Source organism: Elaeis guineensis, chromosome 3 (assembly GCF_000442705.2).
Source record: "Elaeis guineensis isolate ETL-2024a chromosome 3, EG11, whole genome shotgun sequence".
Taxonomy (NCBI): Eukaryota; Viridiplantae; Streptophyta; class Magnoliopsida; order Arecales; family Arecaceae; genus Elaeis; species Elaeis guineensis.
Window position 1 is genome coordinate 123,290,811 of NC_025995.2, and position 72,089 is coordinate 123,362,899.

Here is a 72,089-nt window from a genome sequence, read left to right on the forward strand (position 1 = left end):
CTTTTAACTGGAATTGCTAATTATGGTGCAGTTGTGAAGGAGTTTTTGTCATGGGACAGGATTCTGACAATATACTCATCATTGCAAAAATTTGTGACCTCCTAGATGTTTTTGTATCTGGTGAGGTCCACAAGAATAATGGCCCAAATTTTGTATTATGTGCTTTCCATTGGCCATTTGTAGTAAATTCTTTTGTCAACCCACATCTCAATGCCAAGTTATGTTGGAAGGTAGGAAAACTTGCTCCATCATCTTCCACATGATTGATAATCCACTTGGATGATTGTTTATGAATGGAGAATGCAGTTATGGCAGCAAAGTTATGGTTCTTTTTTTCCTGCTACTTCTGTTTTCTTTCTTTGTTGCTTTTGTTCCTCATATTCTGCCTTATTGATAGTTGCCTGCTGTTATCAGGTTGTTAAAATTTAGGGTAAACCCCATATTAGTCCCTCTGGTTTAGTCTAGGTTCCACTTTAATCCCTCTAATTTTAATTGTAGCAATCAAATCCCTTAGGTTCTCTTTTAGTCTCAATTAAGTCCTTCTGCTAGTCCCCATGGAAGGAGCTAACAGAAATTAATAAAAAATAATTATTTACGGCTGACATGGCAATCTTTTGAAATAAAAAAAAATGATATGGCACTTAATTATTTACTTGCTATCATTTTTGTTATGTCATATATTTTTTTTTTAATTTCAAAAGACTACCATGTCAACTATAAATAATTATTTTTTATTTATTTATATTAGTTTCCATCCATGGGGGCTAACAGAAGGACTTAATTGAGACTCAAAGAGAACCTAAAGGATTTGATTGCTACAATTAAAACTAGAGGGATTAAAGTGGAACCTAGACTAAATTATGGGGACTATTATGGGGTTTACGCTAAAATTTAAGAAAGCTAGTTGGTGTGTTTGCTTCCCTCCCTTTTTCTCCCTTAATTTTTCCCCTCTGATTCACAAGTCTGATTTTAAAAGAAAGCTTTTTAACCTCTCTTTCTTTTTTTTTTTTTTTTTTCTCTGAAAGCATATCCTTGATTTTTCGCTAGGCCAAAGGGGGGGGGGGGTGGGCGGCGTGCGGGGGGTGTGTGGGATGGGAGGAGAATAATGATTTGAAGGCTTTTTAAGAGTATATCTGGGCATAATTTGTTAAAATATGGGAAGACCAAGGAAATTGGCAGTCCATTATGGCATTTGATATATGCATTCAGATTTCGGGTTGAGTTGTGAAAGATTCACCCAATTGGTTTTTGGAAGTACTGATTTTGAAGAATGCTAGAGAGTTCTAAAATCCAACTAGATTTGAAAGAAGTCTGTTGATTAAGGTGAATCTACATTTTTAGTTTCTAAAGGATCAAAATACAGAATAATGGACCTGGTAGGATGAAGTGAGGCTACAGTGATCTTTGAGGTGTCTGCAATCACGGACAAGGTTTCACCTGTATAAAAATGTCCTAGATTACATTGCATTTTTGAATTTGTTGGAACAGAAGATCTAATTGATACTCTCTAAGGACATAGGTTGACTTGATTTAATATCATTGAGCATGCTATGATGACAAATATATAGAATGCTTATGTATTATGTTGATTGTTTGAGATTTCACTAGCATACTGGATGTGATTTCCTGCATCTGCTAGGATTATGCTTCTATATTAAGAGGGCCAACCAATCTTATGGGTTTTAGAAGATGCCGTTAAAGCGTGATGGGTGGGGGAAGGGGGATGTAAAGCTGTACCGCAATCCTGAGGAAATTTATAGTTTATATATAAAGGGGGAGTACATTGCTACCACTTTGAGCAATCTGAACAAAAGTGAAAGTTTTAAAATTGAAGAGTTGCTCAAGAGTGAAAATTTGAAGTAGAGGGGATAAAAACAATTAAGAAGATATTGGACAGAATAGGATGATGGCAATACTAGAATATTTCATTAAGTTTCTCATGGCTAGATAGCAATCTGAGTAGAAAGGCTGAAATTGATGGTTGTCCACACAGAGTGAAAACACATTAAGAATTGTGGATTTATATAGATTTTCATTTTAGAATATGTTGATGCCTAGACCTAAATCTGAAGGATAAGACTGCTATCTCACCTGTGAAACTAATCTGATTTGTCAAGTTCTCAACTGCTATGATGCATGCAAATTCACAGGATGATGTCCCATAATTCTGGTTGCCGGTTCATATTATTTCGTAAAATTTATCCTCCTTATCTTCCTAAGTTTGATTGTACAATCTGCATGGTCAAATCATAGTTATCTTAGTTATGACAAATTACAAATGTTGGTCATCATTTATTAACAAGCAAAATATCCATGACTTGAAAAAAAAATGATATGATGAAATCATCAATCTGCTAGAAAATTCATGAAAGTCAGGATAACATGAAGAGTGCACAATACTGAAATAAGAAAATACAAAAAAAAAAAGGGTTAGCTGTATAACTTGATATTCACAAATGTAGAAGCATATCACTGTAGCATGTGGATTTCTTTAATTCATGTAAGTTTGACTGCCAATATTCTCTTGAATCTATCCCAGATGAACAGATAAGTTTAAAAATTCATTCTTGGAAAAAGTACATCGCAGTTAGTCCTCTTGAGGGAACTAGATGACACTGGTTTCTCCAAGATCAAATATTGAATAGACAGAAGGCCAAGTAACTGAAGAATATGATAAGGCAGCACCTTATAATTTGGACATTTCAACAGCCTTGAATGGCTTCCAGTGATGATGTGCTGACATGTGGGTTTGACATCATGTCTGAATGTCTATTCAGTAAGATGGAAAAAAAAAACGTGATCCTTTGGGATTTTACACCTGATTCTATGATGGATTAGATCAAGGAATTGGGAACAAGGGCAAAGGTTTTTACCATAGATGTAGAGATACCATAACTGAGACCTATAACGTACATGAATAATCCTACAGAGTTCACCAGCAAAATGGTTGCGAATCACCAAAGAGGTTGCCTCTGTCCAGTGCTGCTTGTTTTAAACTTGTACAGTTTGACTGTTAAAAATTGGTAAAACATCTGATCCACCACTTTGGCTTACAATTTGAACACACCTTTGCTAACTTCATTGTTACAATGTGTTTGCAGCTGTTTGCTTACATTGATATATGTGTGCACGCATACTTGAGTCAAGTTTGGTTGTGTAAGTTATTATTGTATGTGCAATTCTAAATCTTTATGTTTACATTTGATGCTTCACAAACTTCTCTAGGTGGATGGCTGCAACTTTGGTTGACTTTTATGTTAATGTGGTGGCTATAGTGGTAAGTCCTAAAACTTGTTTGCTAAGCTTCAAATATTGTTAAGTTGATTTCTGATAACTTAACATGCTTATCTTCTTCTTCTTCTTCTTTTTTTTTTTTTTGGTATTAGTAGAAATGTTACCTCATAATATTGATAACACGAATAACCGGATAACATGTATAGATGATAAGTATTATATATGCAAGAAACATAGTTTTAATGGTTGCTCATACTAGTCTTTTCAGGTATTGAATTTACATAAGTATCAAAACCTCACCTTTATTATTTCCTTATTTGATTTTCTTGAATTTGGACTTATTAAATGGTAATGAGTTTCAAATTTGCAGGCTATAGTCCTTTATGAATCTTTGCCCCTTGCATGTTGATATCAGCCTTTTGCAAAACATAAGAATGAAAGGTGATAGTGTTTTTATCCAAGAGTGCAATGCGCTGCTTTTCTGTCTTCTGAAATTTGACGGGCTTGGATTTTTAGGAATTCAAATTCTTAGTGGAATTTGCCCGCTCTTTTCAACCTTATTGTATGGGGAAGGACATGATATTTTTGAGATGTGTAAGGCTGGTGAGGATGTCATATCTATGTACTTCACCTTCCTTGACTAATGGTGGTATCACGTTGTGTGGTTGGAACATTAACTCACAAGCAGTTGGTTCATTTTGATCGTCCAGGCACACAGAATTGATGTGGTTTGCAAGATTTGTCCATTGTTCACCATGGAATCAGAATCCAGGCCACCTTTCTTATGCAACGCGTCTTATGGAGAAAATTATCCTCTATAAGCAAGTTTTGTTAGGCCAAGCATGCAGAATTGATCTTGCGGTTTGCCAGGTTTGTCTATTGGTCACCTTAGAATCGGCTTCCTGGCCAACTTCAAATGCCTTATGCAGCACTTTTTTTAGAGATAATACCCTTGACAAGCAAGTTTGAAACTGAAGATAAAAATATTACTTTTAGGAGTCAATCCCTTTAGGATTCAGATGAGTTGCTCCTTCCCACTGCTGATGCCACCACCAGCACCACACACATCTCTAGAAGAAGAAGAAGAAGAATGTTGCTGTAAAGCTGGATTAATCTATGGATTCTTGCTACTTAACAAGTTTAGATCACTAATACTTTCCTTTTTTGTTACTAAGAATAATAATTGTTCTTAGTTTTATGATTTACTGTTGTATGAAAGCTAGATCCTTCTTCCATGCATGCTTAGCTGATGCTTAATTAATCATTGTGTTTAAGATGCCAGTTAATAATTCTGATTAAGTGGTTCTATCATTTTAATGTTCAAGCCCAACATATATTGCATATTAACAGAAACAATTAACAGAAACAAGTGTCATCCTATACATCTATATTACCCTTTAATTTGCCTGAAATTCCCACACTCAACACTTAAGACATCCATATGACACTCAGACACAACTCCACAAGACTAGCACATAGATATTGAGAGGATCTGGCACTTGGACACACATGTGAGTCCATGTCCATATAACAAAGCTATTTATCTGCTATTGCTTGCGTACCACCGAAATAAATTGCATGCAAGACATCCACTTCTCTTGATTAGTAAAATCCATCATTGTTCATAACTTCATATAGTTGATGAAATGCTGCTTTTGCTAGTTGATGAAATGCTGCTTTTGTCCTTCAAATTACTCTGTTCATTAGAGCTTGAACTTTGAAATTTCCATTTTTTTTTCCTGAATATTACTTCATATTTTCTTCCATCAACTAGCAGAAAGGTTCTCTTAGTTGTCATCATTTGGTTCAGTTTTCTGGGTAGCTAAAGATCTAAGTTATGAATAATGACCACCGATCAGTGAAAATCTAAATTTCTTGTTGTTACAAAGTTCTATTAAATTCCTAACACAGATGAATTGGAGATGAAGATGTTCTAAGGATGAGAAAAGAATGCTCAAAAACATTATTAGTGCTCAGCTTTGCGGAATTTTTGCATCTTAGAGAGAATTGAGGAAAACAAAGAGGGATTGCACATTGCATGCTTGATCGTTCATGCCAATAATTGGGATGTCTGCTTAATATGTTTATAATTAGCCAGAACTAGTAAAGCATCTTCTTCAAGAACAATATTGGGTGATGCTTGCTCCATTCCTAATTTCCTTTCTGACAGGAGTATTCCTTTATACAATGAGAAGGTAGAACATAGAATTAAAGCAGAACACATTAAGAATGCTTTATGACTGGTTAAATAGACAAATGAATGGATTAGATCAATTCAGTGAAGGGAAAACTAGCCAAAGCTTTAAGAGCCTATTCTCAGCAACTGATCCCAGTGCTGTTTTGCTTCTTACATTTTCCCGCTATTTTGTTCTGGCACACTGACCTAAAAGGGTGGCTGCTGCTTCTTCTTATCCTGCAACTGTTATTTCCTAACCTCTGCTCCAATTTCAATGGTGTTAGGTTGAAAATCCAAGTGATTCCAGATCTATATAGAAAATAAATGAGAAGACTGAAAAAATTTGTATTCTAATATGGAAGTGGAACACCATTCCTGTTGGACAATATGCTTCATGAGATAATTATTAGCTTCAAATTTTATCAATGGAAAGGGAACATTTTGTTACTATCACAAGTTTTAGGTGGTTCATCTTTGCAACTAAGGATAACCCCTGACCCCACAACCACAACAAGAAGTGAATATCAAGAAATCCAGTAATTGATTATCATGTTGGCTCCATTTTGCTCATCAAGCCAAAAAACAAAATAATAAAAGGTTCCATTTTAAATGATGAGTCCAGTAAGTTTATTTGGAGTGTGAAAAACATAATATGCCACTTAAACATCCTGATTCTTGTGAGACTAGAAACGAGCAACATAATGAGATTTGTTTAAAAATTTTGCTTCTCCTTGCCAAATAGCACAGCATTTAGTCATACCAACTCCTTACCATCAAATATCCTCATCTTTCCCATATCTAGCTTGCATTATTTTGAATTAAACCCATGGTGCAGTTTTTTTATATAGGGAAAACAATTAGTGTAGTTGTAAAACTCTTCCTGCATACTCCTCCTGATCAATCTGTTGACAAGAAAAAGGTTCCTTTCTTTGCATGGCCACTCTTTCTCCAAAGATTTGCCATGCTGGAACCGGACCCTATGCCAGTCAGTCGATGATATGGTTTGGTATCCCCCTGTATCGTTCCACACCGGATCTAAACTGACGTGGCAAAGAACACGAGGGAGAGGGAGAACTAGAGAGAGGAGGGGGGAGAGAAAGAGAGGGAGATAGTGGAGATGCCAATAGTGGCCACCGGAGCGCTGCAGAGACCCTTGAATGATTGGAGGAGTAGGGAAGTCCGAATCGAGAGAGCAAAGGAAGGAGAGAGAGCGAGAGGGCGGGGAGGCCGGTGGAGGATTGCGGAGGCCCGAATCCTCCTCCCTATCGTGATTTTAAATTTTTTTGTTACTCACAGATTATTTGTTGGCAAAATTAAAAAAAAAAGTGTAATTGAAGTTGGCTTCCCTCGCCAAAAAAAAAATGAAACAGGGGCGGAATGCCGACTCCACTTGATGGCCCCCCGCCAAAAAAAAAAAAAGAAAATTGAAACATGGGCTTCCACCCTTGTTTCGATTGTCAGGCTGCAGCCTCTAGTGCCCTCGATGGGCCTCCGAAGGCTCTATCTCCCTCTCCTCTCTCCTTTTCTCCCCATCTCTCTCTCTCTCTGTCCCCCCCTCTCCCCCCTGCCTCCTTGTCGGCCTTCTAGCAGGTGCAACGGCCCTCCGGCGGCCTTAAGAGGGTCTCTCTCCCTCTCCCACTCCCCCCTTCTCTCTTTTCCTGTCTTTCTTTCTCTCTCCTGCCGGTTGTCTGAATTTCATGTTGGAACTGTACCGGTAGGCCATTGGTATTGTTTGGCATGCCTTGAATCATCTGGGTCAGGGTGGTTCCATGAACCCTACTTTCTCCTTTTATCCATCGAATCCAAATCAAATTTTTTATTTATTTTTTATTTTTTTCCCAATTGTTGTGATCACACTAAAAGGAGGTCAAACTATTAGAAGAGATAGAGCAGCAAAACCATCCGGTTTGCAGGCTCTTTTTGGGATTCATGAAAAAAGAAGATACTTTTGTACTTTTGGTAGATGTACACCTTTTATCAAATTGCCTACTTGTTATAATAGCTTGGATTTAGAAGGGAACATTATCATGTCTGTTATGCTCTTTTCTACTCTTTCAGGTTTGGGTTGCCTATAGAGAATCAAAATTGATCCATACGGTATTATGGATAGTTCTGTTAGTATGTTTTGGCAGGTATCCTTCTTATTCCTCCTTTGTTTCTTTTCCTTTTTTAATTTTTTTTGAGTTAGTAAATGTTTCCTATTTTATTTTATTTGTCTTATACTGAACACTAAAATGCTCAGTCTCATGTTGATCTGCAAGTCTAAACGTGTCAAATCAGTGCAACTCAGTTATTCATCAGTCATTGAAATTTAAGCAAACCAGTGTATATTCTTAATCCTATGTGGGCATAATGACCTTTTCTCCACTATTATTGCTGCAATTGGACTTTCGGTATTTGTCTTTCAAACATCCATGTCTTATCTGCTTGCAGTTTTAGGTTCTTTTTTTTTTTAAAATATAACTTTCTGTATCTTCAGGAATGATCATTTTGTCATCTACCTATCCTTTTCAGCTGCCTGTTCAATAATTAACAAAATTATGTGGTTTTTGTTCTTAATATGCTATGACATTCATTTTTCACTTTTCAAAGGATTTCCAATATTTTAAACATGTTCTGTTTTTATGCTGATAGAACGTTAATTGGCCTTTTTTGAAGTGTCAATCAAACTCATTCAGCTTTTACTTATTTTTGTATCTCTTATATGTACTCATTTTTTGGTAGGACTTATGCATACTTCACTCAATAGTTTCCCTTCAAGTTCCATCTCTTCTTCATGTATACCATTAATATATTCTTGGGTTAATACATTTTTCCTTTTCCTCTTGTAGCATAGCGACATGTGCATATATTGTCAAGAAACTATTCGTTATTTCCCCTGCAGATGTAAAAGATCCTGTGAGTCGTGTCTTGTTGAGGTATGACATCAGCTTATAGACATGATTCTCAAAAAGTTGATTTTCTTTGCGCATTTCATCTACCTTTTCTTACGATGATGAAGCTTATTCAAATCTTCAACTCATTGAATATTTCATGTACAACTATGTGCACTTATATAATACATGCTGTACAAATAATATCTTTAACAAGCCAAAATAGATGGAATATGATTTACCCTGATGGCTCTGTTGATGTAAAAAATTTGTGACGTTTAGATCATACAACATGTTCTTTAATCTGTTTGGTGTTATTATTATTATTTTTTTAAGAATTGAAAACAGGCATTTGGTTTTGGTTTGCCTCACCTATTGCTTATTAATGTTTTGGGAATTTATGGACTTGTGAACGGTATGGTTATTTAAGAAATTTCTTTTATGACAAGTGCTTATATTGTTCTATCATCACAGTTCCATGAAACTATATTGCAAAGTTTACCATGCCTTCAAACAGGCATCTCTTCCTGGGGGACTGGATTTGTTAAGCTCATTTTGACAGCAGATTAACTGATGTACTCTATATTTTTTCAAATGGAGCCCACTGGATGCAGAAAGGTTACTTCGACCATATATTCTTGGTGTCTCCAACACGCAACTCAAGCAATGGACAATTTTCATATGTCCAGTGACAACAATAATGGTTGAAATAACTGGACAAGCCTGTCAAAATAAGGTGCCACTAAGACATTCCAACATCGGATATAATTATAGGCTTCCACCCATAATCAAGTCAGATGAATGGGCATAACCCTTGCAATATAATTCTTGAGAAAGGGAAAAAAAACCTTAGAAGTGTATTCTACACATGATCCAGACCATATTTATTTTATTGATGTCTCAGTGTGTAAATCAAAGATATTTAATATAGAAAATTAATTAAATAATGATGATACAAAGTTCCCATGTTGTATAATATATGGATTTCTCATTTCTTTATCAATTGTACATCAATAGTTCAGAAAAGAAGTTATGGTTTAAGGATATGACAAAAACTTCTTATCAGCAGCCTGATTCTATTATTTTGTTTTTTCTGTCATATTTTAATATGAGCACTGTTAATTTTCTTCAGGAATGATGATGAATGTAAGTTAAAGTTCTCTTCTGTCATGTTTGGAAGAATTCTTTTCAGTGTCTTGGGTGTGCTTGTATTGGCAACTGTTGTCTCTACTATCATTATTGATGGCTTTCCATTTCAGAAGGAGTTGTTGACACCGTAAGCTATTACTTGCTTCCCTTTCTTTATTTCTCTTTCGTTTCCAAGGTTGTCATTGAATTTTTGTTGATGGCCCAAACTTGTTTCTACTTCAAAGAACACAAACATAATACATATAGAATAACATAGAGCATTGCACAGAACTAATCCCATGCCAAGTACCTAATAACAAATGCAATATCAGTAAATATGAAAATTATGAGAACATCTTAGCATTAAGAAATTAATTATATAAATGATTAAGAAAAAAACTTCTTTCTTTTCAGTTTAGACTCTATAGAATGTCGAGCTCAAAGAAGTGATGTTTGTTTTAGGGTTTGAAAACTTGGTTTCAGTTTTAGTTTTGGCTGGGTTTATGAAGTTTTGGTTTCAGTAGTTCAGGTTGTTTTGGGAGTTTTGCTCCAAGTTTCAGAGTTTTGACCTCAATAAAAAATTAAAAATAAAAGAAAATAAAAGAAGCCAAGAAAAAAGTAAGCAGATAACGTTTCAAAGCATTTTGTGCTTAATATATTCTTTACTTTAGTTTTGACAATCTTAGGCTGACATAGTACTGCTTAGGAGTGTAACTACATATGCTAATTTTTGCAGTGAACATATTATATGTATAATATGTCGATAATTTCCTTCTTGAACTTCAGATGCTGGAAAGTTCATTAAATTTACCAGTTGTAAAGCCTTTTCTTGCTGAGTACATGCAAATCTTTTCTTCATTTTCAAATAGAACTCAGTTACATTGGATTCTTATGTTTTTGAAGTTAAGTGACTTTAATCATCTGCAGGTAGTTAAAGAATGTTCCCTGTTTTATATAAAAAATGGATGTTATATCTTTGAAATGTGTCATATTTGTTGTTCAAATTTTTGTAATATGCTGTAATAAGGGCATTCTTTTGGATATCTTGTCCAATCAAGATTATGTCCATTATCTATGTCATCTCTTGAATCAAGAAAAGGAGGGAAATTATTAAAATATAATATATATAGCCTGTGTACTTAAATAATAAAGAAATGAGCTCAATATTGTTGTAATCACCAACTAATATTTAAAAGAAGCATCTATAGGTAGTGTTGGTCAGCTTTGGCCGAAATTGGTTGAAACCACCAAATCTGGACCGAAACCTGTCAGCGTTGGCTGAAACTTGAGTGAAACTAACTGAAGCTGAAACTGGGGATCAGTTTTGATTCAATCTTTGTTGAAATCAATCAGTTTTGGCTGAAACGGATCGATTTGGCCAAAATATAAAAACTTGATTTGTCCTCACTATCTTAGTTTTGGTAGCATCTTACATTTATCTTTAACTTTAGAAGCATTGTTGGTATCAAATTTGGAAAGCTGATTAAGTCATCATATTCTAATTGTAATCATCAATATGTTCCTGGACTTTTAACATTATTTCTGACATGGAACCCTAATGATTTATGTTCTTGCATGAACAAAATTATGTGGCTTAAATTGCTCTCAATATGCTATGATTTTTGATTCCATGCCTTGCTATTTCTAAAGCAGAACCTGTTGTTGCAGCTTTTTCTGTGATAACATACATAACCTATATATTTTATGGGTGTTATTGCTTGAGTGGTGTTTTTATAGTCCTTTTGTTTATTGTCATTCTTGTGGTTTTGAAAACACATGCTTCTCCTTGTACCCTCTCTGTGAGTGTCGGACAATGCTTGGCTGACCACTTTCTGGGTCAGCTGATGTCATATCTTTTTCATAAGCATGACATCAGCTGAGCCTATGAAAGACATTCAAATTTTTTTTTGTGAATCCAGCTGATCTCATGCTCATGAACATGGTATGATTCATCAACTTTCTTTGGGACTTGTCCGATATAATGACCTACCTACCATCGGTCTCTCTGTTTATTGTTATATGTGGAGGTATGCTAGTCGATCCTAATCTAAATTATTGCTTAATAATTTTGCAGGTGGATGGCTGCAACCTTGATTGACTTTTATATAAATGTTATTGCTATATCAGTAAGTCATGACTATATATTACTTTTATCCTTTTTTCTATTATTTTTAATTAGAAACCTGAATGAGCAAGTGGATGCTACTTGTAACTCCAGCCCTTCAAAAGATGGTCTCAGAAATTATGATGTATGTTTTTTGAACTTATAGTTCTTCAAAGAAAATAGACAGGCAAAGATTTTACTTAAATAATTGGGAGCATGCTAAACTTGTGGGCCATTCCTCGTACACTAGCATTGGTTGTCATTTTTCTTTTTGAAAATTGTTGACTACTTCAGAAGCTGGGATAACGTGATTTGTAGAATCGATTCGTTTAGATATTAAGATGCATCTCAGTTTGAAGAATGCAGGGATCCCTGTCCTAATACCTGAGAATGTAGAAAGATGGTTCATCCACCATTCTTTTACAAATCTTAATTATTAACTGATCTTGTTGTGGTTGTGCATGGAAAGCTCCTGCTTTGGCTGGAATAATGTTAAGCTTGACCAAGTTTCTTGTAGATATTTCCACTTATCATGCTGCTGCTTACTTGATAGTGGTCCTTCTCAAACTGCCAAAAGAATCCCATAGCCTTATGCATGGTTCAACCATAATATCCAATCTTCACCTTCTAAACGACCTCCATTGCTGACCTAACTATGTGATTCCAAATTAATAATGCATGCCTAGTTGTGCCAACCCGTCAGTCACCTGTTATTTTCTAAACCTTACCAAAAAACTGATAATAACAAACTGCAAATAGACTACAGTTGGTGAAATGTATTTATCAGTAACCATTTATCAGAATTGAATGAAGACCTCCACCTAACACGTTTCACCAATACCTTGATCCATATTCTCGCTACCTTAAACTATCAAATCTGCCAACCTTCTTGTTCATTTGACATAAATTTTTTTTTTTCAAAGCATTTATTACAGATCTTGACAGAACTCCAATATAATGTAGCTTCAAGCAAAAACTTAAGAATTTTACTTGGCTTCATGAGGGGGGTCTCAATCGAGGAACATCCTCCAGTCTCTAGAAGGTTGATTTGGTGAAGTATGTACAAGCTGTAAACTTCCTCTAAACACTTATTTTCCTTCCAAATGGAGCAAGTTGTAGGTATGACTTCTAAAATGTAAAGGTCAAGCCTGTTCCCATAAGTGGCTTATCTTGTATTCTAGAAATGGAAGGTCCTTCAAGATGGTTACATGAATGATTCTTAGATGCTTTTACATTTTAAAATTTTATGAGAGCTATGGTTCATCATTTCTAGAGTAAGTAGCTATGGCATGATTCTTTGTTTATTTTTTAAGCTATTAGGTTCAGACCACATTTCCTTCAGAAATTAGAATTGCTATAACTGTCTCTTGCTTCTATATTTGCATAAAAATATCTGCATATTATATGCTTTGAAGTTTTTTGTTACTTTGAACCTGATGCTTCAAGAGTTCTTTTTACAAGACTGTTTCAGAAAAAAAATGTTTAGAAAAAATGGTTGATTCAGTATGCACTTGGCACCAAGGTATAATTATATTAGGTACAAGCTTGGAGTATTAAAGTTGCAAGATATATATGCATGTAGATATTTTTTGATTATGTTAATTTGCATATTACCATGTAGATTTCTATGAATTTATTCTAGTTAGAGCGGGAAAGAACATGTGCTCATGTATGAAAATTTGTTGTACAGGTGTGGGTTGCTCACAAGGAATCAACATGGATAAGTGCATTATTTTGGATTTGTTTGTTAATATGTTTTGGCAGGTACTTCTCTTAATGCAAGCTTGATAATGCATTTTATGGTCCCAAAATAGGCTATTAGTTTAATTAATATAAACTGCATCTTGTGAGCAAACAAAGCTGTTATCTGTTGATATCCAAGTCTTCATCATCCTGTAAAATTGGGGTCAATGATGGAGGCTTTTTTTAATAAGATGGACATCATTTTTTTATCCATAATGAAAAAAGACCACAGAGGACTAAATTTCTCTGTCAGTATATAATAAATGATGTCTGTTGTTTGATTATGGGGAGTATTGTTAGAACTAAAAGATAATGAGTTCTTGGTTATATTGGCCAAGATATCAATATTGAGTTCTGGAACTCTTTAACAAATAAAAGATACTTTGCCTAATCAGCTGATATGAAGAAAAATATCTGTCAATAATATTGTAATCTCAGTTGAGATTTTTGCTTTCATTGTAAAATGGCTTACTTGATATCATCTTATCACCTCAGCTATGTATTAGATTTTATTGATTTATTTTCTCTGAGATTTTTGGGACCAATATTTTTTACATCTCAAATAGCCATAAACACAAAACATGATCTCGTCTGAGATGAAATTATTGGATGAATATTGTCTCAAGTGGTTGAGCTTGTTGTATATCTAATGTGTGTGCTTGTGTCTATTCAGCGTTATATACTGTTATTGGTACTAAATTCTCCTTTTCTTTTTAGCATTGCCACATGTACGTACATCGTCCTTCAGCTGTTCCAGCTCTCTTATCAAGACTCAATGTACCATATTTTGTTGGATTCTCACAGCAAGCATGGAAGTACATCCTCCAAGTAAGACAGAACTCTTGTGTTTTATTGTACCATCCACCTGGGTTCGATTGTTGTTCCATAAACCTTGTAATGCTTGTCATGTACTCATATTGTTATACAATTATCCACAATGCAGAACCATCAACTTAAACTTGTATTTACATATAAAATTCATTTTTAGCCAGCTATTATGATCCAAGATTTAAAAGAATTGGCTACACGAGTGTGTTGACTAAGAATATTTTCACTAGGCTAACTGATGGGATTGCTTATAGAACTGTAATTTAGATTGTGCGCCAAGAGATTTTTTTCTAGTTTTAAATCTTTAAAATACCATGTCTGTCTGTTGATTAAAAAAATAGTTATGCATTACTGCAGATTTTTTTTTTTTTTGATGAAAACGGGAGGGACGTCCATCTGAATATTTATTAATATAAAGTTAAGTATTTATAGAGGGCTTTGGAAGTAAGGTTGAGAACGAGACGGAGCGAAGAAGATAGCTGGGCCAGGTAAAGAACCCATGCAAACAGCTTGGTCAGAAGACAGCAAAGCCTGAAACAGTTGGCAATATACATAGTGTTTTGGAAAAAAAATCCGTTGATGCTTCTACCATTAAGTGCCCATCATACCGTCAAGGCTATGATCAGATTTCAGAGCAGCAATCGCTGGGTCGAAATCCCTCATCCTTTCGGGGAACCAAACCGACCTGTTTTGGGGAGAAGACACGAAGTGGTTGTAAGTGGCGTTTGGGAGAGAGAGGCTTCAAAACGAAAAACCTCCTATTCCTTTTCTTGTCGGAGCGTCCAACAAGCAACAGCCACACTAGTGTTCCAAACTCCTTTTTTCTCCTGACCAGGAAGAAATAAACGTTGTTCTTCCCAGAGTTGGATAATGGTGCTGGATCTGAAATCCATATTAAGCCGGCCCGCGATACTTTGCCAAAGATTTCCAGAAAAAACACTGGAAACGAAAAGATGCTTCGTTGTTCCCTTGTGAGAATCACAGAGCAGGCAATTGGGAGGTGCCTGAAGATGCCCTTTTCTTTAGATTCTCTGCGGTGAGAATGTCATTACTGTAGAATGTTGTGCAAATTGTTTTTTATTTCTCAAAATGTAGAAATTGATTTCTTTGCAAGGCCCCACCTCCGTGGTCACCATGACCTCGAGTTGTAGGGGGCAGGACATCACTCATGTCATTGGCAATCCTGTATCTGACGTGAATATACCCAGGTCTGAAACGGAACTATATTTATTCGGCACTATGATTAAATTATATTTATATCTAATAATTTAAAAAATTTATATCCATCTTTTTGAGATTTATTTTAATTTAATATTTTAACTCATAATTTAATAGAATGTTAGTCAAACCATTAACCTTAAATGAAATTCAAATATCATGTTAGAAAAAAATATAAAAATAATCAAAATAATCTTAAGCAATATAATAACCATCCAAGAATCTAAGAAAACTTATGCATCATCCTCCCTTATATAAGGATAATTTTGACTTTTCATATATGAGGTAAATGGTTTCACTCATATCATTAGTTTAACTAAATATAAGTATAGGTTTTACAAACTATTAAATATAGGTATAATAGATATAAACCTCAAGAAAATCTTTATAATTTACTCATAAAAATATTAATAATGGAGAATATATTTCTCATTTATCTGTAGTAAGCTAGTCAGATAATTATGAAAGTTGGATAGAACAAAGAATATGAGCTAGTTAGGTTAGGAAATCCAAGGAAAAGTTTCTTTTATGACCAGCTAGTAACGGAGAGGTTTCTTGGAAGATGTCTGCGCAGAATTTTCTTTTGATGTATACGTTTGCGTGGAATTATTCAAGACTTTTCACATGATGATATAGGCTTTTAAATATCGGACAAGCTGGTGGTAAGCATATTTATATTTATTTATAATTTGATTATTCAAAAATTGTACTGACTTCAAATATAATATAATGGTTATGCTGGTTTTTGGATAACCATGGGCTGTCGACCACCGCAAAGAAGGTAGCCTAACCTAAATAGGACGAATGGTTTTGGACATCAATAAAATAACCTGACGTGTAGGAATTTAGGACGTGAAGGAGAAAACTTTAACCAAATGGGACAAACAGTTTCGGACATCAAGAAGACAATCTAATTGGAAGAAATTTTGGGCGTCAAGTACACAACATAATGGGAAGAAGTTTAGGGCATCGAGCTCTAAGGGAGGAATGGGAATGTTTACCTATCATAATGCAAGGAAGGGACCGGCATAAAAGGAAATAACATATTGAGAAAAATAGACTACGTCGGGTGCAATTTTGGGAGGAATCGTGCCGTGCGATTTTTGCTGTGAAATATGGATTGAATGTCTATTACAGGGACCATGTATAGGGATATCTTTGGAATTTTTCAAAAACTAAATTGTGGCTTAGGGATTGTGTGTCGTGGGATTCTGTGATGGAGGGACTGCGAGTTCAAGTCCCAGTCAACGAGAAGCTTTCATTATAGCATGGTCAAAGAAGGGACTGATAATAAAATCCCACTAAAAATATTAATAATGAAGAGCATATTCTAGGGCTATCTACAGTAGCTAGATGAGCTAGTCGCCAAGAAGCCATGGAAGCCGGATAGGACAAAGAATAGGAGCTAGTCGGGACTATAACCCATGGAAAAGTTTCTTTCATGGCCGGTTGGTAATAGAGAGGTTTCTTGGATGGTGTCTGTGTGAAATTTTCTTGGCACGTATATGTCTGCATGGAATTATCCAAGACTTTTCACATGATGATATGGGCTTTTAAATATCGGACAAGTATATATATGTATGATGCTAATCATATTTATGTTTATTTATAATTTAATTATTTGAGAGTTGTATTGACTCCAAATATAATGGTTATTCTGATTTTTTGATAGGCATGGATTGTTGGGCATATCAACAGCCTTCTCGGAAGCCACCGACCACCATGAAGGAGTTAAACTAAACGAGACAAATGATTTTGGACGCCAAGGAGATAATCTAATGGGAAGAAATTTAGGGCACGAAGGAGATAACTTAAATCAAATGGGACAAACAGTTTTGGACGTCAACAAGATAATCTAAGTGAAAAAAAATTAGGACGAAGTACATAATGTAACGAGAAGAAATTTAGGATGTGCCAGGCTCTAAGGGAGGAATGAGAATGTTACGCCGTGTGTGATTCTGGGAGGAATCATGCTGTACGATTTCTGCTGTGAAATAGGGACCGAGAACATCTATCAGAGGGGACCACGTATGGGGATATCTTTGGGATTTTTCAAAATCAAATTGTGGCTCATGGACTGTGTAATGGGATTATGTGACGGAGGGATCGGGAGTTTAAGTCAACAGAATGCTTTTATTATAGTATGGTCGAGAGAGGGACCGATAACCAAATCTCATCTTTTATATATATATATATATAAAACTAATTTTAAAGCTCATGTATTGGATGCGGATTTGTAGGTCATATTTATATAATTAATTATATTTATAAAAAAAAATTATAAATAACATGTTCATTCATATCTTTAATGTTCATGAAGATTTTAATAATATTAATTAATAGATATAAATAAATTTTAATATTTTTATAAAAAAAATTTTATGAATAATATGTTCATTCATATTCTTGATGTTCATAACTAAAAATCTTAATAACATCAATTAATAGATATAAATAAATTTTAATTTTATTCATTAAGAATAAAATATGTGCATTCAATACTTTGAGATAGAAGAGTCCACATGACACGTATAAAAAAAAGAAGACTATTTATGTGGATAGCTTCATTTGCAAACCAATCTTCTCTCATTTTCTGTTTTTTAATATATATATTAGATGGAGGCTCCATCATTTGATATGTGGGGTTTTAGAAGAGTGAGGGAGAGCCGTATGGTGAAAATAATTTTATTCGGTGCGCTTCAAATACGAAGGGCGGAGGAAAAAATAGGCCGTGAGATCCCACAGTAGACAAGGAAGAATGTGGCTGAACGTTGCTGGTGACAGTGATGGAGGACGAGGAGGAGGACGGCTGCGGCACAGGTGAGGGCGAAAAGTCAGATAGCATTGAAGTTGGATCGAAAAAGTCTTTCATGGCAAGTTGGTAATAGAGAAGTTAGGTGTTTGGTTGGGAGAAGTGGAGGTTTGAAATCGAAATCAGAATGGATGACTCTGATTCCAATCGTTTGATTGAAAAGAGTTTCATTTTGATTCCGATTTTAAGATGGAATGCAAATGACTCAATTTATATAGAACTCAATCTTTACTATCCTTCGTGAATTTAATTTTTTATTTTTATTTTTATTTTATTTTAATTATAAATTAAATATTTTAAAAAATTTAGTTATTTCGTTCCTCATACTAAATCATTCAGATTCCTATTTCTATTCTGATTCTGGCCGCAGACCAAACACCCCCTATCAGCCTTGGACGGTGTTTGCGTGGAATTTTCTTTTGACCAGACTTGCCACACGATGATGCGGGCTATTTAGATATCGGACGAGGGCAGTTCCACCATGGAGATTCTCTTTTGCAGCCAAGGAAGGTGGGGGAAGAGGATGGAAGTGAATACTGCAAGCATGATCAACGTCTTCGTCCCCTTGTTGCTGTGTGTGTTGGTCCTAGAGACCTATCAGCCTCCTACCGCAACTGCTGTGTCCACCCGGCGTGGAAACAATGCAACCGACCGGTCCTCGCTCCTCGCCTTCAGGTCCCTGATATCTGATGATCCACTGGGGTCTCTGGCCTCATGGAATGACTCCCTCCATTTTTGCCGGTGGCGAGGTGTTACGTGCGGTCGCCGTCACCCGGAAAGGGTCACGGCCCTCGAACTCGACTCTCTCGGCCTGGTTGGTCTCCTATCACCTTTCCTCGCTAACCTCACCTTCCTCCAGAGAATCAGCCTTTCAAACAACCGGTTCAAGGGACGCATCCCGAAAGAGTTTGGTCGCTTGCGCCGGCTCCGATATCTCAATCTGACCCTCAACTCCCTCCAAGGAGTGATTCCATCCGCTCTGGGCCGGTGCTCCGAACTCAGAGTCATCAGTCTGAGGGACAATGCACTGCAAGGTGAGATTCCATCTACTCTTACCTTTCTCTCCCGCCTTCAAATTATCGATTTGTGGAGCAACATGCTTCGAGGGGAAATCCCTTCCAATCTCAGCCACTGTCAACAACTTCAAGAAATTAAATTAAGGAACAACATGCTCAAAGGTGAGATCCCTGCAGAGCTCGGCAACCTTCCGAGGTTGACTCTGCTGATTTTAGGCTTCAACAATCTTACAGGGGCCATCCCGCCTTCTTTGGGAAACCTTCCCCTCCTGGCCGTTCTTGATCTCCCTCAAAACAGCCTTATAGGAGTCATCCCACCTTCACTCGGCAACCTCTCCAACCTGGTCTATCTTTCCATGTATAGTAACAAGCTATCTGGAGTCATACCACCTTCTTTGGGGAGCCTCCCCTTGCTGAATACCCTTGATCTCACGGGTAACCGCCTCACAGGAACCATCCCACCTTCTCTTGGGAACCTCTCCTTTCTGGATGGTCTTGGTGTTGCCATCAATAATCTCCACGGAGGCATCCCATCTTCCCTAGGGAAACTGTCCTCTCTCACTCATTTGGAATGCTCTGTGAACAATCTTTCGGGTGAGATTCCAGCTTCATTGGGACAACTCTCTTCTCTTATATATCTTAATCTTGGGCAAAACAAGTTATCAGGTTCCATACCTTCCTCCCTCTACAATCTCTCGGCCATCATTAACTTCGGCATCTACGCTAATCAACTCTCGGGCACTCTTCCATCAGACATTGGCAATGCTCTTCCCAACCTTCAAAAATTTTTGGTGTGCGTAAATCAGCTCACTGGACCAATTCCTGCATCTCTGGCCAATGCTTCTGCACTCCAAGACATCGAATTTAATTTTAACAGCCTCACCGGCACGATTCCTTCGAGCCTAGGAAAACTGCAGAGCCTTTATTGGCTTGATGTCGCCGGCAATCAACTAGAAGCGAAGGATATCACTGACTGGAGTTTCATGATGGCTTTAACCAACTGCACAAATTTGCAAACTTTAGGTGTAGAGTACAATATGCTTGGAGGCAGGATGCCCAATTCAATTGCCAATTTTTCCACGAGGCTGGAATATTTGGCGCTCGATAATAACCGGATATCGGGAGTAATACCTGACGGGATCGGGAAGTTGATCAACCTAAATTACCTTGATATGGGTACCAACCGTCTCCAAGGCAGTCTACATGCAGAAATTGGGAAGCTTTGGAGATTACAATACTTGTCTTTGGGGGAAAACATGATTTCCGGTGAAATTCCATCCACACTCGGTAACCTCACCAAAATGAACACATTGTACCTCCAACAAAATAGCTTGGACGGGAGCATTCCATCGGTCTTTGGCAACTTCAAAAATCTAGAGTCGTTGGACCTCTCATCTAACAAGCTCACTGGTGCCATACCGAAAGAAGTTATGAGCCTTTCTTCACTCTCGATCTTCCTAGACTTGTCTCACAATCTGTTGGATGGGTCCATACCCTCAGAAGTTGGTGATCTGCAAAATATTGGAAAGCTCGATCTCTCTCACAACAAATTATCTGGCCGGCTACCTGGCGCCATTGGTGAATGCCAGATCTTGGAAAGCCTCCATATGGAATTCAACTTGCTTGAAGGAGAAATTCCTTCCTCTTTTAGCTACTTAAAAGGGCTTCAGGAACTAGATCTTTCACACAACTTATTATCTGGTCGCATACCGATATACCTGGAAGGATTTATTTACCTACAGTCTTTGAATCTATCTTTCAACAATTTCGAGGGTGACGTGCCAAAAGAAGGGATATTCAGCAATCTGAGTGCGATTTCACTCAGTGGAAATGATCGACTTTGTGGTGGAATTCCTGAACTGCACTTGCCGGCCTGCTCTATTGAAACCCCTGGGAAAAGGCATAAATCTTTTGCACTCAAGGCAATCATTATTTCAGTTGCCGGTGTGGTTTTCTGTTTGATTATACTACTATTCTTCTTTGTTACTCGTAAATGGATACCAAAGTCTAGAATGAAATCGCTGTCTATATTTCGGTTGAGAGATATGCACGTGCAAGTATCTTATGATGAGCTTTTCAGAGCTACTAATAGATTCTCTTCAGCTAATTTGATAGGTGCAGGAAGTTTCGGTTCGGTCTATAAAGGAACAATTGTGGATCATGGTAATGAAAGAATTGTTGCCGTGAAGGTGCTCAACCTCCAACGGTATGGAGCTTGCAGGAGTTTTATGGCTGAATGCAAAGCCCTGAGACACATCCGACATCGAAACCTCATCAAGATCTTCACTTCGTGCTCGAGTGTAGATCACGATGGTAATGATTTTAAAGCTTTAGTTTTTGAATTCATGCGTAATGGGAGTCTAGACGAGTGGTTGCATCCGAATGCACGTGACGGTCATCAATCTAGAAGTTTAAGCCTCATCCAGAGGCTGAACATAGCCATCGACATTGCTTCTGCATTGGAGTATCTTCATCACCTCGGGACAACGCCAATTGTTCATTGTGATCTCAAGCCCAGCAATGTTCTTCTGGATGATGACTTGACTGCTCATGTGGGGGACTTTGGATTAGCAAGGTTTCTGGAACAAACACATGGTGAATCATCTCAGAGTTCAAGCAGCACAGTGGGAATCAAGGGAACAGTTGGTTACGTCCCTCCAGGTGAGAACTTTATTTGCTCTATCTCTCCCACCCATGCTCAAATACGTGCACTCATGCACCTATTGCTTAGGATTAGGAGCTTGGATAAGTAGCTCCCCTTTTTTTGGGTAACCTTTTTTTTGTTTTTATTTTTGGTAACCGGATAAGTTGCTCCCTGTCACAAATGCTTTGTATAAATTTCAGTTAGAACATCCCCTGCCTAAGCGTTGTATACTTGGCTTGAAAGAATGATTCACCTTCCTTCACACGAATCCACCCATTGGATCACCCACCGTGCAGCTCTTAATGCAACTCAAATGCTATCATCCATCCACCTGCATAGATCTCAAAGCAAATGAATGGATGATCCAATGGTGGATTCCCATGAAGGAAGGTCAATCCTTCTTTTGCATGCAAGATACAACCCCAACCCAACACCTGCGGTTAATCGAAAGTTGAGCCCATTGTAGCCGGTCATGGAAATTCCATTGCTGTTCAGAACTCGTTCTGTACTATCTTGCAACTTTAGAGAGTTGGTCATGCTCGCATCGTGGTGTCAAGGGGCCGGGCAAGAATCAGTCATCAGGTCCGATCCCGAGCACACCCAACTCCAGGAATTCTTTTGGGCTCTGTTCATTATGTAGCATAACCTCAGGCTTGGCCCATCTCAAAATTAATCAGATTTTCCCCAAAAAATCGGCTGCCAGCTTTCATGGGCCCAAAATCCAGCCCAGACAACTTTGAGCCTCAAATGTAGGGGCACACGACTCATTCACTTGGGCCTGGATTATTGATTTTGTGATTAGTTCTCTGTTATTTACCCGAATGCCGAGCTGAAAGGACTTGAATAAAAGAAATAACTGGCTAATTAAAAAAAAATATGCCTTATTATCTCTTCTCATTCCTGATGAAGCTCTATAGTTTATCCCAATCTTCTTTCCATTAAAATCCTTATAGAAGTTGTTAGTAATTTTGAAAATTGACATTGAGCTTGATTTTCTTGGGGCAATTGAGGACCACCTAGGGCTATCAAACTAACTGAACATTCTTGAGATTGGTTGAGTAGATAATCAACTTAATTTGAAGCCAAATAAGCTAAGTTTGAACCATCAAAACATACTCAAAATTAATCTCAAATCGAGCTAAAAATCAATTCAGCTTCAATGAGCTTGATAAGACTTGAATATAGTTACACTATACATATTATATATAGATAATTTACTATCAGATTAAGCTTTTATGTATCATTTTTTTGACATTTGTTGAACCAGCTAAATATTATATTAAAAATAGGCTTGAACAACTAGAGTTGATTTCAACTTGATGTAGGATTACTAGGCTAATCAATCGGGCTCATGTTCAAGTCAGTTCAAAATCTTAGACTGAACTTGGAGTAATCATAAACAAATCAAGCTTGATCTTAGTGTGCAAGCTCGAAATTAATTTTAGACCTACTTTAATTAGGTCCAAGCACCCCAGATTAATTGCCATTTTATTTTTGGTCCCTATTCACTCAAGAAGTGCTGCAGTCACTTGCTTTTTCCCTAGTTGGTTGATTTTATTTTATTTATTTTTCTGTTAGAGCATCTGGTACATAACTTTGCTTGTTATTACAATATATGTCATTCAGTAGCAAGGGTTGATACTTGTCGCCCTCAAATTTTTCAATAGCTTTATCAAACGTTTAAATGCACTACAGAGTATGGCATGGGCAACCAAGCATCTACAGCTGGGGACATGTACAGCTATGGAATTCTTCTGCTAGAAATGTTTACAGGAAAGAGGCCTATCGATGACAAATTTAAAGATGGCCTAAACCTTCAAAAATATGTTCAAATGGCCTTTCCAGAGCAAGTTATGGACATCATAGACCCCAGGTTGTTCTCAGCAGAGGAACATGAGGAGTTTATAGTTCCAGTAATCAAATGTGGCCTCTGTGCTCAAAGGAATCACCAGAAGAGCGATTGGAGATGACAGAGGTTGCCAAGGAAATGGTGGCAATAAGGGATAAGTTGCTCAAGGGACTGAATCCATGACCCAAGCTCAAATGAATCAAACAAGCCCTCCTGAATTTTCTTTTGGAACATGTCCTTCATCACTGGCTGTTTATCTTTGCTTAGAAAGAGTCTCTCTTTTTCTGCCTTTGCGTGCGAGGGCGCATGCCTTTGCGTGCATCCATCAAAAATTAGAATAATGGTGCAATAGAACTGGATATATATGATACATAAAGAGAATATGGAATTTTCAAATAAAAATGCCTAGAGGGCTACAGCCTCACGAACAGCTACTGTGGAATGAATGAGATTTTTCGATAAGCAAGGTAAAGCCCTTTTTCTTGAGATTTATTATTATTCCTGGAAATTTTTGAGGTCTATTACTGCCCAGAGCATTTTTATTACGATGAACCTATTATCTGTAGATTGGAATGGTGATCTGCGGTAGCTCTCCTCCTTGTATTCTTCTTCTACTTTTTTTTTTCCGTGGGATCGTAGATAGACAAAAGCGCTATTAAAATTTCAGATAATAATTTTTTTATGTATAGTATTTATTGCGGCTCATCTCCGATGAAGTGGTCGGATCGTCATATTTGAGTGTCGAACGACAGAAAACTGATAGAGAAGGACCACTCGTTGGAGAGAGGGCACAGTCAAAAGGATCGAGAATGAGAGTGGGGGCTCACGGTATACTGAATGAAAACAGAATCAACTCGGACCAGACAGAAAAGTTGGCTGGCGATGTCTGATGGCAGCAGAGAGACCTACAAGAAAGTCCACACCGAAAATGGCTCCGACAAAGATCCTCCGATACTCAAGTCAGTTCTTAACTCCAGAGGTAGATGAGCGAGTGAGGTAGAGTTTTGGGCTCTGAGTATTGGAATATGCGTACCTCCTGGGGGTCTTCTCTTACCTCCATTTATAGGGAGAGTAAGATGAAGGACAAAAGGATGGGAATATATTCTGATAATATTCTATCATATGGAACCACATGAGGGCATCTTTAAATGGCCCCATCAGCGAGCATGCATTTTGTCCGGCATGCCGGTGGTCACGGCGGTGGGCTTTATTGAGTGCATGTGGTATAATTAATGACTTTGTGGTGTCCTATCATGGTGTAGAGTAGAGTGCTTAGGGTATGATCTCAGGATGACCTTGATGTGACTTGACATGATCATATGGCAGCCTCACTTGATCGTCAGCTGTTTGGCCAATGTCGATATCTGGATCGGTTGCTAGTCAGAGCAAGATGAAAGAAATTGAAAGCGGTTCGGGGTGAGTAACCCATGTGCCAGCAATCCCAAACTCGCTAAGTAGGGTTGAAAAGTTAGATCGGAGATGACCGACCTGAAGTATCAGGTGCTGTCATGACAGATAAGCACATCGGTCTCTCACTGATGCCATAGGAGAAACAACTAATCGTTGGCCGATGTAGTCTTCAACTTGGATTGTCACCACGTCCAGGTGATGTTGAAGTTGGTATTTTACCACCTTAATTTTCAGATGAGGTCGGCTTCTTGGAGACCACGATCTTCTGATGAGATCGGCTTTTGCCTAGATGGGCATTCGATCGAGATCGGTTGGATGAGGTCAGTTAAGTGATGAGAAGCTACCCCAACACTTACCTCCCAACTCCTAGAGTCTAATTGTGTAGTCTTCATTGGACGGAAGGAGTTAACCGATGTGTGGGTCCGAGCTTTTTCTGACGACCATTGGATGGACTTGTTGTTTCGAGGTGTGGGTCGCCATTCTGCGGAGGATCTTGTCAAGTTCGAAGCATGGTGGTGGAGGCGGAGCATGGTTGTATCTCCACTTTATTTCAAATCAACTGATCCTTGGTCAATCAGAGATAAGCCGACTAACCATAACTTTTTTCATTTGGATCTATGCTGCGAACTGTAGTTTATACTCTAGTGGCCCTTCGGTCTTAGTTGGCATACTAACAGCTGTTGGATTCTATGGCTCTGTTATGGGTATTAGTCGAATAACATCGGATTTCACCTGGGTCTGCACTATAAACTATAGCTTATACTCCAGCGGTCCTTCGGCCATAGCTGGCATGCTGACAGTTGCTGGACTTCATGGCTCCGTTAAATGGATATTAGCCAAATAACATCGGATTTCACCTTGGTCTGCACTGCGAACTGTAGCTTATAGTCCAGCAGTCCTTCGGCCATAACTGGCATGCTGATGGTTACTAGACTCCATGGCTCTGTTAAACAGGTATTAGCTGAATAACGTCACATCGGGTACCAACGATCAAGTTGCTGATGTCTGGAGGAACTTTCTGAGTTGGAGGAACATCCCAAGTCACCTGCTCCCCGTAGTGCCAGTCTCATTGAGGTCATGTTCGACTCATTTTGGAGGGGCTTCTTGATGACTTCTTAGGAGTTCCTCCTCAGATTTTATCAAGGTGACCTTTTGTCTCGTTAGTACTCCTACTATTGCACCTCAGATTTTGTCGAGATGACCTAATGTCTCGTCAATGATTTTGTTTGCACTGCATCTCGGGAACCATTGAGGTGACTTGGGGCCTTGAAGAGGATTTTTGTTGTAGGCCATTCTATCACAAAGGAGCATCATCATTTGCTGCACCTTGAATCTCACCAAGGTTGCCTTGGTTCTTGACCAAGGATTCTCATTATCGCACCTCGGACCTGGCCGAGGTGACCTTTAATTTGGTTGAGGGTTAAGCCTTCGAGAGTTGAGTTATTTAACACAGAATTGTAGAAAAAAAATTTTATTTATAAGGTGTTCCTATTGATAATACATCTATAGATTCTTGACGTTCCAGGTCTGAGGAATCTCCATACCGTCCAGGCTCTCGATCTTATATGCTCCAGATCGTAGAATCACAGAAATCTTATAGGAACCTTCCCAATTCGGGGACAATTTTTCTTGCTCGGTCGATTGGAGACTTTGGTTCTCTTGAGAACTAGATCTCTAGCTTGAAAAATCTTGGGCTTAACTCAGAAGTTGTAATACCGAACTATCTTTTGCTGATAGGAAGCTATTCTCAGTTGGGCTTGTTTTCGAATCTCGTCGAGCAAGTCCAGATCAGCTCGTCGCTTATCCGAATTGATCCGTTCGTCATAGTGCTTCACCCGAGTTGAAGATAGACCGATCTATCTAGAGCTTTTCAGTTGAGAGATATGCATGTGAAATTGTCTTACAACGAGCTTTCCAGAGCTACTAATAGATTCTCTTCAGCTCATTTGATAGGGGCAGGAAGTTTCGGTTTGGTCTATAAAGGAATAATAATGGATCATGATAATGAAAAAGCTGTAGCTGTGAGGGTTCTTAACCTCCAACGGTTTGGAGCTTCCAGGAGTTTTATGGCTGAATGCAAAGCCCTGAGAAACATCCGACATCGAAACCTTGTCAATATCTGGACGTTGTGCTCAAGTGTAGATCACCTTGGCAACGATTTTAAAGCTTTAGTTTTCGAATTCATGCCCAATGGGAGTCTAGAAGAGTGGTTGCGTCCGAAAGCATGTGAGGATCATCAATCTAGAAGTCTAAGCCTCATCCAGAGGCTGACCATAGCCATCGACATTGCTTCTGCATTGGAGTATCTTCATCACCTCGGGCCAACGCCAATTGTTCATTGTGATCTTGAGCCCAGCAATGTTCTTCTGGATAATGACTTGATTGCTCATGTGGGTGACTTTGGATTAGCAAGGTTTCTCGTACAAACACATGGTGAATCATCTCAGAGTTCAAGCATCATAGTGGGAATCAAGGGAACCATTGGTTACGTCCCTCCAGGTGAGAATTCCATTTGCGCTCTCTCTCTCTCTCTAACATGCACACATACATGCGCAGAGAGGTGTGCGCTTATGCACCATTTCTCAGGATTAGGAACATGGACAACTTGCTCCCTGTTGCAAACGCTTGTATAAATTACTTACCAAAAAAAAAAAAAAAAAAAAAAAAAAAAAGAAAAACCTCATATAAACTTTCGTTGGAACAAACCCTGCCCAAACACCCACAGCCGGGGTCGTATCCTTGGCTTCAAAGAAGGATTCACCTTCCTTTGCACGAATCCACCGTTGGATCACCCAATGCACAAATTTTAATTTATCTCAAATCCATCATTCATCCATCTGCATAGATTGCAAAGCAACGAGTGGATGATCCAATGGTGGATTCTTGCAAAGGAAGGTCAATCCTTCTTTCAGATGAAAGATACAACCCCAGCCCAACACTTGTGGCTGATTGAAAGTTTAGCCCATTGTAGCCAGTCATGGAAATTCCATTGCTGTTCTGAACTCGTTCTGTAGTATCTTGCAAGTTGCATCTTTCTACAGTTAAAATATGGTTGCATAGGGGTCACAAGAGTACGGGCCAGAATCAGTCATCAGGCCCGATCCTGACCAGACTCAACTCAAGCCATTCTTTTGGGCTCCATTCACTGTCTGCCATAATCTCGAAATAAGAAATTCTTAATTTGTGCACCACGACAGTGTAGAAAATCTAAGGAGGAGCGCACCGCTTTATATGATTGGTCCATGTAGTTACCGCTTCTCAATATGCATTTAATACCTGTAGTTCTGCTTTTTTATTTGAAAATTTTGAATGACGAAAACATCTTTGCTCTTTGAAAAAAATTATGGCATCTTATATCTATATTATGATATCCTATGTGTAGGAAGTCATAATTTTGACACAGGATGTCATAATATGCCATAAGATGTCATAATTTTTTTCAAAGAGTAGGGGCATTTTCGTCATTCAAAATTTTCAAACGAAAAAGCGAAACTATAGGCATTAAATACGCATTGAAAAATAGCTGGACAAAAATATTCCTTCTATATTATGACATCCTGGACCATATTATAACATCTTATATGCAGGAAGTCATAATTTGATGTAGAATGTCATAATATGCTATAGGATGTCATAATTTTCTAAGCCATATTATGACATCCTTCATTTAGGAAGTCACAATATGCCATAGGATATCATAATTATTTTCAAAGAGTAGAAAAATTTTCGTGATACAAAATTTTTAAACGAAAAAGTGAAACTGTAGGCATTAAATGCGCGTTGAAAAGTGATGGCTTTAGTGTGCTCCATGTCAGATTTTCTATACTGCCCATAGTGCACAAAGAATTTCTCATCTCGAAAGGGAATTAATCAAACCTTCCCTAAAATTCTGGTTACCATCCTTGTGGGCCCAAAATCCAGCCTGGACCATATTATGCCGTTAGGCTTTGGGCACGCTATGAAAAATTAACGAAATTCTTTGTGCACCGCGGGCGGTATATAAAATCTGACGTAGAGTGCACCGCCTTGTCCGATTGATCCACGTAGTCACCATTTTTCAATACACAATTAATGCTTATAGGTTAGCTTTTTTATTTAAAAATTTTGTATGATGAAAATGCCCCTACCTTTTGAAAAAAATTATTGCATTCTATATCCATATTATAACATCCTGCGTCCATAATATTCACAGAATGTTATAATTTTTTCTAAAAAATAAGAGTATTTTTGTAATTCAAAATTTTCAAACGAAAAAAATTGATCTACAAGCATTAAATACACGTTAGAAGGTGGTTGGACAAAAATATCCCTCTTATATTATGATATCTTAGGCCATATTGTAATATCGTGGGCTATATTACACTACAGGATGTTATAATTTTTTTCAAAAGATAGGAGTATTTTTTCTATACAGAATTTTTAAATGAAAAAATTGATCTGCAAGCATTAAATGTGCATTGGCAAGTGGTGACTATGTGGACCAATTGGATGAGGCCATGTACTCCACATTGGATTTTCTACACCGTTCGCGGTGCATAAAGAATTTCTTCGAGAAATTAATTGAGTTGGACTTGGGTTATTAATTTTGACATTAGTAATTCTTCGACAAGATTGGATCCTTCTTACTATTATCCTAGCGTCGAACCGGCAATGCTTAAATAAAAGCAAATAATGGCCTAATTAAAGGAACAAAAGATAAAAATATGCCTTATTTATCTCTTCTCACTCCTGATCAATCTCTATAGTTTCCCCCAATCTTCCTCCCACTAAAATCCTAATGAAAGTTCATAGTAAATTTGAAAATTGACATTAAGCTTTATTTTCTTAGGGCAATTGTGGACCACCTAGGGCTATCAAACAAATTGAACATTCTTGAGATTGGTTCGAGAAAAGCTTGAATCAACTTTAATTTGAAGCTAAATAAGCTAAGTTTGAACAAGCAAAATGTGCTTAAAATTAATTTAAATCGAGCTACAAATTAGTTCGACTTGTTGGGGATGTCTGGCCAGGACACCACTATCACAGGATCTTTTTGATATCACATATTGCAGCAGAAAAAAAGAAGAAACAAAATAGAAATACAATCAAATACGTAGATTAGCCAAAAGGTTCACTTCCATGGGGCATGCAAGCTTCACTATGCAAAAAAAAAATTATAAGAGAAAAGCACATCCTCAATCCTCGTACATCTAATCTCTCTCTCAACAAGAAGCTCTCCCTCACAAAAGCTTTCTCTCTACGAGACCCCCTGAACTCCTAAAGTGACCATTGTCCCCTGTCTGACAGTCTGTCTGAAGTACCCTGCCTCTACTCTTTGTCAGTGCCCTTCAGGATTTGCTGTTGCTGCTGCTGCTGTCGTACTCACTTTCGGCTGCATCTCAGGATTCTGCCGAACTCACCACCATGGTTATATTCTCTATTGCTATAGGGTTTTAAACACCTCAAACCGAGCTCAGATTAGTGTTCTAGCCGGTTTAGATATCCTTATAGGACCCAAATCAGACCTTGGACCATCGGATCACTACTGCAAACGATGACAACCCTCCGATCGTGCAGCATGAGTCCCTGATCAATGAAAGCAAGCATAAACCATGAGAAACCATGAAGAAATGCCACCTAGGTCCACATGGACCGCGAGAAATCGAGTGAAAAATGTTCGATCGATCCACACTCGCCCCATAGACTGCGATAAGGCATGCTGTCCATGGTGGATCACGACACCCAGTGGGCCTGGGCACTTGTGAGCTCTTTGGGCCGGCCCACGCATGCGCCCGTGCATTTGTGCGCTGGGCCGCACTGTCAGACCTGGTTGCACCGCCGGCCTGCATCGCTCTATGAGCCGTGCCATCTGTTTCATACTTCTCTCATGCGTATCTCCTCCGTCTGGACTCTGTTTGTATTGTTCTTAAACTCGTTAGACTCCGTTCATCATCTTGGACCTCGCTGTGGACTTCTTGTGGGCCAAAACTTGAGACATCAAATCTCAACAATCTCCACCTTAAGTCGTTGTTTGACCTCCTCCTAACTCTCAGAGCTTCTAGATATCCTCGCCTCTATGTTCTGGGACAATCACTTGCTGATCATGGATGGACAAATATGAGAGTCGAGTCAGGCCACTCGATCCCATCTCTATCGTATGCTGTGCTTCTCCTGATCTGAGATCTGCTCGGAGTATCCTCCTATGGTAATAGAAATCTCACCCTGCAATATCATCTCTCATCCTTTTGAGTCTCGCATCTCATGCCTGATCCACCTCCACCTGGAGCTCCACCTCGCTCTGGGCTCCTCCTGACTCCTGAAGCTCTACCTTGTACTAGGCTTTCCATCAGATAGTAATATTCTCTCATTCTTTTCTCTCCTTTCAGAATAACCCTATCCCTATGCATGACCTTCAGGATTCCTTTATCAACTACCCACCTGTAGCCGATCGAATCCAGTTTGCTCAGTGAGATAAGATTCTATCTGAAATCAGGTATGTATTGGACCTCCCCAATCTCCTCATTGTACCATAATGTATCCTCTAGCTAACCAACCAGATGCTTTTGATCGTACAGCTCGATCCATCTGGCAGATGAATCACTATTCTTTAGAGAGTTAAACTGCTCCATTCTGCAACATACATGATAGGTGCATGCAGATCTAAAATATACTACTGGAAATAAGTAGATACTTCATCAGATATCTTCAAGACATCATCCTCTAACTCGCTACTGACCGTCGCTACAGCAGCCCTCATTCGATCCATAAGTTGAGGATAATCTCTGGCTAGATGCCCCAACTTGTCACATCGATAATATCTGATCTTGCTCAAGTTTCTTATCCTAAACTTGGGCCGCCCTCATCATGATCTCTTGTCGCTCCATTTACCGCCTTCTACTCCTCCAAAAATCGCTAAAGCTGAGCTGCCGTCTGAGTTTAAAGTCGGATTTTTCCACTTGAGAATCTCATTCTGGAGAATCACCACAGTGATCTCGTCCATCTTGATGGTGCTCTTCTCCACTAGAAGAGTAGTCACCAAAGACTCATACGAAAAAAAGCGATGCTAGCAAGATCAGCGCCCTGATTTTCCCTTAACTTTCTCACCAATGTTGAGGAGATTGGTGAGGATCTTTTGGAAGTAGCTGAGATACTCCTACATGCTTTGTCCTTCTGTCATCCATAGCTGATAGAACTATTTTTAGAGAAAAAGATGTTGGTGAAAGATTTCGCCATGTACAACTCCTTAAGCTTATAACACCATCGGAGAAGACTCACCAAGCACATGGATCACCACCTCATTCATTATATACAAGCGAATCATACTCACCGCCTGCATCTTGAGCTGCCTCCAATCCTGCACCTCCATGGTAGTCGGCTTCTTCTCACACAAGAGAGCATAGATTAATCCTTGCTGGATGAGCAGTCCTTCACCCTCGCTTGCCACAAGGAGAAATTACTCTTTCCATCAAATCTGTTGATCTCCACCTTGATTGAACCTATCTTCTCCATCTTAAATCTTGATCACCACCACTACAATCTGTGCTCTGACACCATCTGGCTTTGATACCACTTGTTGGAGATGTCTGGCTAGGACACCATCATTACAGGATCTTTTCGATACCATGCATCGCAGTAGGAAGAAAGAAGAAATAAAATAGAAACAAAATCAAATACATAGATCAGCCAAAAAGCTCGTCTTCATAGGATAGGCAAGCTTCACTATGAGAAAAGAAAAAATTACAAGAGAAGATCAAACCCTCAGCTCTCATACATCCAATCTTTCTCTCAACAAGAAGCTCTTGTTAGAAAATCGCTACGGTTTCGTATGTGTAGTTCAAAAATTTTTTTAGATATCTATACAGCAAAAATAAATAAATTAAAATATTTTTAATTTGAACACGTATCAGATCTGATCTAAAAATCATAGATAAGATCTTGATACGAACAAGTAACCACGATCTGAAATTTGAAAAAGAAAATAATCAGTTAGAAAAATCAAATGGAGATCGGATCTCCATACCTCTGATCCTGCAGATATCTCAGGTTCTGATCGTAGCCACGCATGCACTCGACCTCTGCTGGTATCCACACAGAGATGTCTGATCGAAGCACCAAGATCACCGGTATGCTAGCACCTTGTAAATCTCGCTCCTCATCTTTAGATCTAGATCTCTTCTTCTAGATCTTGAAGAAGGAGATCACTGCACAAACTTTTTTGCACAGATCCGATGGGATCTGAACCAGATCACCATGAAGAGAAGAAGAATTCTTCTTCTCTTCTTCTCTCTCTTTGTCTTTTCTTAGATCTGATCTCTATCAGAAGGGAGGAGGAGGCATTGGGAAGAATTTTTGATGTAAGAAAGAAAGACTCTCCTCCTATCTCACGCACGCCTCCTCATCTTTTATTTTTTGTCACACCAACTAGGTCTCTCATGCCCCAAACCCTTCTTAACACCTTAATAGATCAAATCCTATTTGATCTTGGGCATCCAAATCATACAGAAGGGATGAGATTAATTAAGATAAGAGAAGGAGGAAGAAAACAATCTCATGCACACAATTAGCACACGACCCACCTTCTCCAATTTTTTTTGTCACACAAAAATTATCTTCCATGCCCCAATCAGATATATTTTGTTTCTATTATGAATCATATTCAAATAAAAAAAAACTGGATGAGAAAGAATTCTAGATAAGGTGGGGCGCTAATAATCTGGATGAGAAAGAATTCTAGATAAGGTGGGGCGCCAACTATTGGTGCCCCCTCTCTTTTCAAGGAAAAAGGATGAGAAAAATAATACCCCAATTCTCTTTTTGGCAAGATTTTTGGAGAGAGAGTCTCAAAGGACAAGGACTCTTTGAATCAAGATTCTTTTGGTTCAAGTTGGGCCTTAATCGGATTCAAATCGAGTCCAAAATGAGTCGAATTCGAAAAGGCTGTCAAGCCTGATTCTATCAGACTTGAAATCTAAATCTGATTTGAATAATTAAACCTAATTAATATTAAATTAAATTAAATCTAATTAAATTAAATCTAATTTAAATTAATTTAAATTAATTTATAATTTAATTAGCCTTAAAAAATTACAACAATTGTAATTAAATCTCTACGCTAACAATTAGCGGCTGCCAAAACTGTAATGATTACAAATTAACAGTTTTTAAAATTCAAACTATCAGTCCAATTGATAATTCGAATATAATCTAAGTGATGTGCAAATCTTAAAATTTGTAAATAAAACCGCAAGCGCACGGTGTGCAGAGTAGCACGACCAGCGAGTACGGGTCGATCCCACAGAGACTTGGTTTAAAAACTATTTTCAAATCTATGCTCAAGCGAGCTTTAACGAAAATCGAAAGTCGAAAGTTGTTTGCTACAGACAATAAGACTAAGAATCTAGGGTTTTTGAATCCACTAGATCTAGATTAGGGAATTCTACCTAGAAATTTCTTATTGATCCTAACGACTACTCCTCTTGTCTTTCCCAAGCATAGATTATGAAGGGACTAAGGCCCAACGATAACCCATCAAGATTCTTTACAGGGGAGTAGTAACTAGGATCCCTTAGGGTTTTCTCCTCCTATGCACTGAATCAAGCATGAACTATGAAGGGACTCTGACCCAACTGTAGTTCATCAAAAATTCTTGGCAAAAGAGGAAGAAAAAGAAACCCTAAGAAAAAGAAAGAACCCTATGTAAAATCCCTACTCATGATCTAGCTTCATCGCAAACCCTAGAAGGGATGCTTAGCTAGACATGATCTAAATCTACTTGCAAAATTTAAATGCAGAAAAATAAACTACCCTAATTTCATAAATTAAACTATCCTAATTGCATAAATTTAAACTGCATAATTTAAACTAACCTAATTGCATAAAATTAAATTGCATAAATTAAACTATCCTAATTGCAAGAAAAATAAATTGCATAATGTAAAGAGATGAAATTGCATAAAAATAAGATTTTATATATAAAAAAAAATTATTACAAAAACCTCAAAGTTCGAAACTTGAGAAGAGAGCTAAAAACCCCACTATCTAGGGTTACAAGCTTGATCGGAAGGAAGAATACATAAAACAAAGGCCTTTGGGGGCTTTTTATAGGCATTTGGGGGTTATAAGGTTTTCAAAACTTTAGATGTGGGACTAAGAGGTTTTAGGGGGTTTATGGTGCATCGATGGATCCATGGTCCATGCGCCTGTTGCTGTGGACCAGGCGGCTAACCAGATCACCAAATCAGTTGATTTTTGATCAATTTTGATCTGATTTGACTCGGGTTTGACCCAATTGAGTCTTCTTTCTTCATTCTTCAATTCCTGGGTCAATTTAACTCCGTTTTGCATAAAATTTGCACCGTTGGAATCCTCTTTCCTTGTTCTTTCTATTGATGATCTCTTCTTCTGCAAAATATAATAATAAGTATCAATTTCTTAATAAAGTTAGATAATTTAGATATTAATTGATACTTTTTATGTCAATTTGTGACATAAATCACACCCCCCAACTTAATCATTGCTAGTCCCTTAGCAATGTACCAAAATAAGATCATATTCCAAAAAGATCCTTCCAAATTAATTTAAGATCGAAATTCAAGAAGTTTTCTAGTATTACTAAGTAATGAGCTTCGAATTAGAATCGGTAGTCAGTCTACTTAGAAGCTTTCTTAGAGTACACTTAAAGTTTTATAGCACTTGTGTGAGTGATAACTAACTTAGTATTTCAGTATTAACTTGTACAGGCCAATTGTATCATTTTTCATAACTTAGTTCGATTAATTTTCTATACACCCCAGATTAAACAAAGAACTAAGGTAGCTTTCACACTATTTTTTTTTTTTTTTTTTTTTTTTTTTTTGCTGAGCATCCTGGCCTTCCCACCACCGTTTGACGCGAATCTCAACACTTGACTTAGGTGAAGAGACCCGGTTACTAGGCTTAGGGCAATCCACATTTACTCTGTGTTTTGCATTTTATTTCAGGCAGGTAGCTCTTTCCTTAAATTCAAATTTCTTCAATTGGGGTGTAGAGAAAATTATCTAATTTAAATAATACTCAAATCCTTAATTGGCCTTACAATTAACACCTACTTTACCTTGTTAGTGTGCATGTGCAATTGGAAGTGCTAATAGTCTTTAAATGACCTAAGCCACCAAGAGTCTAACCAGCTAATCTTCTCCGTGACTCACTACATTAGCAAATACTTTCTAACTTACTCTTATTTCTTTTATAGATTAATTTATTTCATATATATATATATATATATATTTTATTTTTTATTTTTTTTTACATAATATATTAAATGCAAGAAATAACTCATAGTGGAAGGAAAAGGAAATGATAACACCTGATTTTGTTCAAGCTCTCCCCTCAACTTGACCGACATTGTCCCCAATGGAGTTTATCTAATTTATTTGTCCTAAGCAAACTGAAAACAAAGAAAGCATTAGAAATTAAATAAGCTGGGTTGCCTCCCAGAAGCGCTAAGTTTTATGTCTTCAGCCAGACCAAACCTCGAAGCAACTTAATCAGAATAAGTTGGTTCATAAAGAACCATGGCATCTTCAACAGTCTTGACAGGTAATTCCAAGAATGGTTTTAATCGTTGACCATTAACTTTAAAGATAACACCATTACTTGGGTTTTCAATCTCAACAGCTCCGTGTGAAAAAACTTCCTTTACTAAAAATGGTCCTGTCCATCTAGACCTAAGCTTTTCTGGAAACAGATGTAATCTAGAGTTATATAAGAGCACCTTTTGTCCGATATTGAAAGTTTTTCTTATAATTGATTGATCATGAAATGCTTTGGTTCGTTCCTTGTATATCCTTGCATTTTCATAGGCTTCATTTCTAAGTTCTTCTAATTCATTCAATTGAAGCTTCCTATGGTTTCCAGCGTCGTTCAAATTTGTATTTAGTTGTTTGATGGCCCACATGGCTTTGTGTTCTATCTCAATAGGCAAGTGACATGGTTTACCAAACACAATCCTATAAGGAGACATTCCTAAATTGGTCTTGAAAGCGGTTCGGTATGCCCAAAGTGCATCAATTAATTTTAAAGACCAATCCTTTCTATTGGCACTAACAGTTTTTTCCAGGATCTGTTTGATTTGTCGGTTTGACACTTCAACTTGCCCACTAGTTTGAGGATGATATGGTGTGGCCAATTTGTGGGTGACATTATACTTTTTCATCAATGTTGCAAAAGGCCGGTTACAAAAATGGGTTCTCCGATCACTAATGATTGCCCTAGGAATACCGAAACGGGAGAGAATATTTTCTTTAAGAAACTTAATGACCATTTTGCTATCGGGTGTTCTACATGCAATTGCTTCTACCCATTTTGAAACATAATCAACTGCTACTAGAATATATTCATTTCCAAAGGAATTTGGAAATGGTCCCATGAAATCGATCCCCCAAACATCAAAAACTTCAACTACCAAGATTGGGTTGAGTGGCATCATGTGTCGCTTGGTGATTCGGCCCATTTTCTGACATTGAGCACAACTTTTACAATATTCATGAGCATCCTTAAACAAATTGGGCCAATAAAAACCACATTGGAGAACCTTAGCAGCAGTTTTCTTAGACGCGAAGTGACCCCCACATGCTTGATCATGACAAAAAGATAAAATATTCATGACTTCGTTATCTGGGATACACCTTCTAATAATTTGATCAGGACATTGTTTAAAAAGATAAGGATCATCCCAAATGAAATACTTCACTTGGGCAAAGAATTTATATTTATCCTGCTTAGTCCAATGAGAAGGTATCTTGCCTACGGCTAAATAATTTACAATATCAGCAAACCAAGGTTCAGTAGACACAGACATGAGTTGCTCATCTGGGAAAGATTCATTGATGGGTGGTTCACTAGATGGTGCAACTGGAATTCGGGACAAATGATCTGCTACAACGTTCTCAGTGCCTTTCTTGTCCCTAATTTCTAGGTCAAATTCTTGTAGGAGCAAAATCCATCTGATTAAGCGTGCCTTGGCATCCTTCTTTGCTAGGAGATGTCTAATGGCTGAGTGATCGGTGTAAACAATGGTGTGGGTCCCAACCAAATAAGATCTAAATTTCTCTAAAGCAAAGACAACGGCAAGGAACTCCTTCTCAGTTGTGGTGTAGTTAAGCTGCGCATCATTTAAGGTTTTACTTGCATAATATATCACTCTAGGCAGCTTATTTATCCGTTGACCTAAGATTGCGCCCACAACATGATCGGACGCATCACACATTAATTCAAATGGTTCAGACCAGACAGGAGGATGAATGATTGGAGCTGATACAAGTGCATTTTTTAAAAATTCAAAGGATTCCAAGCACTCATGAGTAAATTCAAATTTGGTATCCTTTGCCAAAAGATTAGTCAATGGACGTGCTACTTTGCTAAAGTTGGCAATAAACCTTCTATAGAATCCAGCATGACCTAAAAATGAACGTATTTCTTTCACAGATTTAGGTGGTGGAAGACTTGCAATTAGATCTATTTTGGCCTTGTCCACTTCAATCCCCTTTTTAGAAATGACATGGCCAAGAACTATTCCCTGTTTGACCATAAACTGACATTTTTCCCAGTTGAGAACTAAGTGCTTCTCCTTACATCGTTCTAGAACTAATTGCAGGTGATTCAGACACTCAGAGAAGGTTAGGCCAAAAATAGAAAAGTCATCCATAAAAATTTCTAGAAATCGTTCTATCATATCTGAAAACATGCTGATCATGCATCTCTGGAAGGTTGCCGGTGCATTACATAGTCCAAAGGGCATTCGTCTATAGGCAAAAGTACCAAATGGACAGGTGAATGTAGTCTTTTCTTGATCTTCAGCGGCTATGGGGATCTGGTTGTAACCGGAGTATCCATCAAGAAAATAGTAAAACTCTTGTCCGGCTAGTCTTTCCAACATTTGATCAATAAATGGCAAAGGAAAGTGATCTTTCCTTGTCGCAGCATTCAACTTTCTATAGTCTATACAGACCCTCCATCCCGTTTGGGTCCTAGTTGGGATAAGTTCGTTTGCATCATTTTGGACCACTGTTACCCCAGATTTCTTGGGTACTACTTGAACTGGGCTTACCCAAGAGCTATCAGAAATAGGATAAATTATTCCACTATCTAGGAGTTTCAGAATCTCCTTTTTAACTACATCCTTCATAACTGGATTAAGCCTTCTTTGGGCTTCTCTTGTTGGTTTAGTCTCTTCCTCTAAGTATATTCTATGTTGAACTATAGAAGGGCTTATTTCTTTGATATCTGCTATGGTCCAACCTATTGCTTCTTGATTTGCTTTTAGAACTGACACTAACTCCTCCTCTTGCTTGGGATCTAGGTCTGATGCAATAATTACAGGCAAAGTTTCTTTGGGTCCTAGATATGCATACTTGAGATGTTCTGGGAGGGACTTCAGTTCTAAAATGGGTGCTTCCTCTATCGATGGTTTAGGTGATGAGTTCACCATCTCAATGATTGGTTCAGTAGGAAGTGTCGATTCCTGATTAATCTGATTTTCTTTAAGTATTTCATTGACATCCTCAGACTCATGGATTAACCAGGGGTTAGACTCTAGGTCGACTTCATCATCACTAATGTCAATGGATTCATAAATACTATCTTGGACTACATTGACATCAGCATGAGAAGAGGATTCCTGTTCTAAGTTAAAAACATTAAGCTCAATGGTCATATTCCCAAAGGATAACTTCATTAGACCATTTCGACAATTGATTTCAGCATTGGCCGTAGCTAAGAATGGTCTTCCTAAAATGACAGGTATATGTCCTTTAGGATTCGCAACTGGCTCAGTCTCTAAAACAATAAAATCTACAGGGAAAATAAAATTTTCAACCTTTATCAGAACATCCTCGACCATTCCCTTAGGGATCCTGAGAGATCTATCGGCTAACTGTAATGTGATCCCAGTAGGTTGAAGTTTTTCTAATCCTAGTTGTTCATACACCGAATATGGAAGGATATTCACACTAGCTCCTAGATCTAGCAAGGCTTTTTTTATATTGGTTTCTCCAATAACACAAGAAATTGTTGGAGCTCCAGGGTCCTTATATTTAATTGGCACATGGCTAGATAGGTATGAACTGACACTTGCAGCCAAAAATGCTTTCTTTGGTACATTAGTGGTCCTTTTCCTAGTGCAGAGATCTTTTAAAAATTTGGCATAAGTTGGAACCTGGTGGATTATATCTAAAAGAGGAATATTAACTTGGACTTGTTTAAATACCTCTAAAATTTTGTCTAAATGTTCAGATTTATTGGATTTCAGTCTGTTTGGAAAAGGAGCTCTAGGACTTTTAAGTACTGGACTAGGTGAATTTTCAGTTTCTGGTGCTTGAGGTTGAAAGGTAGTAGTTTTAGAAGGTGACTCGGCAGATGAGTCATCTATATCATCAAGTGCAACTACCTTATTGTCTATTTGTTTTCCTGATCTTAAGGTATGAATGGCATTTACACCATTAACTTGGTTTCCTTGTTGGGGTCGTGGACCATTTTGGTTCCTAGGATTTGGCTCAGGTTGGCTAGGTAACCTACCATGTTCTCGTTCACTAATGGTCGAAGCCAGCTGACTTACTTGCATTTCCAGACGGGCTATAGCTTGGGTGTTATTATTTATGAGTTGACCCGTGGTTTGCATAAAGCTGGTATGTGTCTTCATCATGGCTTCTAGGCTTTTCTCTAAAGAGGTAATTTTCTTGTCATTATCATGGAAGCCTGGTGGGTTGTTCATTACTGGGTTGGACCTTAGATTTTGCTGATTGAAATTTGAATTGCCTATATTAGGATTCTGGGACCATGAGAAATTCGGGTGATTCCTCCAACCTGGGTTATATGTGGGTGCATAAGGATTGTTCAATGGTCCTTGATAGGTGGCATTCACCTGTGCACACTCATTCGAGTAGGAACATTCTTCTAAGACATGGTCTTGTGCATTGCATCCTTTACACATGGGTGCAGATATTTGATTTACATTGGCTGGTCTCTGTAATTCTAAGGTTTCCAATCTACGTGTTAAGGTTGCAATCTTGGCCTCTGATGCTAGGGTTGGTTGAATTTGATGCATTCCTCCTCTTGAAAGTGTAGCTTTATCAGGTTCCCTAGTTGTTTCCCACTGTAAATTTTTCTCGGCTAGGTCTTCTAAGAATTGCCAAGCTTCAGTAGTTTCTTTGTCCATAAATTGGCCTTGGCACATGGACTCTAGCATGGTTCTTGAGTTTGAATCTAACCCCTCATAGATGATCTGGCATAGTCTCCAAGTTTCTATTCCATGGTGTGGGCATTGGGTCAAAAGATTCTTGAAACGATCAAAGTACTTCCAAAATGATTCACCAGCTAGTTGGTAAAATTGATTTATTTCATTCCTAATCCTAGCTGTTTTATGATGGGGGAAATACTTTTTTAAAAATGTTCTCACAAAGCCCTCCCAGGTAGTGACAGAATAGTTTGGCAGACTATAAAGCCACTTCTTAGCATTGTCCTTAAGGGCAAAGTTGATTAATCTAAGTTTGACCTCATCCTCTGTTAATTGCAGTTTCATGGTTGCACATACCTCCTCAAATTCTCTAATAAATATATAAGCATCCTCTAATCCTGTGAATTTTGGAAGCATATTTATGATTTGAGGTTTGATTTCAAAATTGTTAGCTGTAGGTTGTGGCAACCTGATACAAGATGGTTGGATGGAGCCAACTGGATAACACAAATCTTTAAGGGTCATGGGTTGGATTGGTTCAGCCATTGGAACAACAGGAATTGACTCAATTCTAACTAGACGACCCGACACTCTTCTCCACACACGAGGTGTACGGTTCTCGATGTTTATACATTTTTTTTTTTTATAAAATTTTTATGTATAAGAAAAAGAAAGAGAAAAAATTATAAAGAGAGAAGATCCTAAGGAGTCCTAAATCTAAAGAAAAGTAACCAAATTAATTTAAATTTTAATAATTTTTTTTTTTTTTCAAACAAGTGAAACAATAAATTAAACTCAATCTATCCTAGGGTTAACCTAAATCTAGACAGCTCCTAACTGTTCCAAGATGACCCTTCAAACCTTCCAAGTGGAGATTGATCAACTAGTTAGCCAGGTAAGTATAAGAGGTGGGAGGTTCACTCATCGTTGCCTTTCTAGACACCAAATGAGTTGGCCAGGCCAGCAACTGAACCAATTTAACAAACCACCCTCAGGGACTTGCCTAGACACCAACTAATCAAAAAAACTCAAACTTGGTAGAACTCTTAGGGTTCCTTGTCCTATTGAGCTCGAATTCCTTAAGGTTGACGTCTAATTGATTTTAAGATTAAAGGTCTAGGTAATGCAATATGATGGAGATAGTTTTTGGGCTAAGGAAGGGTAATGAAATCCCCACCTTATCTTGTTAATGGGTTGATGCCCTTAGATTAATTATGAAAATGCAAATGCAAATAAACAAGATGACCAAGAATGTAAAAGATTTTAATTTAATTTTTTTTTTTATTTTGATATTTTACTTCACGATTATGAAATGTCTTTTATTTTGTTATATATATATATATATATATATTTTTGTGATTAAGTAAATTCAAATGATTAGGTCTAAAGAAAAAGTAATTAACTAAAAATAATAAAAGAGAAATTAGAAGCGTACCTGAGTTTTCCAGCAATCACCAACTAAATATAGAAACCTAAAGGAAAAAGAAAGAGAGTTATAAAGCACGAAGAACAAATATTTGAAAATAATTTAAAACGCTAAATCCCCAGCAACGGCGCCAAAAACTTGATGTGCAAATCTTAAAATTTGTAAATAAAACCGCAAGCGCACGGTGTGCAGAGTAGCACGACCAGCGAGTACGGGTCGATCCCACAGAGACTTGGTTTAAAAACTATTTTCAAATCTATGCTCAAGCGAGCTTTAACGAAAATCGAAAGTCGAAAGTTGTTTGCTAAAGACAATAAGACTAAGAATCTAGGGTTTTTGAATCCACTAGATCTAGATTAGGAAATTCTACCTAGAAATTTCTTATTGATCCTAACGACTACTCCTCTTGTCTTTCCCAAGCATAGATTATGAAGGGACTAAGGCCCAACGATAACCCATCAAGATTCTTTATAGGGGAGTAGTAACTAGGATCCCTTAGGGTTTTCTCCTCCTATGCACTGAATCAAGCATGAACTATGAAGGGACTCTGACCCAACTGTAGTTCATCAAAAATTCTTGGCAAAAGAGGAAGAAAAAGAAACCCTAAGAAAAAGAAAGAACCCTATGTAAAATCCCTACTCATGATCTAGCTTCATCGCAAACCCTAGAAGGGATGCTTAGCTAGATATGATCTAAATCTACTTGCAAAATTTAAATGCAGAAAAATAAACTACCCTAATTTCATAAATTAAACTATCCTAATTGCAAGAAAAATAAATTGCATAATGTAAAGAGATGAAATTGCATAAAAATAAGATTTTATATATAAAAAAAAATTATTACAAAAACCTCAAAGTTCGAAGCTTGAGAAGAGAGCTAAAAACCCCACTATCTAGGGTTACAAGCTTGATCGGAAGGAAGAATACATAAAACAAGGGCCTTTGGGGGCTTTTTATAGGCATTTGGGGGTTATAAGATTTTCAAAACTTTAGATGTGGGACTAAGAGATTTTAAGGGGTTTATGGTGCGCCGATGGGTCCATGGTCCATGCGCCTGTTGCTGTGGACCAGGCGGCTAATCAGATCACCAAATCAGTTGATTTTTGACCAATTTTGATCTGATTTGACTCGGGTTTGACCCAATTGAGTCTTCTTTCTTCATTCTTCAATTCCTGGGTCAATTTAACTCCGTTTTGCATAAAATTTGCGCCGTTGGAATCGTCTTTCCTTGTTCTTTCTATTGATGATCTCTTCTTCTACAAAATATAATAACAAGTATCAATTTCTTAATAAAGTTAGATAATTTAGATATTAATTGATACTTTTTATGTCAATTTGTGACATAAATCACTAAGCCATTGGTTAGATCATGCTCTTTTTGTGTGTGATCCCTCAGATTTTATTCTGTCTGGTAGTGAGACATACCTTGATCTCCATCACAATATCATCAAAACTCTTTTCGATGGGCTGAAGTGATTCCAACTCACCTCAACAAAGATCGTTGATTCGAAAATGATCTTAGTGAGTTCTCACAATCCACCAATAACATCTAGCAATATGTAATGACAATCCAACAAAATAGAAAAATAAACTCCTAGGTGCAGTTATCATGTGATACAATCTCTCTATCGTGAGTCCCGACTTGACAGAGATTATGGAGAACTCATCAAACTCCATCATCAGTCATATGCTAGATTGGCTCGACTCAAGTTCATCTGTGAATCTCGTAAAATTTTTTTCAATATTCACACTTATTCTGATCAGAGATTTTCTGAACTCAGTCTTACGAATCGCATAGGACTTCTTCTTTTCTACCAAGGATGATAGATTTCATCTAGGTACATCCTACTCCAAACAGCGAATCTGAACCTACAATAGCCAACATACACAGCAAGAACCTGAATGGCTAGGGATCAGGGAACGTGCAGTCAAACTATATAGCCTTATTGTGAATAGCCAACACACTACAGGTCAAAGGACCAGTCACACCACTGCAATATTGAGAAAAATTACTGATGAGTGAGTAGACATCCAAGTGATTTTTTGTGTTGGTCACACTCAGTACAAGTTGTTCTCTAACAACTACCTGCACTCTCACCTCTGTGTCTCTACACCACAGACTCGAAGCTCATTTGCCCTAAAGGGAGGTGAACTGTGCATCGATCTTGAATGAATTGATCACTGTCCTCCATGACGATCCTTCGATCAAAATTATTTAAAAATTAATTATTAATGATGTATATCTCAAATTTTTAACACTTTGAGAATATACAAAATCATCTTTGTTGATTTTTAGGATAAATCATAGACACATAAGACATGATTGGTTATCAAGACTGGCCATCAAGTATAAAATATGCCCTAGAGAAAAGTATGTGTCAGTCAAGATTGACTGTTAGAGCATACATCTAACAGCTCTTCCTCATAAAAGCTCTCTCTCCATGAGACCTTCTGAACCCTTGAAGTGACTGCTGTCTGCTGTCTGACAATCTGCTTGAAGCACCCCTGCCTCTGCTCTCTGTCAGTGCCCTTCAGAGTCTACTGCTACTGCTGTCGTACTCGCTCTCGGCTGCATCTCAGGATTCTGTCGAACTCACCACCATGATTCTGTTCTCTGTTGCCATAGGGTTTTAAACACCTCAAACCGAGCTCAGATTAGAGTTCTAACCGGTTTAGATCTCCTTACAGGATCCAAATCAGACCTTGGACCATTGGATCACTACTGCAAGTGATGACAGCCTTCCGATCGCGCAACATAAGTCCTTGGTCTACGAAAGCAAGCATAAACTGCAAGAAACCATGAAGAAATGCTATCTTGGTCTATGTGGACCATGAGAAATCGGGCGGAAAATGCTCGACTGGTCCACACACACCCCATAGACCGCGACAGGGCATGCAGTCCACGGTGGAACGCGACACCCAATGGGCCTGGGCGCTCGCACACTCTTTGGGCCGGCCCGCCTGCGTGCGTCCACCTGGGCTCGGGCTGCGCCGCATGTCTGCACGTTGCTGGGCCTGGCTGCGCCGTCGGCCTCCACTGCTCTGGATTTTTCTTGCACGTATCTTCTTCGTCTGGACTCTGTTTGGATTGTTTTTGGACTCGTTGGATTCTGTTTGTCGTCTTGGACCTTGTTGTGGGCTCCTTGTGGGCCGAATCTCGAGACGTCAAATTCCAACAAGGCTTCACTAAACTTGACTTGATAAGACTCCAATAAAGTTATACTATCCATACTATATATAGATAATTTATTATTGGATTAAGCTTTTATGTATCATTTTTTTTTTACATTTGTTGAACCAGCTAAATACTATATTGAAACTAGGCTTGAACCAACTAGAGTTGATTTCAACTCAATATAGGATTATGAAGCTGATCAATCGGGCTCATTTTCGACACAGTTCAAAATGATCTTAAACTGAGCTTAAAGTAATCATAAACAAACCAAGCTTGATCTTAGCATTCCAGCTCAAAATTAATTTTAGACCAACTTCAAACAGATCCAAACTTGATTAAGCATTGGTTGATTACACTATTTTATTAAGTCCAACACACCGGATTAATTGCCATTTTATTTTTGGTCCCTATTCACTCAAGAAGTGCTGCAATCACGGGCCGGGGCTTTATCTCTATTTGGTTGATTTTATTTTATTATTTTATTTTTCTGTTAGAGCATCTGGTATACTTACAATCTCTGCTTATTATTACGACATATGTCATTTAGTAACAATGTCGACCTCAAAATTTTCAATAGCTTTACCAAATGTTCAAATGCACAGCAGAGTATGGCATGGGCAACCAAGCATCTGCAGCTGGGGACATGTACAGCTATGGAATTCTTCTGCTAGAAATGTTTACAGGAAACAGGCCTACAGATGACAAATTTAAGGATGTCCTAAATCTTCATAAATATGTTCAAATGGCTTTTCCAGAACAAGTTATGAACATCATAGACCCTAGGTTGTTCTCAGAAGAAGGACATGAAGAGTGTATAGTTTCAGTAATCAAATATAGCCTCCTATGCTCAAAGGAATCACCAGAAGAGCGATTGGAGATGACAGAGGTTGCAAAGAAAATGGTGGCAATAAGGGATTAGTTTCTCAAGGGACTAAATCCATGACAAAAGTTCAAATGAATCAAACAGGCCCTTCTGAATTTTCTTTTGGAACATGTCCTTCATTAGTAGCTGTTTCCATGCCATTTTTCTTTGACAAAACTTTATATCGTTTATTTTAATCTTGCCTATTTTTTTTTTTCGTGGGTGCTTTCTTGTGCCTCTTATGCCCATCTATGTATCTTTTTCATGACCTGAATCTGTTTATGCTCTTAATGAAATTTTGATGAGCCTTTCCTATGGTTATCCATCATTTTCTCAAGAAAATATTTTTTATATTATTGATTGGTTTTTCCAATTTTAAAGTTAGAGTAAGACACAGATATCATATTTTTAACCTATTTAAAATATATTATTTTTGACAGACCCTTTTTTTTTTTGGTTCAAATAGTTGTTGCTGTATTATTTCTGATTTGTCTGGTCATGTATTCATGTTTAGGAAAAAAAAAACTACAATACAAACAACTGCATGAGCCATTTTTTCATCTTAGTTGGGTGTCAGATTATCTTGGTTATATTGTCCAAGATTTGAATAATGAGTTTTGGAACTATTTAACAAATAAAAGATACTCTGCCTAATCAGCCGATATGAAGACAAATATCTGTCAATAATATTTTAATCTCGGTTGAGATTTTTGCCTTCCTGGTAAAATAGCTTACTTGATATCATCTTATCATCTCAGCTATGTATTAGATTTTATTGATTTATTTTCTCTGAGATTTTTGGGACCAATATATTTTATATCTCATATTGTCATACTTACACAAGCACAAAACGTGATCTCGCCTGAGATTAAAACCTTGGATGAATAATGATCAAGCTTGTTGGAGTCCTTTACCTAAATAATATTTATTTTTTTTTATAAAATTAATATATTTTTAACTTATTTACAAAAATAATGCAAAACCATAAAACATCATTTCAAATGACGTTTTTTGATAGAAAACATCATTTGAAATGGCATTTCATCGCTCCACGTCATCTCCTCCCCCGTCCTCCATGGAATTAAAGGATCCAAAAAAAATCCTCTATAGAATTAAAGGACCAAAAAAAAAATTATCATTTGTAATGGCGCTTCTTTGAAAGCGCCATTTGAAATGGCATTTTCAAAGATGCCAAATGCTGTTTTTTTTGCCCTCTCTATCCTCTCCAAAAATCCATCCAATGGCAAAAAAAAAAGCAGTTGGTGACTGCACCATACCGTATGGTCTAATTCATGTTATTTATCGAAAAATCTATCTGAATTGTGTCGGTTCCCCACCGACACCTTAACTTTCCTACTTGGATCTTGTATTCTAATAAAGTGAAGATGCACATCCCAAGCAACTCCTGCTTCCTCTATGCCTAAATGTACCATCTCCAGAATCTGCACTAGGATCCAATCAACGAATCATACCACTTGATAGTATCAGGATAGAATCCACCCATCCAAGGTTTGCAGAATTTTTTATTGATTTATTATTAATTTTAAAATAATTTATAAAAATAATCAGAAGAAAGTCACCCTATGATAGGGCGACTTTAGGCACCACCTAACCACCCCTCACGCCACGTGGGAGTGCTCAATCAGTTAGGAAAAGTGCTGATGAATTAGTTAGAAAAATCATGGTGTGGAAAGGCAACTTTATAATAGAACGACTCAGAAAGCCGCCCTAGGGCGACTTTGTGACACCCTCCCACATATCCTCCCAACTCTCATCCTCCGGTCAGATCCCAGCTTTATCCTCCAGTCAGATCCAACCAGCTCTCATCTGATTGTCTTTCGATTGGATCCTCTCAGCTCTTCGGGTGATCAGATAGAACCGCTCTACTATATGGCAACCTACTATTGATGTGCACTCATTTCTCAGATGTCCAACCAGTGCTCGTCATGGATGTGCACTGATATTCCGATATTCTGATGTGCACTAATGTTTTATGTGTACTGATATTCTTATTCTTATTCTTATTATTCTTGTTGCAATATTCTGATGTGCGCTTACGCTTGCATGTTGCAAGCTTCCTTGACTTGGCTCTTGTGACTTGCTTGACACTCGGATCCGTGACTCAATAGGATGTAGGCACCTACATCCAAATGTAGCCGCTTATATCTCCATGATTTTAGGTGACTACATCCGCTCCAATTTTAGGCACATTCTTCCACCGCTTTTATATATTTTCAAGTTTGAAATATCAACTCCTATTCATCTTCTTTTCTTTCTTCTTTCTCTTCTATTTCTCTCAGAATCCCTAGCCAAAAATCTCCTTCCCATTTTTTTCTCGGCCAACCTTCAACCTCCTTACTAACCTTCAACCTCCTTGCTACTGATGGCTCCAAAGATGCATCTTCCCAATGCCAAAAGCAAGCAGAAGTGAAGAAAGAAGTAAAAAGGGAAGGGGGAAGAGAAGCAAGCAAAGCACCCTCACCCTCCTTCAAGATCATCTCTTTCGAGAACTCCAATAAGTGATAAAAATATTCTCTCCAGCCATATTATTAATATGAACTTTTTAAAATCAGAGAGATTTGAGATTACAACTTAATTAGAGCCATGGAATGAAAATTTATCTGCACTCCTAAACAAAAAGAGATTTAGCAATTATGTATCATATAGTTAAATATATCTCATTCAACCTTCCAAAAATGATAATAAAGATTGTGCAAAAAGCTGTGGGTAGGGCAGAGACGTCTCTACCTTATGCTTATGCTACTATGATGTTATGATGCTAGCTCATATCTTTAAACATTATGGAGTAAAGATTCTTAAGGATTCTAAAATTAGGTAGAGGTAGCAATTTGTTGAAGCTAGTTGGGCATAATTTGTGACTATTTACCGTTATGGATCCTGAAAATTTTTTAAGTCAGTAAACTAGCACCTATATGGAGGGCTATATAAAATATGTATGTTTTTGAAACCTGACGATAATTGATCCTTAGATGTTAGTGAGTTATAAAATAAATTTTAATAAATTTTGAGACCCTTTAATCTATTCGTTTGAAGAAGAAAAATTTTAAAAATTTCAGATTTGAAAAAAATTTTAACTAAAACCCAAGTTTTGATTTCTTATTCTTAATGATTTTAATTTTTTTGATATTTTTATTAATTTCAAATAGATGTATTTGCTTATTTACATTTATATTTTAAAGTTAATGAAAAGTAAAATAATGAGAACATTAACTTAAAATAAAAAAATATAAATAAGGCAGAGACACGACATCCACACAGAGAGAATTATATTAAATTAAAAAAAATTTAAAAAAAAGTGCCTGGATTGTAGACGCCTACAATCCAATGTAGGCGCCTACAATCCAGAGATTTTTTTAAATTTTTTTAATTAAATATATATAATGATATTTTATTTAAAAAAATAAAAAAATTACATGTGGATTGTAGGCGCCTACAATCCACAAACACTTAATTTTTTTAAATAAAATATGATTATATATATTTAATTAAAAAATTTAAAAAAAAAATTAAGACTCTAGCACCTACAGTCTTAATTTTTTTAAAATTTTTTAATTAAATATATATAATCATATTTTATTAAAAAAATTAAGCGTTTGAGGATTGTAGGCGCCTAAAATCTAGATGTACTGGATTGTAGGCACCTACAATCCATATGTAATTTTTTTATTTTTTTAAATAAAATATTATTATATATATTTAATTAAAAAATAAAACAAGTTTCAGGATTGTAGGCGCCTACAATCCAATGATAGGCACCTACATTGGATTGTAGGTGCCTACAATCCAAATTGTAGGCGTTTATATTGGATTATAAGTGCCTACAATCCAGATAATTTTTTATGTAGGCGCCTACAATCCACATGTAATTTTTTAATTTTTTTAAAATAAAATATATAATTAAAAAAATAAAAAAAGCCCCTAGATTGTAGGTGCCTATATTGGAATCCAGGCACCTACAATCCAGATTGTAGGCGCCTACAATCCAGGCACCTTGTTTTTTAATTTTTTTCAATTTAATATAAATTAATCTTAATTTTTTTAATTTAATATAAATTAATCTTTATGTCTCTATCTTATTTATATTTCTTTGTATGGATATCTACTGCGTAACACCTACAATCCAGACCGTAAGCACCTATATTGGATTATAGGTACCTACAATCCAGGCATTTTTTATGTAGGCGCCTACAATCCACACGTAATTTTTTTAAATAAAATATATAATTAAAAAAATTAAAAAAAGCCCCTGGATTGTAGGCGCCTACAATCCAGGTACCTTTTTTTATTTTTTTTTTAATTTAATATAAATTAATCTTAATTTCTTTAATTTAATATAAATTAATCTCTGTGTCTCTATCTTATTTATATTTCTTTGTGTGGATGTCTACTACATCTTATTTATATTTTTTTATTTTAAGTTAATATAATTATTTTACTCTCCATTAACATTAAAATATAAATATAAATAAGTAAATACCCCTATTTGAAATTAATAAAAATATAAAAAAAATTAAAATCATTAAGAATAAGAAGTCAAAACTTGAGTTTTAGTTAAAATTTTTTTCAAACCCAAAATTTTTAAATTTTTTCTTCTTCAAACGAATAGATTAAAGGGTCTCAAAATCTATTAAAAAGTATTTTATAACTCCCTAACATCCAAGGATCAATTACCGCCAATTTAAATTTCAAAAAAATATATATTTTATATAGCTCTTCATATAGGTGCTAGCTTAGCGACTTAAAAAATTTTCAGGATCCATAACGGTAAATAGTCACAAATTATGTTCAACCAGCTTCAACAAATTGCTACCTCTATCTAATTTTGTTGATTGTTCGCTTAGAATCCTTAAGAATCTTTACTCCATAATGTTTAAAGATATGAGATAACATTATAGTAGCATAAGCATAAGGTAGAGATGTGCCCTACCCACAGCTTCTTGCACATCAGAATACTATAACAAGAATAATAAGAATAAGAATAAGAAGATCAGTGCATATAGAACATTAGTGCACATCAGAACATTAATGCACATCTATGACGAGCACTGGTTGGACATCTTGATTGGACATCCTGAAGATGAGTGCACATCAATAGTAGGTCACCCTATAGTAGGGCGGTTCTATCTGATCACCCAGAGAGCTGAGAGGATCCGATCGAAAGACGATCGGATGAGAGCTAGTCGGATCCGATCGGAGGATAGAGCTAGGATCCGATCGGAGGATGAGAGCTGGGAGGACCCATGGGAGGGTGTCACAAAGTCGTCCTAGGGCAGCTTTCTGAGTCGCCCTATCATAGAGTCATCTTTCCACACCACGATTTTCTAACTAATTCAGCACTTTTCCTAGCTGATTGAGCACTCCCACATGGCGTGAGGGGTGGGTTAGGTGGTGCCTAGGGCGACTTTCTTCCAATTATTTTTATAAATTATTTTAAAATTAATAATAAATCAGTAAAAAATTCTGCAAACCTTGGATGGGTGGATTCTATCCTGATACTATCAAGTGGTATGATTCGTCGATTGAATCCTGGTGCGGATTCTGAGGATGGTATGTTTAGGCAGTGAGGAAGCAGGAGTTGCTTAGGATGTGCATCTTTACTTTATTAGAATACAGGATCCAAGTAGGGAGGTTAAGGTGCCGGTAGGAAACCGACACAATTTAGATCGATTTTTCGATAAACGACATGAATCAGACCATACGGTATGGTGCAATCACCAACCATTCTTTTTTTTTTTTTTTTTTGCCATTGGATGGATTTTTGGAGAGGGCAGAAAAAATACCATTTGGCATCTTTGAAAGCGCCATTTGAAATGGCACTTTCTAAGAAGTGCCATTACAAATGGCGATTTTTTTTTTGTTGCTCCTTTAGTTCCATGGAGGATTTTTTTTTGGGTCGTGGGAGGATTTTTTTTTGGGTCCTTTAATTCCACGGAGGACGGGGGAAGAGATGATGTAGAGAGAAGAAACGCCATTTCAAATGGTATTTTCTATCAAGAAAATACCATTTGAAATGGCATTTTATAATTTTGCATCATTCTTGTAAATAAGTTAGAAGGTGCATTAGTTTTGTAAAATTTTTTTTTTTTAAATATTATTTGGGTAAAGGACTCAAGCTTGTTGTATTTCTGTACGTGCTTGTGTCTTTTCAGCGGTATATACCAGTATTGATACTGAGATTCTCCTTTTTCATTTTTAGCATTGCCACACGTGCGTACGTCGTCCTTCAGCTTTTCCAGCTCTCCTCTCAGGACTTGATGTACCATAATTTATTGGGCTCTCACAGCAAGCATGGAAGTGCATCCTCCAAGTAATGCACGAACTCGTGTTTTATTAACGGGACACCGTTGTTGTTCCACAAACCTTTTTAATGCTTGTCATATTGTTACACAATCATAATCACGGGTTCATTGCAGAAGTATCAACTTAAACTTGTATTTACAATGTAGAATTCATTTTTAGCCAGTTATGATGATCCAAAATGTAAAAATATTGACTACTTGAGTGTGTTAACCAAGAATATTTCCACTTGCCTAACCGATGGCATTGCTTAATAGAATTGTAATTTAGATTCTGCGCTAAGAGATTTTTTTTTTATAAGTTTTACATTTTTAAAATACCATGTCTTGCTATTGATTAAAGAAATAGTTATGCATTACTGCAGAATGTTATGCAAGTTGTTTTTTTTTTTTCCCCTCAAAATTTGGAAATTGATTTCTTTATAAGCCATTTGAGGAATTCTCAAGCTCAAAAAGTCCTCCCCAGTTCTGTGAATAGAGGTATAAGTGGTGTTGGGGAATAGCCCCTCGCAGACTTTAAGATGTCAAGATACTTGTAGTTTCTGCAGGCCATCCTACCGAATTTTTATCACTTAGATTTGGTTCTTTATCTTCAATAATCTTTTTCTGCTTCTGTTCTTTATCCTTCGCTTCTGGCTTCATGGAATCTTCAGTGATTCCGATAGCTGAACTGGCATCAGCAGCCTTTCTTTAGCAGCAGGAGAGGCAACCAAACCCATGTCTTCCTTTTAGCTCTTGTTGCAGAGAGAGATGAAGTCAAGAGAGTGACGTTTCGAGGAGAGCATGTGAACTCAGATGGAACAACGTGGCAGCCAACTTTGGTGTAATGGCTCCCTCTCGAAAAATTATTGGTTGAACCATATCAACCAACTTAGCAACTCTTAAAGGTGGAAATTTTCCATCAACGAAGTCACGCCTCCGTTCACTTGAGCATTAAGCTGTTTTCTTTTCAATCGGGATTTTCCGTTTGAACCAAGGAAACGGAACAGGGGAGACGGGATAAAAGAAGAGATAACGTTTTCGGTTGCGAGAGCCGCAGCTCGTGCCGTTGGTGAACGGGACGATGGAGCGCGGTCGTCTTCCTCTACAATCAAACCAATATAGATCTCATCAAGGATTTGGTTTTACAATACAAGAACAGTTATTACATATTCAGAACTTATTTCCATTCATTAATTGCAAGAGTTTCAGAACTCCGAGGAAACCGCAATCTTCCTATGGTCTATATCAAGGACAAGAAAAAAATGTTTTTTAAGAAAAAAGCTTGTATATTCTGTCAAATATATCTACGTTCACGTTCTCCAGTTCATTTCTTGACTGGCCGGAATGCTTGGCAATGTGAAAACTGAACTGGCCACCCTTCTCGCTCACATCGATCTTCTCCTCACGCTTGTCCCACCATGCTGGGTTGTTTGTGAGCCACCATGCATTCATCACCCGAAATATCTAGCTAAAGAGTACTTGGGTCAGATAGACCACAGAAAGTAGTGAAAGACCAAATAAATGAGCTGGAGCATCAAAACAAGGATCTAAACTTCAAACGGCTACAACTTTTGATCCAGAAAAAATTACGATCGGGACCTATAATATATCAATGGAAAGCTTGCATCAAGCCCTGCAACCATGAATGGGATTATCTGTTCACCACAATTTCGAATCCAAATTCCATCATTTTAGTGGGTTTCGGAGCCGTTTTATGTTTGGAAGTCCGTCTTCAATTCAGTTTTATGTTCTTAGCTTTTATTTAATTTTCAGTTATACGGAACTATCCATGTTAGGGTTGAGATACTATAAATATCTTGTTTTGTGTTTGTTCGGTCTTGTATCAAAAATCACAGGATTATTTCTCCAATTGGAGTCTAAGATTCTTTCTTTTCCTTGTTATCTTGAAGGTTTTTCTCTTGTGTGAATCTTTATTCTTATTCGCCAACGCTGCATCACCACCACCTTTGAGCCCTCTAGTACCGTATATCCACCGAGCTTCGCCTCCTCGAGTTTCATGTCGGGCACCAACAATGGTATTGGTGCGTGCAGCTTTAGCATCTCCCTCGCAACTGCTTGCAAGTAAGGAAGCCTTTGGAGGTTCGACTGGGTCACTGCATCGCCCTTAAGGACATTGGCAATCTCCCGTCGGAGTTTCTCCTGGACCGCAGGGTGGTCCACGAGCTCAGCCACAGCCCATTACATGGACCACAAGGTGGTCTCAATAGCTGAACCAGTTTAATCAGTAGCAAATAATGAATGTTAGCTGGAAGGAGAATAAGAGTGCAGAAAGAGAATACTGAATATTAGGTGGAAAGAGGTTCCTACCGGCATCATTGATGTTCTCCGCAATGTATATCACATTCTCTGCGCTAATCTCTCCATTCTTAGCTGCTTCTGGTATGTGGTCTGTAGCACACCTGAGATTGTACCTATCTCCATTGGCTGCCATCATTTTTCTGGTTGAAGATAGATTTGGAAAAAGAGTAGGAAAGCCAATGAGAGACGGCATTGAAGAAGTTGACAAGGACTTGATCTAACAACTATGATGAGATACAGAGCATCCGACAAATTAATAGAAGTTCTGTTTTTCCCCTGGTTGCCATCCTTTCTTTTCTCCCGTTCCCCCACTTCCCTTTCCCTGGTTCAAATGGAAAATCCCAATTGAAAAGAAAACGGGTTTACGCTCAATTGAACTGACGTGTGACTCCGTCAATGGAAATGGCAATCGCCATGGAATCTCCTTATTTTGGCGATTTTCTTTTCCTTCTTTTGATCCTGTGTTTGGTTGGACCTATGAGAGGAAAGATGGATAGAATTGGAAGGATAGATGATCTTCATCCATTTTTTAGTTCAAAAAGTTTCATCTTGCATTGGTTGGAGTCATAAAAGGAGGAATGGATACCGTTAGTGGGATTGCTTGTCTCAATCTACCAAATATCCATCATTTAGTTCAAAAAATTTTATCTTATATTAGTTAGGATTACGAAAGGGAGGATGAATAGTCTTCATTCATCATTTGACTCAAAATTTTAAAGAGGATGGATGAAAAGAAGGGATTGTCTAACTATCTAGACCCACAAATTTTCATCTTCTCATATTGGGGAATATAATAAAGGATGGATTGAGCATAGAGGGTAAGTTTCTATATTGACAAAATTATTCATTATTATTTTTTTACAAAATTTTAATACTTATTTATTTTTTTATTTATTTTACTTATATATATTTTACCTATACTTTTTATCTTATACTATTAAATTTTATTATTAATTATTTTAATTTTAACATATAATTTCTATAATTACAAGTAAATAATTAAAGTTGTCTTCTATTTTTTATTTACATTCACTATTTTTTAGTTAACTATTTTTACAAAATTAATTAACTATTTAAATTAAATTATAAATTATTTATTCATATATAATTAATATATAAATAAATTTATTCATATAAAATTAATTATAAAATTATTTATTAAATTAAACTAAATATTTATTTAGTTATAAAATATAAAATTATAGCTTATATACTGCTCTATTTCTTTACTATAAATAAGTATTATAAATTAATAATAATAATATTTTTTAATCAAATAATAGTTTTGTAAAAATGTCTACAAATATCATCTTACCTTCTTTTCTTATACTAAAAACAAGGAGGAAATCGGTCCCATCTATTCGTCTATATTTTATCAAATATATGATAGGATGAATGAAAGATTAATCTATTCTTCATATGAAACAGCATTGGTTGATCTGATCCAAAAATTACGTAGTGAATCAACTGGTTCAACCAATAATTTTTGATCTGATTCAAAAATTATTGGTGGAGCAATTTCTTTTTGCCATTTTTCACTGAGCAATGGATTGCCCTTTTTGGCTGAGCAAGTATCCATTTTCTTCCTTCTTGCCAAGCTCCTAATATCATCACTCTGTCCCCAACTCTGTTCTGTTATCATGTGCCATGCCACATTTCAGAAAATGTTTGGAATGTTTGGAATGCTATCAGAGGAGTTAAAGTTGATGCAACATGACAGTACCTTGCTCATTTTCTCCGGCACTTGCACTCTCTATTTCAATTTCTGGAGCAATCCTTACTCTTCTTTCCTTCAATTCTTGGCCATTTAGAAGCCTGATACCAGTTTCTGGACACATCTGCAATGTATTTCTGCTCCATGTCTGTAACCTGTTTCATGCTCTTTTTTCTGTCCTGAAAATCCTGTAACTGAACCAGATGTTCTATGATCTCTGGTTCTGCAACATTGCTTGTTGTTCGGTCTCTTATCAATAAATTTTTGGTGCTGGTTTCTTCCAAGCCTCCATTTTAATCAAAAAAGTATCCATTTTCTTTTGGGGTCCGTTTCTTTGGGGATCTAAAAAGGTGTCATACGCGTGTGACGTGTATATGGTGTCCTTGGGGGCAAGGTTTGGGATCTATAAGGAAGGGAACTCCTTTCTGTAGCAATAGACGAAAGAAGTCATATATGTAACGGGAAGGCGAAGAGGGTATAGAGGTCGTCGTTTTGTCACGGAGTTTGGTGAGAGCAGGAAGACAAACAAGCAAGCAGATATGAGACTCCACTCTCTTCTTTATCAATCTTGCTGTTGTTGGGGTTGAGAGGTATAAAATAATACAAAATTGAAAAATTAAGAAGCTTTTGCGGAATAAACCAAATGCATTACAATTGTAGATCCCATCAAAAGTGATAAATTGCTGTGAGGGAGAGGGGTGGGATGATAGAAACTGTCTGCTGATGAGATGATATAAGACTTACAGTAAAGGACTAAATCGGATGCCGGTCCTCTACATCAAAGATAAGGATACCGACATGATTGGAGATGATTACATGATTTTAGGTTTAGGATTCATATAACAATCTATAATATATTTTTTTATTGTCGTAATCCTATAACATTGTTTTTTGCTAGTATTATTTTGTATAGTTTTTTTTTGTTAGCATGATTTTGTAGTAGCTAATATTATCTTTTTTTTGTATAGAATCTATATATTAGTATAAATAACCCCGAAGAGATATCGAATGAAATTAAAATAGAGATACTAAAATTTTTCTTTTCCCTTTCTCTCTCATTTTTTTTTCTTTTTTTGTAAATATTTTAATATGATATTAGAGTCACCGATCATTTAATAGGCTATCATCATCTCTTCTATCTTTACTGTAACCATTATTATTGATCTATCAATCTCTATTTCATACAGATCTTCTATTTTTAGTAGATTTGGAGATCATCTATTTTTTTGATAGATTAATGCTCGAAGATATATTTTTTTAAATTTTAGATGAATCTACAGTTCTCCATTGCATTTTTTTTTTAGCTTCAGAGTTTTGGTAATTTCTCTTTATCATGGCTTAGTAAATTTCTCTCCATCATCGGTCTTCGACTACTTTATTTTCTTTGAGTGCCAATCTTTTATGTAGCTTTTTTATCTGAGAAAATCATCAATCTTCGGCCGTCTTCTCTTTGGGTGCCAACCTTCTCTTCTATGATATTTTTGTCTATGAGAATCATTGGTTTTCAGTTGCTTTCTTTTTGAATAGCAGCTTTGTCTCATGTGATATTTTTGTCAATAAGAATTATTAACAAGAATCATTGATTTTTTGTTGTCTTTTTTTTGAGCGTCGATCTTACTGCAATAACCACATTCTATATTTTTTTCACAATCACATCATCTAAGTTAGCTATACCAACAGACATGTCAGTTTATTATGTTAGTATCTGAGTACATTCGTGATTAATTTTTAAATTTAGGGAGGCAGCATTTGAAGTTTGAAAAAAAATGTTAACATGATTTTAGATGATCACGTGATAATCCATAATATTTTTTTTTATTGATGTGATCTCCTAATATTTTTTTTTATTAGCATTGTTATGTATTATTTTTTTTATTAATATGATTCTACATGAATTAATATTATTTTTTTATATAAAATCTATATATTAAAATAAATAACTTTAAAGATGTATCGTATAAAATTGAAACAACTATAATAAATTATTTTTTTTTTCTATTTCATTTTTCTCTTCCACTATAAATATTTTGATAGAGAACATGTGGGATGATCGGACCTTCTATCCATGCGTCATCTGTCCATGTGTCTCGCATTGTTTTCTGATTCCATGGGCACCTTATCCTTGGTTTACATAATGCGCACATGGGATTCTTTCTGGTCCTAAGCTCACATATCTCACTGTTTATGTTACAGTGATCAATTAAATAAAGCTCACCAAAACTCTGTTACTTGGACCTCTCTCCATTGAAGGCTTAAAAACCCTATATGTTTCTGTTAAAAATATATAATTATATCCATATATTATTAATTTAATTTATCATCATATTTAATAATATCTTTTAATTTTATGATTATAAAATTTCATTATAAAATTTTATATTCGTAGCTGATGGAGGCGGCGTCCTCTGCTTGGGGTTCACGGGTCGAACAGTAATTGATCAAAGTGCGTCCAAATATTTATGTCACATCTACCCCCACCTTATCCCCGATCCTTGCAAAAAAGGAAAAAAAATGTTGCTAAGATATCTAATGCGGACCACAACCAACTTGCACGGTGGTCCATATGCGCATGTGACCTATCGATGGCGTCTGGATGGTATTACGTCTGCGTCAACTTTTCCAAGTCCGTTTACACGATGCTATGGGTTTTAAATATCCAACCAGTATGGCTCCGCCAGGGATATTCTCCGTGGCAGCCAAGCGGCGTGGGCGCAGGGGATGGAGGCGAATGCTCCAAGCATGGTCATCATCTTCGTCCCTTTGTTGCTGTGTGTGTTGATCCTGGAGACCTTTCATCTTCCTACCGCCACTGCTGTGTCCACCAGCAGCGTCGAAACAATGCAACCGACCGGTCCACGCTCCTCGCCTTCAGGTCCCTGATTTCTGATGATCCACTGGGGTTTCTTGCCTCATGGAATGACTCCCTCCATTTTTGCCAGTGGCAGGTGTTATATGCGGTAGCCATCACCCAGAAAGGGTCACGGCCCTGAAACTCGACTCTCTTGGGCTGGTTGGTCTCCTATCACCTTTCCTTGCCAACCTTACCTTCCTCCAGAGAATCAGCCTTTCAAACAACCGGTTCAGGGACACATCCCGGAAGAGTTTGGTCGCTTGCGCCGGCTCCGATATCTCAATCTGACCCTCAACTCCCTCGATGGAGGATTCCATCCGCTCTAGGCCGGTGCTCCCAGCTCATAGTCGTTAGTTTGAGGACAACGCGCTGCAAGGTGAGATTCCATCAACTCTTACCCTTCTTTCCCGCCTTCAAATTATCGATTTAGGGAGCAACATGCTTCGAGGGGAATCCCTCTCAATCTCAGCCGCTGTCAAGAACTCAAAGCCATTAACTTTACGAGCAACATTCTCAAAGGTGGAATCCATGCGGAGCTCGGCACCTTCCGAGGCTAACTCTGCTACAATTGGCTCAACAATTTTACAGGGGACATCCCGCCTTCTTTGGGAAACCTTCCCCTCCTGCGAGCTTGATCTCTCTCAAAACAGCCTTACTGGAGTCATCCCACCTTCACTCGGCAATCTATCCAACCGGTTTTTCTTGCTGTGTATGATAACTATCTATCTGGAGCCATACCCCTTCTTTGGGGAGCCTCCCCTTGCTGAATGACGTTGATCTCTCGTATAACAACCTCACGGGAGCCATCCCACCTTCACTCGGCAACCTATCGAACCTGGTTTTTCTTGGTCTGTATAATAACTATCTATCCGGAGTCATACCGCCTTCTTTGGGGAGCCTCCCTTGCTGAATACCCTTGATCTCTCGTATAACAACATTACGGGAGCCATCCCACCTTCTCTTGGAAACCTCTCCTTTGTGGAAGCTCTTAGTCTTGAGAGTAATGACCTCCATGGAGTCATCCCACCTTCACTCGGCAACCTCTCCAACCTGGTCTATCTTGATGTGTATCATAACAATCTATCCGGAGTCATACCCTCTTCTCTTGGGAACTCTCCTTTCTGAATGTTCTTAGTCTCGGAACAAATAATCTCCACGGAGGTATCCCATCTTCGTTGGGGAAACTGTCCTCTCTCATTAAATTGGACTGCTCCGAGAACAAACTTTCGGCCGAGATTCCAGCTTCATTGGGACAACTCTCCTTTCTTATATATCTTAATCTTGGGCTCAACAAGTTGTCAGGTTCCATACCTTCCTCCTTACAATCTCTCGGCCATCATCAATTCGCCGTCCAACTGAATCAGCTATCCGGCACTCTTCCATCAGACATTGGCAATGCTCTTCCCAACCTTCAAACTTTTTACGTGGCCAAAATCAGCTCACTGGACCAATTCCTGCGTCTCTGGCCAATGCCTCTGCACTCCAAGACATCGAACTTGATGTTAATAGCTTCAGGCACGATCCCTCCGAGCCTAGGAAAATTGCAGAGCCTTTATAGGCTTTATCTCTGGGGTAATCAACTAGAAGCGAAGAATATCATTGGCTGGAGTTTCATGATGGCATTAACCAACTGCACCAATTTTGCAACATTTAGATGTAGGAGACAATATGCTTGGAGGCAGGATGCCCAATTCAATTGCCAATCTTTCCACGAGGCTGGAGTATTTGGCGCTCGATAATAACCAGATTTCGGGAGTAATACCTGATGGGATTGGGAAGTTCATCAACCTAAATTTCCTTGATATGGGTACCAACCTTCTCCAAGGCAGTCTTCGTGCAGAAATTGGGAAGCTCTCGGAGATTACAATACTTGAATTTGGGAGAAAACATGATTTCCGGTGAAATTCCGTCCACACTTGGTAACCTCACCAAAATGATCACATTGTATCTCCAACAAAATGACTTGGCAAGGAGCATTCCGTCAGTCTTTGGCAACTTCCAAAATCTAGAGTTGTTGAACCTCTCATCAAGCTCACTGGTGCCATACCAAAAGAAGTTATGGGCCTTTCTTCACTCTCCATCTTCCTAGACTTGTCCCATAATCTGTTGAATGGGTCCATACCCTCAGAAGTTGGTTGATTTGAAATATTGAAAGGCTTGATCTCTCTCACAACAAACTATCTGGCCAGTCTACCTGGCGCCATTGGTGAATGCCAGATCTTGGAAAGTCTCCATATGGAATTCAACTTGCTTGAAGGAGAAATTCCTTCCTCTTTTAGCAACTTAAAAGGGATTCAGGAGCTAGATCTGGCGCACAACTTTTTATCTGGTCGTATACCGATATACCTTGAAGGATTTATTTACCTACAGTCTTTGAATCTGTCTTTCAACAATTTCGAGGGTGACGTGCCAAAAGAAGGGATATTCAGCAATCTGAGTGCGATTTCAGTCGGTGGAAATGATGGACTTTGTGGTGGAATTCCTGAATACACTTGCCACCCTGCTCTATTGAAACCCATGGGAAAAGGCATAAATCTTTTGCACTCAAGGCAATAATTATTTCATAGCTGGTGTGGTTTTCTGTTTGACTATACTACTATGCTTCTTTGTTACTCGTAAATGGATACCAAAGTCTAGAATGAAATCGCTGTCTATACTTCGGTTGAGAGACATGCATGTGCAAGTGTCTTATGATGAGCTTTCCAGAGCTACTAATGGATTCTCTGCAGCTAATTTGATAGGCGCAGGAAGTTTCGGTTCGGTCTATAAAGGAATAATTATGGATCATGGTAATGAACGGATCGTTGCTGTGAAGGTGCTTAACCTCCAACGGTATGGAGCTTCCAGGAGTTTTATGGCTGAATGCAGAGCCTTGAGAAACATCCGACATCGAAACCTCGTCAAGATCTTCACTTCGTGCTCCAGTATAGATCACCATGGTAATGATTTTAAAGCTTTAGTTTTCGAGTTCATGCCTAATGGGAGTCTAGAAGAGTGGTTGCATCCGAAAGCACGTGAGGATCATCAATCTAGAAGTCTAAGCCTCATCCAGAGGCTGAACATAGCCATCGACGTTGCTTCTGCATTGGAGTATCTTCATCACCTCGGGTCAACTCCAATTGTTCATTGTGATCTCAAGCCCAGCAATGTTCTTCTGGATAATGACTTGACTGCTCATGTGGGTGACTTGGATTAGCAAGGTTTCTCGTACAAAACATGGTGAATCATTCAGAGTTCAAGCAGTACAGTGGGAATCAAGGGAACCGTTGGTTATGTCCCTCCAGGTGAGAATTCAATTCTCTCTCTGTCTCTCTCTCTCTCTCTCTCTCTCTCTCTCTCTCTCTCTCACATACACACACACACGGACGTCCACTTATGCACCTATTGCCTAGGATTAGGAACATCGATAAGTTGCTCCCTTGTATTACAAACGCTTTGTATAAATTTCAGTTAGAACAGCCCCTCCCCAAGCATTGTATCCTTGGCTTGAATGAAGGATTCGCCTTCCTTCGCGCGAATCCATCATTGGATCACCCACCGCGCAGCTCTTAATGCAATTCGAACCCTGCCATTCATCCACCTGCACAGATATGAAAGCAATGAATGGATGATACAATGGTGGATTCCTACGAAGGAAGGTTGATCCTTCTTTCACATGAAAGATACAACCTCAACGCAAAACCTGCGGTTAATCGAAAGCCGAGCCCATTGTAGCCAGTCATTGAAATTCCATTGCTGTTCAGAACTCGTTCTCTAGTATCCTGCAACTTTCTAGAGTTACTCATGGTCGTATGGTGGTGTTACGGGGCTGGGCCAGAATCAGTCATCAGATCCGATCCGGACCACACCCAAGTGGACGCATTCTTTTGGGCTCTGTTTGTTGTGTACCTAATCTCAGCCTCGGCCATCTAGATGTTAATCAGACTTTCCCCAAAACTCTTGTCTGCCAGCGTTCGTGGCCCAATATCCAGCCCAGACCACTGATAAAAAATTAATCAGGTCCAAACACCCCGGATTGCTTGCCATTCATTTTTGGTCCCTATTCACTCAAGAAGTGCTGCAGTCACAGGGCATTTTCTCTGTTGGGTTGATTTTATTTTATTTTATTTTTCCGATAGAGCATCTGGTATACTTACAACTCTGCTTGTTATTGCGATATATGTCATTCAGTAGCAGAGGTTGATCCTTATTAACCTCAAAATCTTCAATAGCTTTATCAAATGTTCAAATGCACTGCAGAGTATGGCATGGGCAACCAAGCATCTACAGCTGGGGACGTGTACAGCTATGGAATTCTTCTGCTAGAAATTTTTACCGGAAAGAAGCCGACCGATGACAAGTTTAAAGATGGCCTAAACCTTCATAAATATGTTCAAATGGCCTTCTCAGAACAAGTTATGGACATCATAGACCACAGGTTGTTCTCAACAGAGGAGCATAAGAGTGTATAGCTTCAGTAATCAAATATGGCCTCCTCTGCTCAAAGGAATCACCAGAAGAGCGATTGGAGATGACAGAGGTTGCCAAGGAAATGGTGGCACTAAGGGATAAGTTTCTCAAGGGACTAAATCCATGACAGGCTCAAAGAAATCAAAAAGACCCTTCTGAATTTTCTTCCGAAACTAGTCCTTCATCACTAGCTGTTTGCGCTCAAAAGAGTTTCTCTCTTTTTTCTGTGTGTGTGCGTGAGAGGGTGCGTGCCTTTGCATCCATCTATCAAAAATGAGAATAATGGTGATAAGATATTGAATATTTACACATAGAGCAAAGAGAATATGGACTTTTCAAGTAAAAATGCCTAGAGGACTTCAGCCTCATGGACCGCAATTGTGGAATGAATGAGATTTACCGGTAAGCAACCTGAAGCCCTTTTTCTTGAGATTTATTATTATTCCTGAGAAAATTTTGGGGTCTATTACTAGCCTAGTGCATGTTTATTACTGTTGGGGAGATATTTCCTCTTTGGGCCGAAGATCTGAGCCAGTGGCTAGATATAGGTTGTTAGCCATAGAAAATGATCCAATCTTAGCTTCGGCCTGTGATGCTCCTGAGGTTCGGACCACCGTCCTGAGCCAAATTCTTAGGATCGGTAATTTATAACTTTGGCATCAGGTTTACTCCTATCCTCACGACGACTGGCGTCTAACACAGATGGCGAAATACCTAAACATATCGAGTTCTGACTTCGGGCTAATAAGCATACACCGATCTTTATCTCGTTGGACGAGATCCAACTCGGCTGCTTCTTCTGCTCAGCATCTGCTTCTATCAAATTAAACCAAACTCTCAATTAAAAAGACAGGACCGATCTCACCTACACTTTAACTCAAAATTCAAAACCGCATATGACTTTCAGTTGGCTTCGAAATAGAAAAGATAGGTGCGGTAACCACCCCATCAATTTCGATCGGAAGTCTCGCCACGTTGCACTTAAATCAGCCCCATAATTTCTCTTGACGGTTACACAACTTCAACCTACAAAAGGATCCACAGGAGACCTCCCAAGATACGCAAGCATAATCTTTTCAACACTCTTCTTCTGTTTTCCTATGATCTAACTTGAAGTCTCTGTCGGAGCCAACTCCGATCAAGACTTGCTTATAGATTTTTCTTTCGAAAAGACGTGCCACCGCTCCAGCCTTATCCGACAACAGTATAGATTTCAGCGGCAATAAATTGACGCTAGAGGAAGGATCCTGACCTAATTATGAAAAAAAGCACCAAACATAGGTTATGGCACCACAAAAAGCATCCACCCAGAGATCTAGTATTGCTGCTGCCTCCCAACCAGTGGAGAATGCAGCAGGCCAACAAGTTTCAGTGCAGCTGCAGTCGGAAGTTCAGCAACCACCTCCTCCATAGATGATGACTGTCAATGCAGAACAGTTTCATTTATTATTCCAGTAAGTTTAAATCTTGACCACCGCCGTCCAGACGATACAGCAACTGTATACGGTACCCCCAACGACGACACCAGTAGTGTAACTATGGTTGTATCCCCATTGGCCAGCACAATACCGGTGGTGGATCCATCTTCAGTAATTCTCCCACAACAGCCTATAGCAGCACTGTAGGCAAGACCTCCACTCCCTCCTCGAAGTCCTGAATGGAAGAGATAGAGTCATTACAGTCGACCTCGGAGTCCAAAACCTAGAAGACGACGATCACCAAATTCTCGTTCTAAGTAAAACTCAATGCCTTGTCGACGATCTCCCTCATAGTATTCCGAAAATTATATTGCCAAGGATGCAGATATTGACCAAAAACTCTGGGAGATAAATGAGCAGATTGAGGTGATCCATCATTAGGCACCGACATATGACAATAGGTATAATACTAACCCACCATTCAGTGATCGGATAATGCAAGAGCCGCTCCCCATGAACTTCAAGATGCCACAGCTTGAGAGCAATCATGGGATCACCGATTCTGTGGACCATTTGGAGAGCTTCAAGTCCCTGATGCTCATCTGCAAGGCAATTGATGCCGCCTTTGCCGTACCTTTCTATCTACTTGGAAGTATATAGCTCGGTATTGGTATACCAGTCTGAAGCGATCCATTCTTTCGATCAAATGAGCCGACTATTCGTTGGCCATTTTATGAGCAGTAGGAGGCAACAGAAGGAATCTGACTCCCTGATGAATGTGAAGCAGAGAAAAGGGGAGTCCATCAGATCTTATCTTGATCATTTTAATGCGGCCGTGCTAGAAGTCTGCAACCTAGATCAATTGGTTGCGATGGCTGCCTTGAAGGGTGGATTGTAAAAGAATGGTCTTCGCTATTCTCTGGAGAAGATCTATCCCCGAGAACTTCACCGACATGCTGGCCTGAGCGAAAAAATATGCTAGACAGATGAGGTGTTTGAAGGTGAGCTCTCGATGATTTTAGCTAAAGACAAGAAGGAAAGAAAGGCTAGAGTCTCTGTCAAGAAGTCGGCAGCACCCCCGTTCTCCTCCCAAGCATCGAGGATCCCGAACTCACCCACAAAACCCTTGACAAAGGGATAATCCTCAAGGGGATCGGCATATGACTCCATGTGTAAGATTCCACAAATTATACCCCTCTGAATACCAACCAGAGCCCAGGTCCTTATGAAGATTCAGGGGGTCGGATCCTGAGAGCGGGGAAGTTATGGTCCAACTTCGATCAGTGAAACCACAATAAATATTATCTTTATCACCGGCGACTATGGCCATGACACCCGAAGACTGTATCTAATTTCGAGATGAAATAGAAGAATTTATCTGTACGGTCGCTTAGATTGGTTCATTCGATGTTGGTAGGATTAGTAGGAGGAACAACGAAGATTATCAATCCCACCAGAAACCGCAGCAGAGAGAGCTTTCTGAGGATCGGCCTTCTGTAGAAGTAATCAATGCAATAATCGAAGCACCCCACGAAAGGATGGAGGAAGCAACCAAACCATCTAAGAGGCTAAAGACTAAAGGAGTCCTTGTCTTCATTGAGGAGGATGCCCAAAGGGATCCAGTTTCTCCCATAATGATGCGATGGTTGTAACTCTTAATATTAAAAATTATGATGTACGTCATGTCTTAATTGATAATGAAAGCTCAGTCGATATTTTATTTTACGATGCTTTTTCTCAAAATGGGCATACTACCCAAAATGGAATGGGATGGATGGATACCCCTCTTGTGGGATTTTCTGATGATGCTATACCAATCGAGGGAATAATAACTCTTCCTGTGGTGGCTGGACTATATCCTGGATGATCTAAAGTCCAATGGATTTTCTGGTAGTCCGAACACCTTCAGCTTATAATACAATCTTTGGATGTTTGGGGTTCAATGCACTTCAAGCCGCCGTGTCCACCTGCCATCTGAAAATGAAGTTTTCGATGGAGTCTGAAGTTGGCAAAGTACGTGAAAATCAGGCCTTGCATGATATTGTTACATCATCGTGCTTTTTAGTTCGGGGCCATTCGAAGCCTACCCAATTGATGGGTTGGACACACGGGATGGGTTACCTGAAAAAAGAGAAAAATCGATGGAGGATTTGGAGACCATCCCACTCAAAGACGGCAACAAGGAGCATACCATCCTGATTGGATCGAATCTCGATCAGGTAATAAGAGAAAGATTCATTTTTCTTTTTGCAAGCACATGCTGATGTATTCGCCTGAACACTGACCGATATATCTGGCATCAACCTGAAGGTGATGATGCATCGGCTAGGCATCAACCCAAATTATAAGTCTATTAAGTAGAAAAAAAAGAGCTTCGTATCTGAGCAACAAAAGGTGATAACTGAAGAAGTAGACAAGCTACTGGATGCAGGCTTCGTTTAGGAAGCTAACTACCCCAGCAAGATCACGAATGTAGTCCTCATGAAAAAGGTGAATGGCAAGTGGAGAGTCTGCATCGACTTCACAGATCTTAATAAAGCATGCCCAAAGGATAGCTATCCTTTGCCTTTAATTGACTAGCTGGTGGATGCAACTTCAGGTCATGAGCTCCTCACTTTCATGGGTGCCTTTTTCAGATATAACCAGATCTGAATGGCTTCTGAAGATGAAGAAAAAATAATTTTTATTATTGATCGAGGTCTCTTTTGTTATAGGATGATGCCTTTTAGTTTGAAAAATGCAGGTATGACTTACCAGTGCCTGATAAATAAGATCTTCAAAGACCAAATTGATCAAAATATAGAGGTTTATATGGATGACATGCTTGTCAAAAGTAAGATCTCTCAGACCCATATTGAGACCTCGAAGAGACCTTTGCAACATTAAGAAAATACAAAATGAAGCTAAATCCTATAAAATACATTTTTGGAGTGACATCGGGCAAATTTCTAGCTTCATGGTGTCCGGACAGGGGATAGAAGCAAATCCATAGTAAATTCAGGCTATATTAGAAATGAGTCTATCAAGAAATATAAAGAAATATAAAGAGATCGACTAAACGTTGCCCTTCATTCTTCCAAACTTTGAAACAGTCAAAGAATTTCCAATGGACCGATGAGTGCCAGGAAGCTTTTGAAGAGTTAAAGCAATATTTGAGTTAGACGCCACTCCTTAGCAAGCCAAATATTAGTGAGGAGCTTTATTTGTACCTGATAGTATCTCTAGCGGTAATAAGCACTGTGCTGGTCCATGAGCTGGATAATGTTTAGAGGCTCATCTACTACATCGATCGAGTCCTGCATGATACGGAGACCAGACACATGAAGCTGGAGAAGCTGATCTTCATGCTCATTATCACAGCCAGAAGACTTCGGCTATATTTTCATGCACATTTAATTGCAGTGTTGACAGACCAGTCACTCAAAGCTGTTTTGCATCATCCTGACACCTCCGGACAACTGACAAAATGGGCCATCGAGCTTGTAGAATTTGAAATTCAGTTCCGACCTCAGCCCTCCATCAAAGGTCAGATCTTGAAAAGACTTTCTTGTGGAATGCACCATCCCAGATGATCCGAGGATGCCCGAACCCATTCAGGAAGATATAGTAGAAGAACTGGAGTCATCAAAATCAAAAAATTTATGAGTAATATATGTGGATGGCTCATCAAATGCTGCTGGATCAAAGGACAGATTACTGCTGCTCGAACCTGAAGGGTTCACTACTGAATATGCCGTGAAGTTTAGATGCCCAGCTACCAACAATGAAGTGGAGTATGAGGTACTTCTGACAAGACTAAGGATCGCAAAGAACTTGGAGTGTCAAAATTGAAGATCTGCATAGATTCCCAATTGGTAGCAGGACAAGTGAAAGGAGACTTTGAAGTCTGAGAGAAAATTATCAGAAAATACCTACAGAAGGTGAAGGATCTGATATCAGAATTCTCTGACTTCGACGTTCAATAAGTACCTCGAGCCGAAAATTCAAAGACTGATTTGCTTTCAAAGTTGGCCACCCTTGCACCAGGTGACCTTCCACGACAATCATTTTTTGAAGTCATGAAAAAGTCAAATATAGAAGATCCAACCCAAGTCCAACAAGTTGATGAACCCGAACCCGGTTCCTGATCCATCGATCCTTTAGCAAAATCCAACTCTACCAATATAGAGCCAACTTGGGAGGAAGAGAGCATGGCAGATTTTGGAAACTGACTTCAGGGGGGAAGAACCGAGATAACTCTCTCTTGAGTTGAAGGTGAAGGAATTGCTTGCTTATCACCTTTGTTCGAAGCTTTGGATTTCTTCTGAACGCCGGCAGATGAAGAAGGTGTTGCCCTTTTTGATGATCTGCTCAGCAACTTCTTCACTTTCTCAGGTTTTATCACTGTCATAAAAAGATTTAACATCAATGAAAGGCAACAAAAAGAGACACTGAGAGGAGAAATGGAGATCTCTTTACCTCTGAGATCTGTCAGACTGACACCAACATTAAAGAGAGACTACTCCGATAATAACTCCTGTAGTAAGAGAATCTTATATCTCCCTAAGATTACAGAGTGCTCTAGATTTTTATCTCCGAGCTTCGAGACTTAAAACTCAGAATTCCTCGACCGATCCCAGTGTGGACACCCTCAATCCTCTACAGAAGGATCAGAAACAAAAAAAAATCGAACCTTCTAATTGTGTACCAAAGATGGAGCCCCCTTTATCAATGCAGAGACTCCTCTCGATGGAAAGATGTACCATCAATCTTTGATATGCCTCTTCACAGTGTAAAAGGATCGAAAAAGGGATAGAGAGGGGCTAGGCCTTGGGCTTTAGAGCAGAGAATCAAAAAATTGATGATAAAATGAAAAGAATTTGGAATGACAGAACACAAAGGAAGATCAAAAAAAATAAAAAATCTCGATAATAAAAAGGATGAATTGAAGCCTAAGTCCGATTTTAAATACTTCTTCATGCAAACTTATCCTATCAGAAGGAGGATTGCTTACTCTACCACTAGGATCAGGAGACTCTAATTTCAAAGATAGTTGAGATCCTATATCGAGTAACGAATGCGACTCAAATCCCTTACTCCCAACTTAAACTCAATCTGGTCTGGAGCGAAAGATGTGGTGCCCTGTTCCTCACCTCCACTAATAGGAACGCCCTCAGAAGAAGAAGGAAGTGATTTAGAGGAGCAATTCTCACTATGGCTCCTGAAATCTGCCATTGGAGATGCAAGAGACGACTGAACTAGAAAGATGAAAAAGAGGCAGAAAGAGGAGAGAGAAAAAAAACCAACCTACTGTAGTAGAATAAAAAGAAGAAGATGATGATTCTTCAAGAGATGAAGACGACCACCTGAAAGTAAACCACCGACAATCGAAAAACCCTCAAGACATGAAGAAAAGTTGGAAAGAGAAGAAAGAAGGTTTGAGAATGTACAGGAAAAGCCAGAGATGCCACCTCTTTTTTTAAGCATGGAAAATCAGAAACCGTTCGGATACTGAATCCTGCCTGACCGTTAGATGATTCGACACATAGTGCAATCCATTAATGGCAGAGAAGCATCAGTCGGGCCAATTAATGATATGCACAAAAAATGAGGCGCATCATTCTTCTGACTCTGTCGATCATTCTCCGGTCACGATTATGGTTTGAATTGGCTATTCAATTCACCCAAGAGGCACAAATGCCATTCATATGGAAGGATAATGTGTCTTTGGCCAATCGAAACTTCAGTACTCCCTCTGTTCAAATCAAAATTGAGAGTAGGGGGCATGTATTGGGGGAACATTTTTCTCTTTGAATCGAAGATATGAGTTAGTGGCTAGATATGAACTGTTAGTCGTGGTAACATGATCCAATCTTAGTATCGGACCTATGATGATTCTAGGGTCTGGACCACCGTCTTGAGCAGAATTCCTAAGATCAGCCATTTATGACTTCGACCACATCAGATTTACTCCCTTCCCCACGGCAACTGGCCTCTTAACACAGACGACAGATGGCAGAATACCTGAATATGCCGAGTTCTGACTTCGACTGTAAGCATACACCAATCCTCATCTCGTTGGACAAGATCCAACTCAACTGCTTCTTCTCCTCAGCATCCACTTCCATCAAATTTTAAATCGAACTATTAATTAAAGAGACAGGACCAATCCCACTTGCACTTTAATTCAAAATTCAAAACCGTCCCACGACTTTCAGTTGGCTTTGGAATAGAAAAAGTAGGTGCGGTGACCATCCCCATCAATTTCGACTGGAAGTCTTGATGGTTACATGACTTCATCCTACAAAAGGATCTACAGAGGACTTCCCAAGGTACCCCAACCATAATTTTTTCTACTCTCCTTTTCTTCTATT

At 38.1% G+C, this 72,089-nt stretch overlaps 4 protein-coding genes and 1 non-coding gene across 9 annotated transcripts in view; all 5 read left to right on the forward strand.

Moving 5' to 3' along the window:
- The window catches only part of LOC105040372 (uncharacterized), a 16,377-nt gene extending 2,128 nt beyond the window's left edge, over positions 1–14,249 (forward strand). For 2 of the 5 annotated variants that reach the window (XM_010916861.4, XM_029263151.2), the window contains 7 exons: positions 3,226–3,277; positions 7,469–7,542; positions 8,242–8,328; positions 9,416–9,559; positions 11,486–11,537; positions 13,206–13,279; positions 13,976–14,249. In XM_010916861.4, the coding sequence (XP_010915163.1) occupies positions 3,226–3,277; positions 7,469–7,542; positions 8,242–8,328; positions 9,416–9,559; positions 11,486–11,537; positions 13,206–13,279; positions 13,976–14,090 (598 nt within the window). In that variant the 3' untranslated portion in view covers positions 14,091–14,249. Of the gene's footprint in view, positions 1–3,225; positions 3,278–3,604; positions 3,857–3,944; positions 4,105–7,468; positions 7,543–8,241; positions 8,329–9,415; positions 9,560–11,485; positions 11,538–13,205; positions 13,280–13,975 lie in introns of all 5 variants that reach the window. The other 3 variants (XM_073254797.1, XM_073254796.1, XM_073254798.1) reach the window with 3 other exon arrangements.
- A 4,193-nt stretch (positions 14,250–18,442) lies between these two features.
- Positions 18,443–24,090, forward strand: LOC109505588 (receptor kinase-like protein Xa21). Its single transcript, XM_019849035.3, is given in 3 exon segments — positions 18,443–21,793; positions 23,472–23,702; positions 23,705–24,090. Coding segments are annotated over 3 exon segments (3,531 nt in total). The 5' UTR covers positions 18,443–18,597; the 3' UTR covers positions 23,809–24,090.
- Positions 24,091–26,918: 2,828 nt separating this feature from the next.
- Positions 26,919–46,743, forward strand: LOC105041450 (probable LRR receptor-like serine/threonine-protein kinase At3g47570). The gene is made up of 2 exons (XM_073253454.1): positions 26,919–27,534; positions 46,427–46,743. Exons 1-2 carry the CDS (start codon positions 26,919–26,921, stop codon positions 46,741–46,743), a joined length of 933 nt encoding a protein of 310 aa, XP_073109555.1.
- LOC140856768 (small nucleolar RNA R71) lies at positions 41,295–41,401 on the forward strand. Its single transcript, XR_012140370.1, has one exon. It is a non-coding gene; the product is annotated as a small nucleolar RNA R71 (small nucleolar RNA).
- A 15,361-nt stretch (positions 46,744–62,104) lies between the features above and the next one.
- Positions 62,105–63,065, forward strand: LOC140856348 (probable LRR receptor-like serine/threonine-protein kinase At3g47570). The gene is made up of 2 exons (XM_073253455.1): positions 62,105–62,418; positions 62,507–63,065. The coding sequence occupies exons 1-2, from the start codon at positions 62,105–62,107 to the stop codon at positions 63,063–63,065; spliced, it is 873 nt and encodes a 290-aa protein (XP_073109556.1).
- Positions 63,066–72,089: the final 9,024 nt, after the last annotated feature.

Coding starts and splice junctions, on each gene's coding strand:
- LOC105041450 (XM_073253454.1), top strand. CDS start 26,919: ATGCATGTGAAATTGTCTTACAACGAGCTTTCCAGAGCTACTAATAGA. Junction 27,535..46,426: donor CATTGGTTACGTCCCTCCAG/GTGAGAATTCCA, acceptor TCAAATGCACAG/CAGAGTATGGCATGGGCAAC.
- LOC140856348 (XM_073253455.1), top strand. CDS start 62,105: ATGGAATTCAACTTGCTTGAAGGAGAAATTCCTTCCTCTTTTAGCAAC. Junction 62,419..62,506: donor ATAAATCTTTTGCACTCAAG/GCAATAATTATT, acceptor ACCAAAGTCTAG/AATGAAATCGCTGTCTATAC.